Source organism: Ascaphus truei, chromosome 2 (genome assembly GCF_040206685.1).
Source record: "Ascaphus truei isolate aAscTru1 chromosome 2, aAscTru1.hap1, whole genome shotgun sequence".
Taxonomy (NCBI): Eukaryota; Metazoa; Chordata; class Amphibia; order Anura; family Ascaphidae; genus Ascaphus; species Ascaphus truei.
In genome coordinates, this window is record NC_134484.1 from 99,049,782 (window position 1) to 99,117,281 (window position 67,500).

At 42.3% G+C, this 67,500-nt stretch overlaps 1 protein-coding gene across 1 annotated transcript; it reads left to right on the forward strand.

The window, feature by feature from the left end:
• The first annotated feature begins 24,815 nt into the window (after window positions 1–24,815).
• LOC142488117 (uncharacterized) lies at window positions 24,816–48,986 on the forward strand. Its single transcript, XM_075588490.1, has 5 exons — window positions 24,816–25,018; window positions 25,613–25,775; window positions 42,892–43,210; window positions 47,425–47,502; window positions 47,866–48,986. The coding sequence occupies exons 1-5, from the start codon at window positions 24,816–24,818 to the stop codon at window positions 48,984–48,986; spliced, it is 1,884 nt and encodes a 627-aa protein (XP_075444605.1).
• The last annotated feature ends 18,514 nt before the right edge of the window (window positions 48,987–67,500 follow it).

Genomic DNA, 67,500 nt, shown 5'->3' on the forward strand with positions numbered 1-67,500 from the left:
CCCTTAGTAGGGGGAAGGGTATTACAATAATAACTACAGTTACCTTCTCTATTTATTGCAATTGACCTCTGTTGGAAGCTACAGTATAGTAGAAGAAGCTTTGAGGTCCTTTCTTATCTATTATACCCATATTTACTAATGTTGTATTGGTGTGTTTTATTGCTGTTATCTTACACACCAACTGTGCTGCACCATGGAATGAACTGGTGCTTTATACATTTGTGACCATAACAATAATTAAATTTCTGAATGCGTTCAAATGTTTGTAGCCAGGTCCTCTCTGGGTCCCCATTGGTCCCCGCTTATCTCCGATGTAGCTGCAGCTAGTCGGGGAGGCTGCAGAGAGGAGTGCGGGAAGTACAGGGAGCGCTCCGGAGGCTTCGAGGCGCACCCAGCTAGTGGGGGCCACCATCTTTGAAGTTGTGCATGTGCGCTGGAAATACAGTAACGACGGCCATTACATGGTTAGCTCCGCAGGGGAACTAAAAGTCCCAGCATCCCCAGGGGCTGAGAGCCACAGGGACAAAAGTAGCCAATGCATGGCCGGATCCCCTGCACACAGACAATGATACACTCGGCGCTCTGTGAGTCACGTCAGTCGAAAGGAAGGGGATCAGAGTAGGTAGTGTCCAGAGAGCTGTGCTTCCCTGGACTAGGCCTAGGTTGCCCCCCCCCCCCCATCCCTAGGCACCAGATAGGCCTGAGTCCCTACCAGCTTGTTGGTGCTGCAGGGAAAGACCCCTTAGATAGGGACATTTCCCATTTTGCTTATAGTGTCAGGGACACAGCAGGGACGCTGCATTGAGACTTGTGGTCTGGGACCAGACAACCATCGCAAGGTAGAGACTCACTTTATGTGGGACACTCCAGCGGGAGTCCACCCCACACAGAATCGGATGCCGACGACAACATGGGACCAGACTGATCCTATCATCTGCCGGCGGTACCCGGGGCCTTGAGCGCCCAGCAGGTATCACGCCCTAGAAGTGCACCAACGTTCACACACATTCTGTGGGTAGCACTACCGCACACATTGGGGTGGGTTTGGCTCCTGTGGACACCGGGGGTTAGGTGCCCAGGGAACCTCAGTACTTTGGGGGAACCGTGTATAAGGTGGTGGTTGGACAGTGGGGCACTGTGTTGCCATGGCCATGTGATGCCTGTATATATATGTTATTAGTTGTGTACCAGTAAAGATAATCTTTTACAACACTGTGTGTATATCATTTCTCTACTGTGTTCCTGGGCATGGGTTATTCAATTGTTCTTGGATCCCACCCAGGTGGAGGCACTGTCATCACACATAGGTATACCCCAGGCTCTATGCATCAGAGGATCAGGCCTCCTGTGAGCCCAACAGGTAACGCACCACACAGAGTCACCTTAGACACGGGCAAACGGGGGCTACATGTTCTTGATTTATAGCTGGACACCAAAAACAGTAAAAAGTGTCTAACCAATGTGTACAGTTCTTACTATGCACAGTCATGCACACCCTGCTATGTGCTGTCACCACTTGTGCCTTCATGATCGTTGTTGTGAATGTTCAACTTAATGTGCTTGTTAAATAAGTGCATTTTAAGAGCTTCCGTAATTTTAAACACATTTACAGTATATACCCATTATCCAATTAGAACAGTACAAAGTCTCTAAGGAAAGTGAAAGTCAACCTGTCAAAAACAGAAACTGTAGCAGTAAATAAATAAATGAGATTAGTGAAACAAAAATTAGGCAAATTAATCAAACAAATTGCAGCATGGCTGAAGCCACAACAATACATACATTGGAAAGTTTCAAACAGGAAACATGTTCCTTTCCTGACAAGGTTTTTCTTTTCAAATGCAGGTGAAATGTCTCAATCAGAACTAGCCAAGTTTAACTAGTCGACATGTGTTTCTTGTTTTTCCTTTAGACACAATCTGCCAAGAAAGTAGTTGTCTTGCCAATCTTTCTTATGCACTTTACTTTGAACTAGTTTCATATTTGTCACATAAAAAGTGCTGCCAATAGTAACTCCATTACATAAATTAAACTTAATTTATTTATTTTATACCTTCTATGTTTTGTTTGGTTTCCTTTTTATCCGCTATTTCTTCTTCTCTTGCGAGCCAATTGGTCACCAAATAACTTTCAGTAACAAAACCGCCTCTAACATTATATGACAATTTGAAGACAGCTCAATGTATTAATGTATCAGTGATTTAAACCCCCATTTTAACTCACAAGGCCACAGCTGACCTCCCTCTGGTGACTTCCAGCTATGGGTTTTGTGGAACTGTTTGCTCTCTAGCTCAGTCACATCCTGCTGGATCCAGATGTATCAGAATGTTGTCATCCCAGAAGCTAAGCCAGAAATTCTTCTAACAAAAACCTCAACTTGTTAAGGTTACTTGCCTTTTCCTTTCTTAACCGCTTTATCAATATGCTAATAATGGCTGGTTCTTCAATGTAATGAGCAGGCTAGAGTTACCTATGTGGCCTTATGTTTATTTCCACATACCGTATTATATAAATACACCGTGTAGGAGGGTTATTTGCTACAACTTACCTGTTGAAAATGGGGCTAAACTTTTGCATAAAAGGAACCAGGTGGATCAAATTAAGAAATCCAATTACTTTCAGATGGATTTTAAATAATGATAGCACTCTTTTACCTTTCTATTTTCCCTTTTCAACTAGAAGATTATAATAATATCCTACAAGACTGCACCACACTCTTAAGAAACACACCAATTCTCTCTCTCACACGGACAGATATCTAATGCACTTTACTATTGATCCTACTTACTATGTACATTTTTCACATACCATAACAATATTTTGGTATCCTTATTCCTTCTATTTCTGGTGCTTCTATAGTTAAAATAATCCTTATAATTTTCGCTCTTGCAAGCAGGGCCCTCATTACCTTCTGTATTGGTTTGTGCTTGTTTGTCCTTATTTGGTATGTTCTTCTGTTTGTGTAATATACATAGCTCTGTACACCCCATTGTACCGCACTGTGGAATATGTTGGCGCATCACAAATAAACAATAATAATAATTTCCTTTTATATTTCAATTATTTTTATTGAACAGGGATAAAGATTGTGCAGCATAATAAATACCGCATAGTGAATGATATAGATTCATAGTAGATGAGGTTGAAAAAAGACGCGCGTCCATCAAGTTCAACCTACAGTATGCTAAATTTAGACGACAGATACTTTATCCTATATTTGTATTTACAGTATATTGATCCAGAGGAAAGCGAAGAAAAAACCCCAGTGTCATATCATCTAATGGTATCTCATAAGGGGCAAAAAAAATTCCTTCCTGACTCCAAAATTACTCCCTGGATCAACATCCTTCCTATCTTTACTTATTTGGTATATCCATGTATACCTTTCCTTTCTAAAAAGATGTCTAACCTTTTTTAGAAGATATCTATTGTATCTGCCATCACAGTCTCCATGGGTAATGAATTCCACATTTTAACTATTACCAAACATTAGAAAGAGGGATGTGTTACCAGCCCCCTCCATAGCTGGAAACTCACAGATAGATGCACTCCAAGGGCTATTAAAGCATAACATTTATTATAACAATTAAAAAGAACTACACATATATAATGATCATGAATCGTGAAAAAATAATTGTTATTATTATTTTTTCACGATTCATGATCATTATATATGTGTAGTTCTTTTTAATTGTTATAATAAATGTTATGCTTTAATAGCCCCTGGAGTGCATCTATCTGTGGGTTTCTAGCTAGGGAGGGGGCTGGTAACACATCCCGCTTTCTAATTTTGTTAATATAGTTACAGTCAGCCCATCTGATGCACCCAATGCCAATCTAGGCATTTTTAGGGCGAAAATCATATTCTCAATTATATTATCTTCACTTTGTGAGCAGTATATACCTTGTGTGTTTTCCCACATTTTAACTGCCCTTACTGTAAAGAACCCTTTCCTTTGTTGCTGACGAAATCTCCTGTCCTCCAACCTTGAGGGATGACGCAATGTCGTCCTTGGGATCAATAGTACTTTGAAAGCTCCTTGTAATGTTATTGGCCCCAAATATATTTGTATATAGTTATCATATCTCCTCTTAGATGCCTCTTTCTAATGTAAACAAATCTAATTTAGCTAGTCTTTCCTCATAAATCAGATTATCCATCCCCTTTATTAATTTGGTGGCTCTTCTCTGCACTCTCTCTAGTTCCATAATGCCTTTTCTATGGAGTGGTGCCCAAAATTGTACTCCATATTCAAGGTGTGGTCTTACTAATACTTTATAAAGGGGCATAATTATGTTTACTTACCTTCCATCCATTACCCGTATAATGCGAGATAAGATCTTGTTTACCTTTGCAGCTACTACTGTACATGACTTGGGCACAATTGTTAAGCTTTCCGTCTACAAGCACTCCTAAATTCTTGTCCATCAAGGATTGTCCTAATGTATCCACACTTAATTGTAAGTTGTGACATGTTTGTGTTCTCTCCCTGTGACCCACAGGAGGTATAAAGAATGTTACAGTTTTCTTTGAGGCTGACAGCCCAGGATCTGTCTATTGTCCCTAGCCTAAACTACACATATTTCACTTTTAGTGGACCGTCAGTGATAGCCCCTTCCCCAATTAAGCCCTCTTTGTAGATCAGCATAGACACAGGAAGGGTCTTGACCTGTCATAAACACAATATCTTGTATTTTTAAGACAGACTGTAACAACATAAACCCCTGAAGCACCATATTGATTAATGTCATGTAACGGTACTGAGCAGACACCGCAAGTTCATTGGATCGCCAACCCAAGACACAGAGTTCAAGAAAATATGGGGGTCATGCAATAAGCGGCGGAAAATTGCATTCGCCAGGGGTTTGAATTCGCCATGTTTTTGCGTGTTGCCCTCGCTGTATGCAGGAAGGGCCAAATCCCTGGCGAATCACAGCGAGAGAGCAACATTACCAAATATGGCGAGTAGCCAGAGGCGAGACAGTCTGCCTGGCGAGAAGCTGCCGGGAAGCTGTCCCCGCCGAGATGTGTCTGCAGCAGGGAGAGATTCGCCGCTCTCTCGGCGCAAACATCGGCAGCATTAAAAAATCTTTTTCCAAGATACCATTTGTATAACTCTTTTTTAAGTATTCATTCCCCAGCATATAGAAATAATGCTCTTTTATTTAATAATTTGACATTTGGGAATGACATTCCTCCATATTGTTTAGGTAGGGACAACTTGTCCAAGTAAATCTTATGTTTTCTGTCATTCCATATCAATTTTGTGAACAGGCTATATGTTTACTGGATATCATTAAGGGGAGCATTTGAATAGCATATATTAACTTTGGGAATATGATCGATTTTATGATCACTCAATGTCCCACAAAATCAATGCTTAGGTCTCTCCATGATTCCATGAGTTTCTTTATTTTTGCTATGACCGGGGGGTAGTTAAGTCTATAGATTTCCTCTGGATTAGTTGAGAAGTGCAACCCTAAATATGTTATACTTTTCATTGCCAACTTAAAGGCAAGAGTTGGTATATCTTGTGTCACTTGTCTGTTGTGATCATTTAGTTGTAATATTTTGGATTTATCAAAATGTATTTTATATACAATACACTGATCCCTGACGAAGCCTTTTGGTGAAACGCGTAGGAGGAGGAGCAAATAGAGTGTTTGCTGGCTTAACAGTGCGTTTGAAGGAAGCGGTCAATACCACTTGCTGCGCTGTCTGTGTGGTCACTGTACCATCAGGAGGTGGAGCGCTGAAGAACGGAGCCCAGAGACTACCGGGAAGGGTCTGTGCGTCACAGCCGGAAGTGACATCAGACCCGGACACCCGGAGGGCTGCGTGGTATCGCGAGTTACAGCACATCCATGCTGTGTGTACCGGAGCGGTTTCCGTGAATAGAGGGACAGCAGGACCGCCAAGGATCTGCAGTATTTAAAGGGTGAGCTATTCCAACACTGTCTCAACCCTGGGGTACCCCTCTTCACCATTACCTGCCCGGGCAGTGCACTATCCTAAGGACCAAGACTGTCTATCGGGTAATTCCCGTTTTCAATCCCCTGGAGACTGACAAACTGGTACCGCTTATCCATTCCATCAGCACTACTTTTAAATCACTATTTATGTATTGATTTCACATTGTTGTCCTAGAGGGGTTTTCCTAGGACTAGTTTATTTAATAAAGAATTCTAGTTTAATCACAACCCCCACTGTCTGCGCTTCTCACTTTTTTCTTTCTTGTTGTTACGCCCATACTAGGGACTGGGGGTTCCCTATTATCAGAAGCTGCACTCACCATCGGGTTGTGATTACTTCAATTTTAAATTTTAATATAACATCAGCAAACACTCATTTGCACCGGACTGGTTCATGTCACATGCCTTTTTTGGTTTTGTTTTTGTTTTTGTGATATTTTTCTTTTTTCTTTTGCTCCAGTGCCCATATTCAAATACCAACCCATTCGGCGCTTTTATACTTTTTTTGTTTTTTTCTTGTTACACTGAAACCCTGAACTGACTCTAGCATTGCAATACAGCTAAACATTTGACAAGGAACAGACACACACCTGCTGTTAGTCTGCTCACACTCACTCTGCTCACAACAGCTCCTTGCAGCACTGCCTACCTCTGGCATCATGAACCTGCTATGTATTTCAACTGTTTTCTTTCTCCTGGCCTCATGGAGATGTTACTCCCTCTATCCACTACAAACTCCTCCATCCTGGCCCACACCCAACATCACCATACACCCTGGACTAAATAAAATGTTGTCCATTTTGGCTTCTTTTACTCTATGAAATGCTGTAGTATTGATTAGTAAATAATCAATCCTTTAAAAGGTCTGATCTGCTCTGGACATACACGTATAATCTGTATCATCAGGGTGCAGTGTTCTCCATGCATCTACTAAGTCAAAGTGCTTTTTTAAGACATGCTATTCCTACTTGGTATTTTTATTCTTTTGTTTTTGATTAATCTAAATTTAAGATGTTGTTGTCTGTTAAATTAAAATCTCCACCCAATACCAATGAACGAGTATTTGCTCAGTTTCTGTATCAGATTCAATATGCCACTTGGTCCTCCAATGTAATTACAACACACATCACTGTGAAATGCTCAAAGAACTAGATTGGTCATCACTTGAGTCTTGGCGCAAAGTTCATCTTTCCTGTCTTACCTTCAAATACTTTCTGGGCAAGCTACCCACCTATCTGAACAAGCTCCTCACCCCTACCACATGCAGCACTTATCTGAGATCAGACTCCAAAAGACTGTTAATGGTCCCAAGGCTCAACAAAATATCCAGCCGCTCCTCCTTCTCTTACCGTACACCCCACAACTGGATCAGTCTACCAGAGATTCTCACTGCCACCACAGCCACAGTCTAAGTTCTTTCAAAACTAAAGCTGTCTCACATTTTAATCTGGTTTGTAACTGTTACATAGACCAAAAATATATATTATCTCTTACTGTGCATGCAATGTCTTGTATATAATGTATACCCTGTTCACTTATGTAACTATTTATTGCAACATGTATTATTTGTGATCTTAACTCTATGTCCAGGACATACTTGAAAATGAGAGGTAACTCTCAATGTATTACGTCCTGGTAAAACATTTTATAAATAAATAAATAAACATCTTACTCCCTTTGATTTGTGCCAAAGTGGCCGTGGCTACGACTGGTGTTATTTTTAAGACAGTCTGAGGTTAGATTAATCAGACACATACAGCATAGGAATGTGGAGTGTTCAGTCAGCACGAGCAAGTATCCGCTGCCCAGGCTGTGTACTCCGACGCTGCTCAGAGATCTACCTTGAGCACACAGATCTCTGTCAGCAAACAGAAACCAGCTGCTGAAGACCTTGGATTTCCCTTCACTGAGAACAGGAAGCTGTCACGGCTGGATCAGCATCCCCTGACGTCACTTACAGGAGCGCACGACGCAGAGGGACACACCAGCCACCGCCAGCCCTACCAGGAGAAGGAACCCCCTGAGGCTACCACCCAGAGGGCCAGCACTCCGACGCGGGGCTCAACACAGTGGCAACATCGGCTCTCCCTCCCACAGCGGTCTCAGACGACATCAAGGACGGTCAGAACACAGTGAAGAGGCTCCTCACATGGTACCTGCAGCAGATATCTCAGCTATCACAGGCAATTATCCTGTTTCATTATTCTTTTACTGCCACACTGATTTTATACATTTGTGTATCTCAGTGCATGTTACTACTGTTGCTTTTATATATTTTTTACTATAAAGGTTGTGTTCTCTTACTTTTTGCACCCTCATTTCTTTTTCTTTTACATTTGAGGTTCTCTGCAGAGGACTGGTTATCCTACACAGGGGCAGCAATTTACAACCTTGACACCCATCTACAGTATGGACTTTGTATGGACTTTTTGGTTTTTGGCAATTGCCATAACTTCATATTGACTCAGTCTTTTGGCAAGGTGCTACTTAATTCACTTGTTGAATTTATGCAGTCAATCGTTGCCTTTTGACTACATCTATCTAACAGTTTTTATTATTAATTATCTGTGCAACATATTGTTTAGCTAGCATTTACTGCTACGAGGGATATACCGCATGCACCTGTGGTATATTCACTGCTTCTAGCAGCTTAGGGTTAATCGCTCTACTGATCGCATCATTTACCCTCCACCTCATTTGTAGAGGCTTCAGGCATATACTATACACGGCTTTGCAACTTAGCACACTTTTGTCTTTTTGCTGTTTTTACCTACAGCACTGTGGTGCACGGGAGAGGATATGACAACCGTCAAGTCATTCAATCTGGGTTTGTCTTATTTTACCGATGTTAACCCTTTCCACGCTGGCTTAGTGGACAGGAGCAGTGAAGATGTAGCACATTGGGGAGATTGTCTTAGGGGCGGATATCGTGTTGTTTCTAGGACAGTCTTAAGTGAAGCATATGGAGCCAATCCTAACCTTTGCTGTATTCGACTGTATTAATGTTCAACTACACACAAGACACATGGCCCTACACAGTCAATCACAATGTACCAATTCCCCAGAAAAGAGTACTAAACTAAAATTTTGATAACTATTGTGCCGAGAATTAGATTTGCCTGCCAACCTGTCTGTGCATGATCCCAGGCTTGATGACAGTACTGCACCATTATGATTTGTAACATAGTTAAGGGGATAGCCCAGAAATGATACATTTTTAAGCCAGAACACGTACTGTAACTCAAATTTGAGTGAGAGCCAAGCATTTAAAAATTGCATCGTCTGCTATGGAAACAAAAAGATTGCATTCTTGAAATTAAAACAAAATAAATGATCAACAGCTGCCTTTGAAAGTTAAACAAATAAAGAAATATGCGATTGTTATTTTCTTGTCAATGGATAGCCAAGTTATTCGCGAAATAAACAAAATGATGGAATTAGAATGTTAATTAAAATAATACTGACCTATTCTTTTGAAGGGGAAATTCAGTTAAAAAATATAAATAAAAATAACCACAGCTTGCCAAAACTCCCAAAACTCCAAAAGCAGCATTATTTATGGTACCACTTGAGTTTGGTAGATAATACAAATGCTTGTAACATTAAAGCTACTAAAACTATCATTGATATCAATCTGAAAAAATGATTGATTTTTGCCTGCTTTTTAGACCTTTACTTTACATTAGCGTTATAAGTAGGGATAAAAACTGAAGCCCCATCAGAAGTTGAAATGTTTCTGAAAGCAAGGGAGCTGTAATATCCATGAAATCTGAGCAAGATGAAAAGTGACGGAAATACGTAGAAATCTAGGCTGATGTCTTAAAACAGAGTTTTTCAGGGAGATTAACAAAGTCACTTATCTCAAGCATTCTAGACTAGGCCATGACTTACTATAATCACACATTTTCCAGGTGTTTTAGACTTCTTAACTTTTCTGGAAAATAATAATATTATATAATATGGGGATGGGGGGGGAGGAGGAAAATGTCCCAATTGCATGCATACTTGACCTTTAGTAATCAACAGTGTACAGTAGCAAGACAAAATACAGACCCCCCCCCCCCCTGGAGAATCAAACACGTTAGAGTTCTTCCCTAAGTTATCAGTCATGTGAGATTGATTAAAATATGTACCTTATTAGGGTGAATCCAGCCGTGCGGAGGCGCGCTGAGGCTGAGGGAAAGCGGGTGCTTTCCCTGGCCTTAGTTCGCGCGCTGTCCGCGGGCGTGTCGGGGGGTGGTCCAGTGACGTCACGGAGCTGGTTCGCCCTCATACTCCCACTAATTCTCAATGGTGAACAGCAGGGCATTATGGTGTCCTATAATGGAATGTTAGTTATGGAGTTTTAATTGGCCCACTGAGCAGGTACAGCTGGTGTACCATTCTATGTATACATTGTCCTGCCAAGGTAATACATTTATGTGTAAGAATGTGAATAAAATGCTGTGGCTATTTTCACCCACAACACTGTTTTGGTATTTTTTGTGTAGGATTGAAACGTAGCCAGGTATGTGGGGTAGTATGGCTACAAGGCAAGAGGCAATGGAGGATTCCATCACTAAAGCATGAAAGGGGTCACCTACAGTAATACAAATAAGGATCAGTAATCTACTTACAGGTGTATAAGGGACATACAGTAGATGGTGGAATAAAATATAATGATGGTATTGTCTGTTGGAACAAAGTGACATCTCTTTATCATATAGGCATAATTTTATGCTGGTTAGCATTTTTACTGGCTTATCTGTTATTATTACCCACATATGGATGATTATTCATTTTGTAGACTTAAATATGATGTTATAACCTGGGACACATCTGTCCATTTCCTTCCTGACGTTTTCAACATTATACAAAAGATAATAACTTTGCAATGGTGAAGAATATGTTTTTTAAATGTGCTTAGATTTTCAGCCAAGTTTTCAATGTATCTCACATGTTCAAAAACCTGGCAATTTTACCATATCAGTTTTTCACATAGAATATTATATTTTTAAATAAATATTTGCACTGCCTTGGGTCCAATATTAAACCAACTAGATTTGACACATTATTCATTTTTAAATCATAAAATAAATTACCTGTTTTTTCTCTTTCATTCTAATACTTTAGTTCCACAGGGAGCTACCATGTTTGAACACCTGAGAATTAATTATGTGATTAGTCCCACATGTGTAAGTATATGACGGCACTCTGCGGGTTTATTGGCATTAACCAGCGAACATAAAAGGTTCATTTTATTAGTCTGAGTGTGGTAACGTTATAACATCACTTACTGGAGAAAGTGGCATCAAATTTCAGTCTGGAATATACTGTAAGAAAAGTCCCATGATGCAAAGTGTCTTCAGGGAATAGCACGCACAAATATTCCAACTCTTTTTTTTTGTAATATAAAGAAGACTTTCATGGAATAAAGTGAGATCAGACTAAAGGCAAAATTAGTCTAAACAATGCTTGAAATTTTATTTTAAAATCTGACTGTTGATATAAATGACACTTGTTTAAATTTGTTGATGTTTTTTTCTGCCATCTATTCCTGTAGATAGTGGAGGATGTGAAACAATTGATTCCAAAGACTTTAAACAACACAGCACATGTATTTTTTTGAATGCACAGAGCTAAGCTGTTTTTACTTTGCATTCCACTGTAAAACAAAAACTGTAACTGTAGTTTCCCCAGCAGGATCAGTTTATCCAATGGGCAAAAGGGGCAGTTTCTCAGGGCCCATCGCCATCCGGGGCATAAAGCACATGCAAGTTGAGGAGAGGGGTTGAGTAGAGAGGAGTAGAGAGATTCGGAGTAGAGGGGTGAGGAGAAGATGAATGAGGAGTTAAGGAGAGAGGATTGGAGTGGTGAGGAGTGGAGGAGAGAAGAGTGGAGTGGTAGAGAGCAGGTGGACTGTGGTAGAGTTAGTAGTGGTGCTGAGAGGAGTGGAGGTTTGGGTGAGGTTAGCAGAGGAGGTGAAGAGCCCGAACAATAGGACAGAGGGAGAGCACAGCTCAGGAAGGAAAAAACGGGAAACCAGAATGAAATGCCAATAAAAGGCAGGTTTATTCTTCAAGGGGAATCATCCACAACATAAGAGTTGTACACGGAAAGTCCTCTTACGCGTTTCGACGTGAGAAGGTGGAGAGCGACTCAGACAAGGCCAGAGGCCAGAAGGGGCTCGGGTGAAGAGGATGAGACTGCAGAGAGACAGGAACAGTGCATTGCTCTGTTAAGGGGCTCAGAGCTTGAGTCTCTACCTGCTGTGTCACCTACTGTGCCACGTCGGCATCTATCAGGGGTGCGCAACATTTTTTTCACAGTGGAGGAGAATGAGGTACTCCTGGAGATTGTGGTCAATAATGTTGAGCGGCTGTTTAGGCTTCCTTCAGCAAGAACCAAATGTTTCACAGAAGACACGTATCTGGGGCCAAATATGTGACCATGTCTCTAGCCTGGGAGTGGGGTGAAGAAACACAGTGAAGCAATACATGATTCTCCAATATCAAGAGGAAGACGAAGATGTCTTAGGTACTTTCAATAACAAAATGATCAAATAATAACATATTTTAATTTTAGGCACAGACTACAGAGAAAACCCTCACTCCGCCTTATGTAATTGCATGTATCCAAGATAGACTTGTGCTCAACTAGACAGCAAAGCGTATTAACAACTAAACCAAAGAAGGGAAGAAAGTGCACTCACACTAGTGGCACTCAGTCCTAATATTGCAGAAACGAACAAAGAAATATAAAACTATGTACACTGTACACTGAAAACATAACCTTTAATAGTGAATAATGAGACAAATCCTTTAACTTAATACTAAATAACACAGTGATGACAAGAGAAAAAATAATAATCCAGAGTCAGAGGTAGTTTAAGTGCGGGGTATTAATAAAGAAGGCTTAAGATATACTGTATACTGATATAACACTAATAAAAGCGATTGCTTCAGAATACTTTCTTACTTTTACATTAACAGTTAATTGATACAGCCATTTACTCATTGTTGAACAATAAATTTAATCACTAACTTGAATGTGATCAGAAAAAAAAGTAATTCATATACAAAATACGGTGCTTTTATAGTCTTTGTGAATGTAGTAATATGCAGTGATTATCTGCACCTCAGTAAAGTAGTAATGGTTAACAATATTACGGCCAGCCAAAAGTAGAACAATGATGGCTACTACATTATGTTCTGATATACCAGAATAACCCTTTACACTAATGTAGCCATCCTAATTGTATCTGCAGTAGTTGCCAGATTCCAATAGAAAACAGCCTGATCTCCTAGTTATCAATGTTATAGCTAGGCAGTAGCAGAGCGTTTTCAGACACATTTTGCAACAATAGGTTTTGTGTGTTGATTACATATTTTTCATAGTAAACAGGTACCAACAATTTGGGGATTTAAACACACCCATAAAACAAAGAAAAGTGGCACATAAAGCGTTCTGTAAAAAAGATGCACTAGTGCTAATTACAAATATATACATTTATTGTGAAATACAAAAATAAGATATAATTAATGGTTGAAAATATCCAGAATATACAAAAATATACTCAATGGTAATAAATAGAAAAAACATCATAATAATGGAAATCATACAGTACATGTGACAGACACAGAAAATAGATTTAATATGATATGAATGCAGTAGCAGCATACAGTGGCGGCCGCCTTCAGCCTCGTGCGGCCATTTCTACGCGATTTTTAAAACCGCGGGGCAGATGCGGCATGTTCCGGCCATTTTAGGCACCATGGGCGGTTTCATTGTTTAGTGCTATTAGCGCTGTCTAGCCATGAATGCGGCTGAACGCGGCAAAGTGCGGGGCATACGGAAAACATCCCCGAAAAAGTTCGGGGATGTAGGAGGATAAAAGGGGCCGCAACAGTATATAGACTAGACCCTGATTAATGTCTGAATATCAATAACGGGTACCACGGAGAAGGATAATACATAGAGCCTTCAAAGAAAGCCACCCACATATAAATTCAAATCCATGGTATAAAGTGCGTCCACTCTCATCCGTTGAAATCAATGAGCCATGGCCCAAAGAATAAAACCTAGCCTAACCCAGTGTGTATACACGGTTCAACCACGGGCATTAAGACATGAAGGAAAACAAAAATGAGCGATTTCAAATAAAAATAAAACAGTCGGATATAGTAAATCTTCACATCCCGATTGAAAACAGAGGTTCAGGAAGGTAAGTCTCAATGCAGTGACCCTCAAAAGGTTCAAGTATTTTTCAATATAAAGAATATTGGAAGATCTCCTGTAAGGGCTTTCAAGGTAAATATCTCTCAGGGAAAACAGGCATTCTTCACCCATGAGAAGCAACCAAGTTCTGTCCAAGACGTTTCGAATTCATGTAAAATCTCACAGGTTTGCAGTTCGTGATGTGGAAAGAGTCTTCGTCTTCTATATAAAACGGATGGGTCTGTGCTGACAAGCGCTGCTAAATTCTTTCACGGTCACATGAGCAGGGTGCGTTTTTCCTGCTTGTGTGGCCGTGTGACCTTGAGACTTATTGCCATCTTGAAAGCCTTGTGTTAAAGACTAATGTCTACTGTATCTGAACATATTTCAAATATATTTAAAGAGGTTAAAAACTATGACTAAATGGGGAACAAATGAGAAAAAATATAAAAATTGTGAAAAATCTGTGAAAACAGGGTACAAAAAAACCCCACAATAAAAGGTTAAAGTAGCATACTGTATATCTAAGGAAAAATAGGATACAAATTAACACAAGATATAACACTATAAATCTATTAATCAGAAAACCTGCCCTCATGAACCTTATTCTGGCTGTAGTGCTGCAATTGTCCACCGGGCGTAAATCCAAAAAGACTACAACTCCAAAAGACATGACATCCCAGCACTCTCACACACAAAATAATCCTATGCAGTGAACAAATTGAATGAAGTGATAAAATTTAATATATCTGTGCAAGTGCAAGTGCAAAAGTTACCAATTGAGGTAAATGTGAAAATTATTTAGTGAAAAAAATAAAAATAAAATGATATACATATATCTCAAAAATGAATAGACAATACCGTTCTGTAGCTAACGAAATGCTTTTATTCTTGCGAGCTTTCGAGATACACTGATCTCTTCTTCCGGCGATGTAACAATGCATGAAGCTAAAAAGGGTTTTAAACTTAAAAACAGTGCATATGTGATCTGTGATGGAAGACAATCCCTCCCCTGTGCAGTTTTATGGCTAGAGGTGATAATGTCAGTGGTGTAAGAGCATGTGTGTGTGTATGTGAATATAAATAGGTAAAGAGTCCGCAGTGAACACAGCGCTTTACAAAATGTGTCAGTGGAGTGGGGGTGTATATCAATGTTGTGGGTAGGTATGGAAGTGTAAGAGGCTGTGGCATAACTACAATAGTGTGTGGAAACTACGTGGTCCCTAATGGTATATAGATATGGAATTACATAGAGTGTATGTGTAAGAGACAGCTGTGTGTGCATATATATATATTGCGCAGTATGTATGACATGGCCTTAGCACCCATGGGCAGAGAGTTCTCTCATGTCAGTAAGGACTCATAAAATTTCGGTCTCGATTTAGGCCATCGCTAAGTGTCCCAAATAGTTGCATACATTTGTATTCATGCAGCCATCTCTCTTTCGGGGTTCTGAGATTACCTTTGAGTATGGCCACCTTCAGATCGTTCATCTTGTGGCCAGAGTCAAAGAAATGTTCACCGACAGGACTATCTCTGGTTCCGCTTGTGATGCTGTGGCGATGCAGACTCAGTCTTTTGTTTAGCCCCTGTCCCATCTCACCTACTTAGTAGCAGCCCCCTGGACATTTTATGCACATGATGAGGTACACGATGTAGAGGGAGAGGGGGGTTGGCCCGGTATTAAAGGGGTTGCACCCCATATGGCCACCCCCTGACCTCACAAGGGAGGCAAGGGGGTAACTGGACTGCGGTCCAGGAATGTGGCTTACCCCTTGTCATGTCAGGAAAATGTATGTTCCCCATTTCCCATGTTTCATTATAATGTCAGTGTCGGCACCACACACACACACACAGGGATCCATCCGGGAGGGCAAGGGTTAATAGTTGTATAGTGACTATAGCCCTTTGTTTAATTGTCCCGCCTTTTCAGGCACCATTTTGCAGGGTCCCATAGGCCGCCATGGGAGCTCCATTCGTTTCAATGGCGGATCTAGCTGTTTTGGACCTGTTTTCCTCGAAGACCAGCAGATGGCGTCCGAGAGGAGGAGCGGCGGTTTCCCATTGTAAGTCAATGGGCTCATTGACTTCAATGGAGATTCCTGGACGGCGCTTTCCAGGAATGAGTTGGCAGCCGTCCAAACCGCGAAACCGCAAAGCGGATACATTGTCTTAAAGAGAGCTGTCATCACTGATTAGTCAAGGTCAACGTCAAGTGGCGTGGGAATCTTAGGTTCTAGGGCACCCAGAAATAAAATTCTTGTTGCCCCTAGTTCCTAGGCCTCCCCTCACTCGACCACCATCGGGTCCCAGAATTCAGGACCCCCGGAAAGGGTCGTGCTGGCACAGCGGGTCGCGCCATAGGTTCCAATGGCGGTGGCAGAAGCAGCATGAGAAAACGGCTAAGTCCGAAACCCTACACATCATATCCCATATCTCCGGTTCTGTAGGGTCCAGAGGGCCAGGGTTTGGGGTGCCTGTAGTCACTGCTCCGGCATGGCTGCAGAACCATCATTGACCCTCTCTGACCAACCCGACGGAGTATGGTTATATAGCACGCACAAATATTCCAACTCTTTTTTTTTGTAATATAAAGAAGACTTTCATGGAATAAAGTGAGATCAGACTAAAGGCAAAATTAGTCTAAACAATGCTTGAAATTTTATTTTAAAATCTGACTGTTGATATAAATGACACTTGTTTAAATTTGTTGATGTTTTTTTCTGCCATCTATTCCTGTAGATAGTGGAGGATGTGAAACAATTGATTCCAAAGACTTTAAACAACACAGCACATGTATTTTTTTGAATGCACAGAGCTAAGCTGTTTTTACTTTGCATTCCACTGTAAAACAAAAACTGTAACTGTAGTTTCCCCAGCAGGATCAGTTTATCCAATGGGCAAAAGGGGCAGTTTCTCAGGGCCCATCGCCATCCGGGGCATAAAGCACATGCAAGTTGAGGAGAGGGGTTGAGTAGAGAGGAGTAGAGAGATTCGGAGTAGAGGGGTGAGGAGAAGATGAATGAGGAGTTAAGGAGAGAGGATTGGAGTGGTGAGGAGTGGAGGAGAGAAGAGTGGAGTGGTAGAGAGCAGGTGGACTGTGGTAGAGTTAGTAGTGGTGCTGAGAGGAGTGGAGGTTTGGGTGAGGTTAGCAGAGGAGGTGAAGAGCCCGAACAATAGGACAGAGGGAGAGCACAGCTCAGGAAGGAAAAAACGGGAAACCAGAATGAAATGCCAATAAAAGGCAGGTTTATTCTTCAAGGGGAATCATCCACAACATAAGAGTTGTACACGGAAAGTCCTCTTACGCGTTTCGACGTGAGAAGGTGGAGAGCGACTCAGACAAGGCCAGAGGCCAGAAGGGGCTCGGGTGAAGAGGATGAGACTGCAGAGAGACAGGAACAGTGCATTGCTCTGTTAAGGGGCTCAGAGCTTGAGTCTCTACCTGCTGTGTCACCTACTGTGCCACGTCGGCATCTATCAGGGGTGCGCAACATTTTTTTCACAGTGGAGGAGAATGAGGTACTCCTGGAGATTGTGGTCAATAATGTTGAGCGGCTGTTTAGGCTTCCTTCAGCAAGAACCAAATGTTTCACAGAAGACACGTATCTGGGGCCAAATATGTGACCATGTCTCTAGCCTGGGAGTGGGGTGAAGAAACACAGTGAAGCAATACATGATTCTCCAATATCAAGAGGAAGACGAAGATGTCTTAGGTACTTTCAATAACAAAATGATCAAATAATAACATATTTTAATTTTAGGCACAGACTACAGAGAAAACCCTCACTCCGCCTTATGTAATTGCATGTATCCAAGATAGACTTGTGCTCAACTAGACAGCAAAGCGTATAAACAACTAAACCAAAGAAGGAAAGAAAGTGCACTCACACTAGTGGCACTCAGTCCTAATATTGCAGAAAGGAACAAAGAAATATAAAACTATGTACACTGTACACTGAAAACATAACCTTTAATAGTTAATATTAAAATCCCACTAAATAATGAGACAAAACCTTTAACTTAATACTAAATAACACAGTGATGACAAGAGAAAAAATAATAATCCAGAGTCAGAGGTAGTTTAAGTGCGGGGTATTAATAAAGAAGGCTTAAGATATACTGTATAGTGATATAACACTAATAAAAGCGATTGCTTCAGAATACTTTCTTACTTTTACATTAACAGTTAATTGATACAGCCATTTACTCATTGTTGAACAATAAATTTAATCACTAACTTGAATGTGATCAGAAAAAAAAGTAATTCATATACAAAATACGGTGCTTTTATAGTCTTTGTGAATGTAGTAATATGCAGTGATTATCTGCACCTCAGTAAAGTAGTAATGGTTAACAATATTACGGCCAGCCAAAAGTAGAACAATGATGGCTACTACATTATGTTCTGATATACCAGAATAACCCTTTACACTAATGTAGCCATCCTAATTGTATCTGCAGTAGTTGCCAGATTCCAATAGAAAACAGCCTGATCTCCTAGTTATCAATGTTATAGCTAGGCAGTAGCAGAGCGTTTTCAGACACATTTTGCAACAATAGGTTTTGTGTGTTGATTACATATTTTTCATAGTAAACAGGTACCAACAATTTGGGGATTTAAACACACCCATAAAACAAAGAAAAGTGGCACATAAAGCGTTCTGTAAAAAAGATGCACTAGTGCTAATTACAAATATATACATTTATTGTGAAATACAAAAATAAGAGATAATTAATGGTTGAAAATATCCAGAATATACAAAAATATACTCAATGGTAATAAATAGAAAAAACATCATAATAATGGAAATCATACAGTACATGTGACAGACACAGAAAATAGATTTAATATGATATGAATGCGGCTGAACGCGGCAAAGTGCGGGGCATACGGAAAACATCCCCGAAAAAATGTGGGGATGTAGGAGGATAAAAGGGGCTGCAACAGTATATAGACTAGACCCTGATTAATATCTGTATATATCAATAACGGGTACCACGGAGAAGGATAATACATAGAGCCTTCAAAGAAAGCCACCCACATATAAATTCAAATCCATGGTAAAAAGTGCGTCCACTCTCATCCGTTGAAATCAATGAGCCATGGCCCAAAGAATTAAACCTAGCCTAACCCAGTGTGTATACACGGTTCAACCACGGGCATTAAGACATGAAGGAAAACAAAAATGAGCGATTTCAAATAAATAAAAACAGTCGGATATAGTACATCTTCACATCCCGATTGAAAACAGAGGTTCAGGAAGGTAAGTCTCAATGCAGTGACCCTCAAAAGGTTCAAATATTTTTCAATATAAAGAATATTGGAAGATCTCCTGTAAGGGCTTTCAAGGTAAATATCTCTCAGGGAAAACAGGCATTCTTCACCCATGAGTAGCAACCAAGTTCTATCCAAGACGTCTCGAATCCATGTAAAATCTCACAGGTTTGCAGTTCGTGATGTGGATAGAGTCTTCGTCTTCTCTATAAAGCGGATGGAATGAAAAAAACATTGTATGGTGCTCAGAGAAATACAGCAAATACTACAAAAATATATAAATCGTTGTGGAATGGAATTACCCCAATAATAAATGTACAAGAAGAATGTCCAAAAGATGCATACTGGCACTAAATCCCACAAAGCACGGTAGTAAGTACCTGCCGGTGACCAGTGTAATGAGCATCTATAACAATGGAACAGTATTAGTAAACACAGTCCAGAACTGTTGTAGTAAACCTGAAAAGACTCACATGGGAATAGGTGTCCACGATAAGCAGCAATTCCTCAGGTATCCAGGATTCCAAGGGTTAACTGTGCCTCCGCCTGTAGAAGGACAAGTATAGCAAAGGAGGAAAAAACGGAGCACTAGGTCCAAACTGGCATTGCCAGAAAAAGTGCAAGGATGCGTTCCCAAAATAAAAAGCTTGTTTAATGGATCAAGAACAACAGACACACACCAACGCGTTTTGGACTATTACTAGTCCTTTATCAGGGTGAATAAAATACTTACCCCCTTGGAGTGTTATTTATGTGAATTAAGAACTCATCCACACCAATCGCCGACACTTCCGCATGTGTCACGTAATCGGGACGTCAAGCGTCATCGCGTACTGACGCGTCACATCACGTGTGCGGGACCGGCTCGGAAATACAAGGGAAGCAGTGAGGAGACAAATGGAACATAAACCATGACCACGAGTACCAACAGCTGCCTCCTATGCACTATCCAAGTGGGAAACCACAACACGTCCATACCTGTGACGTCATCACGTCACGCCACGTGGTTATGACTGAGATACGTCATAAATTGTAATTAAAAAAACTTTATTAAACTTCCACACTCCAAGGGGGCAATACCAAGGCAAAGAAAAACATTTAAAAGTTAAAAACAACATACAAAATCATGAAGAAACATAGTAAAAAACAATTAATGTGTTGAAAAAAAATATATATAATAGACAACCTTTGATATTGAGCATTAATATCATGGAAACGAAGGTTATGCATGGGATATTGTAATCTTATTTCAGATAAATTTTCAAATATTAAATAACCAATAAATATACAATATTGCACATTTAAATTCAATTAACAAAACTCAAATGCACCTAAAGAAAGTGACATGAGACTGAAAGAGAGCGATTTCATACTTGATACTATTAATAAAATTTGTGCAATCTCAAACATGTCTAATAGTGATTAGATTTGAAAATATATATATAAATTATATCCAATAAATCACATAATGTGTAATGCATTAAATAAATAGTATAATATGACATGAGAGAAAGTGCACATTTTTATCCTACGCTCTACAACCGGACAATCTGTAATATGCTATTCAGAATTGCTATCGAGATTGTGCAATATCACTCATGTCAAAATAATTAATAATATGACCTAGGTGAAAGTACACACTTATTGCACAACCTATGATAAGACAATCTGTAATATTTACCAACAATTTCAGACAAGTATACATAAGTAACAACACTTGAAAAAGCATATACAATGGGTATCAGAAAAGATTTTATGTATCAAACAAAAGGGGTCCTATGTCCCAATCAGAATTTAAACCGTATGGGATACGTGTCTGCAACGTAAAAATCCAGTATAGTTCTCTTTTGTTTAAAATATTCAATCTATTTCCCCCTCTGATGGGGTTTGGTATATGTTCTATACCATGGCAAGATAAGTTGTTAACATTGCTCAAACTACACTGTGTAAAGTGATTGGACACTGGATGACTGATATCCTTTATAGCAATGAGGCGCAGGTGTTCAAGTATCCGAACTTTTAAACATCTTATTGTGCGTCCTATATATTGCTTCCCGCAACCACATTTGAGCAAATACACCACGTAAGTGGTGTCACAGTTGATAAAGGACTTTATCCGAAAAGTGTTTTTTGTTTTAAATGAGCTAAATTCAGAAGTTTGTTTCATAAATTTACATATTTTACATTTTGAACAACTGTAACTACCTACAGGTAGATTCTTAACAGGTAAATTATCTGTCGTAAACATGCTTGCGGAGACATGGTTAGCAATGGTTTTTGCCCTCCTAAACACGAATCTAGGACCCTCCTCATAAATTGAGTGCAATACTGGGTCTGCTGCTAGCACTGCCCAATGTTTCTTAACTATGTTTTTAATAGTCATTGCTTGATTATTGTGTTGAACAATAAAATATGGTGATTGAAAATGTCTATCTTTTCCCTTTTTATTCCTATCCAAAAGATCCGCTCTATCCATCAATTGTACATCATCAAATGCTTTATTAAGATCTTTCTTTGAATATCCCCTAGCTTCAAACCGCCTCATCAGATCAAGGGACTGAATAAGAAAATCATCATTATTTGTACAAATTCTTTTTAACCGTATTAGCTGACCTTTGGGAATGCCCCTGATAAGTGATTTGGGATGGCAGCTGTCAGCACGTAAAAGTGTGTTGCGTGAATTAGCTTTACGATAAACCGTAGTGGTGATATTTTTGTGCATATCAATGAATAATAATAAATCTAAAAAGTGAATATGGTGAGAATCATAATTAACGGTGAATTTTAAATTTAAATCACTATTATTAAGGTGCACAGTGAATAATAAAAGTGAGTGCTCATCCCCATTCCAAATAAAAATAAGATCGTCAATATAACGTTTATAAAAAGTGATAAGGTGTCTAAAAGTATTTCTATCTCCAAACACGTGGACCGACTCCCACCAACCGAAAAAAAAGGTTTGCATAGGAGGGGGCAAAACTTGTGCCCATAGCGGTACCACGCGTTTGGAGATAAAAATCCCCATCAAACATAAAATAATTGTGAGTTAACAAAAATTGTATTGCATTCAAAATAAAAGTGCTTTGTGCCAGTGGTAAATCAGAATGTTGTAAATAAAATCTGACAGCTGCCAACCCATGTTTGTGCAATATGACTGTATACAATGATGTTATATCAAGGGTAAGCCAAATGTAATTGCTTTCCCATCTGATGAAGCTGAGTTGATTCTGAAGATCTCCACTATCTTTTATATGTGAAGGTAATGTTTGTACCATGTTTTGTAAAAAATGATCAACATATCTTGAAACACCATCTCCCAAAGATCCAATACTAGAGACAATTGGCCTCCCTGGAGGGGAGACCAATGTCTTGTGGATATTTGGGAGATGGTGAAAGATAGGTATGATGAGATAAGGACGGAACAAAAATTCGAATTCACTGGATTCAAGGGCGCCCAACATAGAGCCATAATCCAAAAGGGATCTTAGCGCTTAATGAATATGGCAGTGGGGTCTCCTCTCAACAAGGCATAAGATGTTTTGTCATTTAATTGTCGAAGAGCCTCCAGTTTGCAGTCTTTTTTGTTGAGGACAACAATGCCCCCCCCCCTTGTCAGCCCCCTTTATAACCAGTGAATTGTTAGCTTTTAATGTTTTCAGTGCCGTCCTCTCAAGCAATGTAAGATTGTCAATTCTATGCTGCAATGATGATACAGAAAACGATTAACCTCTGGACAGAAGGGACAAATCACGTTCTATAAGTTGCTCAAAAGTAGCCAGACAATTGCCTTTCATATGTGCTGGATAGAAAATAGATTTTTTTCTAAACCCAGACGACGTCAACCTAAAAAAGAGGAGGGAACATCTGCATCATCAATATTATCAATCATTAAATCAATCAAATCTTGTGCACAACAGTGTTCTTTAAAGCTAAATTGTTTGACATTTGGAGCATAATCAGAAACATTGGAAACATTGGAAAGAGATTCAGTGTCAATATCAGCAGATACTGTTTGATTGATATTATCATGGTTATAAAACCTTTTCAAAGTCAGTTTACGTATATATTTGTGGAGGTCAATTATAATTTCAACTAGTTTAAAGTCACTACAAGGGGCAAATTTTAAGCCTTTATCAAGGACTGATAATTCAGCCTGACTAAGGACAACATCAGAAAGATTGATAACCCCAGTTTGATCAATTAAAAGTTCTTCTTTCTTTTCTGGGGATTTTTTATGTTTCCTTTTTTGGCTCCTCCTTGTGCATCTGTATTGACCCTGTTTTTTGACCCGAAGAAGGTTCTAGATTTATACTCAGGCTCCCCGTAGAGATTTTGGTTAGAAGATGCACCTCCTTGATATCCACTTTGCCTCTCTGTAGGGTGATCAAAACTAGAGTTCTCTCTGTCATAAGCCGACATTCGTCTAGGGAAATACTCAGCATCAGAACCCTCGGATTCTGCACTGGCGGAATGTAAAAAAGATATAGACTTTTGCTGTTGTTGTCCCCTGGCTTTATTGGATTTAAAATTCTTAGGGCGGGGAGATCTTTGCCAGACATAGACCTGGTTGCGGATGTAGTCTTGCTTGTCCCTTTCAAATTTCATTTGTTTTTTGGACATGATCTCTTTTTCCATACTTTTTATGTTATTGGATAAAATAAGATCAAGATCATCATTTCAAGATACCATTTCTTTGTATTGACAGAGATTTTTTTGAAGGGATGTAATTTCCTCATCTAATGAAGTTTTTTCTTTGGTTTTGGCTTTGATAATAAGATCAATGAGAGTAAAAGAGCATATATTAAGTGCTGCCTTCCATTTGGCCTCAAACTCCTGGTTAATAAAACCAAATGCAGGAGATTTTTTTACACGCAAGCCCCTTGGTATTTATGTGTTGTTACATAGTTTTGTAGCGAAATAATATCCCACCATAGTCGTATTTTGGTGGATAAATTTTTTTCCAATTTAGAAAAATGAATTTTCAAGTCAGACACATCATCGCAATCTAGCTCTAGAGTGTTGTCAAACACCTGTTGAGCTTTCTTGACTCGCTGAGAGTTGTCTGAACAGTTAAAGGCAAATTGAACAGGAATGTCCGTATCAGTCTCAAAGTCAGTTTCTGTGGAGTTCTGATCCATTATGTAGTTTCTAATAAAAGTTGTTTGTACAACACAAAACTACAAAAAAAGCAAGAGGGATAAACGCACCTTGCTTAATTGTAAATGATGTAATGCTGATTCGAGCTACCCCACAACACAGATACAATGAAAAAAACGTTGTATGGTGCTCAGAGAAATACAGCAAATACTACAAAAATATATAAATCGTTGTGGAATGGAATTAACCCAATAATAAATGTACAAGAAGAATGTCCAAAAGATGCATACTGGCACTAAATCCCACAAAGCACAGTAGTAAGGATGTATGGATAGTGAAGCACCTGCCGGTGACCAGTGTAATGAGCATTTATAACAATGGAACAGTCTTAGTAAACACAGTCCAGAACTGTTGTGGTAAACCTGGAAAGACTCACATGGGAATAGGTGTACACGATGAGCAGGAAGTCCTCAGGTATCCAGGATTCCACGGGTTAACTGTGCCTCCGCCTGTAGAAGGACCAGTATAGCAAAGGAGGAAAAAACGGAGCACTAGGTCCAAACTGGCATTGCCAGAAAAAGTGCAAGGATTTTATTTACAACATTCTGATTTACCACCGGCACAAAGCACTTTTATTTTGAATGCAATACAATTTTTTGTTTTTGTTAACTCACAATTATTTTATGTTTGATGGGGATTTTTATCTCCAAAAGCGTGGTACCGCTATGGGCACAAGTTTTGCCCCCTCCTATGCAAACCTTTTTTTAGGTTGGTGGTAGTCGGTCCACGTGTTTGGAGATAAAAATCCTTTTAGACACCTTATCACTTTTTATAAATGTTATATTGACGATCTTATTTTTATTTGGAATGGGGATGAGCACTCACTTTTATTATTCACTGAGCACCTTAATAATAATGATTTAAATTTAAAATTCACCGTTAATTATGATTCTCACCATACTGTATTCACTTTTTAGATTTATTATTATTCATTGATATGCACAAAAATATCACCACTACGGTTTATCGTAAAGCTAATTCACGCAACACACTTTTACGTGTTGACAGCTGCCATCCTAAATCACTTACCAGGGGCATTCCCAAAGGTCAGCTAATACGGTTAAAAAGAATTTGTACAAATGATGATTTTCTTATTCAGTCCCTTGATCTGATGAGGCGGTTTGAAGCTAGGGGATATTCAAAGAAAGATCTTAATAAAGCATTTGATGATGTACAATTGATGGATAGAGCGCATCTTTTGGATAGGAATAAAAAGGGAAAAGATAGACATTTTCAATCACCATATTTTATTGTTCAACACGATAATCAAGCAATGACTATTAAAAACATAGTTAAGAAACATTGGGCAGTGCTAGCAGCAGACCCAGTATTGCATTCAATTTATGAGGAGGGTCCTAGATTCGTGTTTAGGAGGGCAAAAACCATTGCTAACCATGTCTCCGCAAGCATGTTTACCACAGATAAATTACCTGTTAAGAATCTACCTGTAGGTAGTTACAGTTGTTCAAAATGTAAAATATGTAAATTTATGAAACAAACTTCTGAATTTAGCTCATTTAAAACAAAAAACACTTTTCGGATAAAGTCCTTTATCAACTGTGACACCACTTACGTGGTGTATTTGCTCAAATGTGGTTGCGGGAAGCAATATATAGGATGCACAATAAGATGTTTAAAAGTTCGGATACTTGAACACCTGCGCCTCATTGCTATAAAGGATATCAGTCATCCAGTGTCCAATCACTTTACACATTGTTATTTGGGCAATGTTAACAACTTATCTTGCCATGGTATAGAACATATACCAAAACCCATCAGAGGGGGAAATAGATTGAATATTTTAAACAAAAGAGAACTATACTGGATTTTTACATTGCAGACACGTATCCCATACGGTTTAAATTCTGATTGGGACATAGGACCCCTTTTGTTTGATACATAAAATCTTTTCCGATACCCATTGTATATGCTTTTTCAAGTGTTGTTACTTATGTATACTTGTCTAAAATTGTTGGTAAATATTACAGATTGTCTTATCATAGGTTGTGCAATAAGTGTGTACTTTCACCTAATTATTAATTATTTTGACATGAGTGATATTGCACAATCTCGAAAGCAATTCTGAATAGCATATTACAGATTGTCCGGTTGTAGAGCGTAGAATAAAAATGTGCACTTTCTCTCATGTCATATTATACTATTTATTTAATGCATTACACATTATGTGATTTATTGGATATAATTTATATATATTTTCAAATCTAATCACTATTAGACATGTTTGAGATTGCACAAATTTTATTAATAGTATCAAGTATGAAATCGCTCTCTTTCAGTCTCATGTCACTTTCTTTAGGTGCATTTGAGTTTTGTTAATTTAATTTAAATGTTCAATATTGTATATTTATTGGTTATTTAATATTTGAAAATTTATCTGAAATAAGATTACAATACCCCATGCATAACCTTCGTTACCATGATATTAATGCTCAATATCAAAGGTTGTCTATTATATATTTTTTTTTTCAACACATTAATTGTTTTTTACTATGTTTCTTCATGATTTTGTATGTTGTTTTTAACTTTTAAATGTTTTTCTTTGCCTTGGTATTGCCCCCTTGGAGTGTGGAAGTTTAATAAAGTTTTTTTAATTACAATTTATGACGTATCTCAGTCATAACCACGTGGCGTGACGTGATGACGTCACAGGTATGGACGTGTTGTGGTTTCCCACTTGGATAGTGCATAGGAGGCAGCTGTTGGTACTCGTGGTCATGGTTTATGTTCCATTTGTCTCCTCACTGCTTCCCTTGTATTTCCGAGCCGGTCCCGCACACGTGATGTGACGCGTCAGTACGCGATGACGCTTGACGTCCCGATTACGTGACACATGCGGAAGTGTCGGCGATTGGTGTGGATGAGTTCTTAATTCACATAAATAACACTCCAGGGGGTAAGTATTTTATTCACCCTGATAAAGGACTAGTAATAGTCCAAAACGCGTTGGTGTGTGTCTGTTGTTCTTGATCCATTAAACAAGCTTTTTATTTTGGGAACGCATCCTTGCACTTTTTCTGGCAATGCCAGTTTGGACCTAGTGCTCCGTGTTTTCCTCCTTTGCTATACTATAAAGCGGATGGGTCTGTGCTGACAAGCGCTGCTAAATTCTTTCACGGTCACACGAGCAGGGTGCGTTTTTCCTGCTTGTGTGGCCGTGTGACCTTGAGACTTATTGTCATCTTGTAAGCCTTGTGTTAAAGACTAATGTCTACTGTATCTGAATATATTTCAAATATATTTAAAGATCTTAAAAACTATGACTAAATGGGGAACAAATGAGAAAAAATATAAAAATTGTGAAAAATCTGTGAAAACCAGGGTACAAAAAAAACACAATAAAAGGTTAAAGTAGCATACTGTATAGCTAAGGAAAAATAGGATACAAATTAACACAAGATATAACACTATAAATCTATTAATCAGAAAACCTGCCCTCATGAACCTTATTCTGGCTGTAGTGCTGCAATTGTCCACCGGGCGTAAATCCAAAAAGACTACAACTCCAAAAGACATGGCAGCCCAGCACTCTCACACACAAAATAATCCTATGCAGTGAACAAATTGAATGAAGTGATAAAATGTAATATATCTGTGCAAGTGCAAGCGCAAAAGTTACCAATTGAGGTAAATGTGAAAATTATTTGGTGAAAAAAATAAAAATATAATGATATATATATATCTCAAAAATGAATAGACAATACCGTTATGTGGCTAACGAAATGCTTTTATTCTTGCAAGCTTTCGATCTCTTCTTCTGGCGATGTAACAATGCATGAAGCTAAAAAGGGTTTTAAACTTAAAAACGTGCATACTGGAATATGATCTGTGATGGAAGACAATCCCTCCCCTGTGCAGTTTTATGGCTAGAGGTGATAATGTCAGTGGTGTAAGAGCATGTGTGTGTGTATGTGAATATAAATAGGTAAAGAGCCCGCAGTGTACACAGCGCTTTACAAAATGTGTGTGTGTGTGGAGTGGGGGTGTATATCAATGTTGTGGGTAGGTATGGAAGTGTAAGAGGCTGTGGCATAACTACAATAGTGTGTGGAAACTACGTGGTCCCTATTGGTATATAGATATGGAATTACATATAGTGTATGTGTAAGAGACAGCATATATATATGTTGTGCAGTATGTATGGACATGGCCTTAGCACTCATGGGCAGAGAGTTCTCTCATGTCAGTAATCACTCATAACATTTCAGTCTCGATTTAGGCCATCGCTAAGTGTCCCAAATAGTTGCATAAATTTGTATTCATGCAGCCATCTCTACTTCGGGGTTCTGAGATTACCTTTGAGTATGGCCACCTTCAGATCGTTCATCTTGTGGCCAGAGTCAAAGAAATGTTCGCCGACAGGACTATCTCTGGTTCCGCTTGTGATGCTGTGGCGATGCAGACTCATTCTTTTGTTTAGCCCCTGTCCCATCTCACCTACATAGTAGCAGCCCCCTGGACATTTTATGCACATGATGAGGTACACGATGTAGAGGGAGAGGGAGGTTGGCCCGGTATTAAAGGGGTTGCATCCCATATGGCCACCCCCTGACCTCACCAGGGAGGCAAGGGGTTAACTGGACTGCGATCCAGGAATGTGGCTTACCCCTTGTCATGTCAGGAAAATGTATGTTCCCCGGTACCCATGTTACATTATAATGTCAGTGTCGGCATCACACACACACACACACACACACACACACACACACACACACACACACACACACACACACACACACACACACACACACACACACACACACACACACACACACACACACACACACACGGATCCATCCGGGAGGGCAAGGTTAATAGTTGTATAGTGACTATAGCCCTTTGTTTAATTGTCCCGCCTTTTCAGGCACCATTTTGCAGGGTCCCATAGGCCGCCATTGGAGCTCCATTCGTTTCAATGGCGGATCTAGCTGTTTTGGATCTGTTTCCCTCGAAGACCAGCAGATGGCGTCCGAGAGGAGGACTGGCGGTTTCCCATTGTAAGTCAATGGGCTCATTGACTTCAATGGAGATTCCTCGACGGCGCTTTCCAGGAACGAGTTGGCAGCCGTCCAAACCGCGAAACCGCAAAGTGGATACATTGTCTGAAAGAGAGCTGTCATCTCTGATTTGTCATGGTCAACGTCAAGTGGCGTGGGAATCTTAGGTTCTAGGGCACCCAGAAATAAAATTATTTTTGCCCCTAGTTCCAAGGCCTCCCCTCACTCGACCACCATCGGGTCCCAGAATTCAGGACCCCCAGATAGGGTCATGCTGGCAGAGCGGGTTGCGCCATAGGTTCCAATGGCAGTGGCAGAAGCAGCATGAGAAAACTGCTAAGTCCGAAACCCTACACATCATATCCCATATCTCCGGTTCTGGAGGGTCCAGAGGGCCAGGGTTTGGGGTGCCTGTAGTTACTGCTCCGGCATGGCTGCAGAATCATCCTTGACCCTCTCTGACCAACCCGACGGAGTATGGACCACCTTAAAGGTTCGTGAGTTTTTCCCATAGACTTCGATGGCGGCCGGTCCCCATTGACCGGCTATGGCGGAGAAACCCCATAGGCTTCAACGGCAGCGATGCCCCGTTGAAAGTCTATGGCGGTGGATTCCCATAGCCACCAATGGCGGCGGATTACCGTTGAAAGTCTATGGCGGCGGAGCCCGTTGTTTTCAATGGGGATTTAGTGAAAAACTGTGATTTAATTTACAGCGGAGAATTTTGTATTAAAATATGAATTTTTAATTTTGTATTAAAATATGAAACAGTTTAAGTAGTATTTGTGTATCCCCGGTTCTGAAGGTCGCAGCGGGCTGAAACGTGGATCATATGATGTCCCAGTTCCGGCATTAAGATCTGGAAAGTTTGGACCTGCTGGACCTAACGGAACCGGATATTTTAATATGTCTGTGTTGTAACTTTAATATTGTATTTCCAGGCGGGGATAAAAATCCGCACAGTCTCCTTCACACAAAGGAATGCAAATGGTCAGGGGGGGGGCGACCCAAAGTCTAGGAACCAAGTACTGATCAAAAGACTCTGTCACTCTAATTGTTTACCTGAGGGCGGAGTGGCATCAAACTGGAGTGGTTTGTAAGTGTTATATCTACACCTACAAACAATGAAGTTCCTGCCAGATACTTCATCTGGTAGACTGGTCGTCGCCCCTGAGTTAATTATGGGGCTACAGAAATAAGACCCTCAGAGTCCCAGTACGCATGGGCTAACTAGCTGGGGGGCATGGGTTAAACTGTGTTCCCACGGTAGGGATTGGATACAGATAATTGTTCCCCAATAGTCTGTGTTCAATGTTAAGGATAGGGTTACAAAGGTATATAACCTGTGTCAACACTACAGTTCTTGTTCTTCTGATTTCACCTTGAATGTCACCGGATTGCTGGAGAATTGCTAGCTGATACTTCTCCATTCCCCAACCCTAAGTAAGTGTTACCTTCTTGCCTGTTAATTGTACTATATTGCTGTGTTCACCTTTTTAAGGAATAAATATATTATATTATATCTAAGTCTCGTTCAGTTCAATACAGATATTTGGTGTTTGTTATATCTTGTCATAAGTTACCGTGACAAGCAATATAACTAACTGGTGGCAGCGGCTGGATTGAACTGAACCTGTATTACAGTGTACTGCGGGACCCTGTAATATAGTGGGAACTCGAAGGGAATTGCGAGTTCCTGGGACTAAAGATATTGAACACACAGTAGTGCAACTGTTAACACAAGTTGTAACACCACCTCACTGCTGCGACCGTGAACCATGAGCGTGGCTGAAGGCTCATCCAACCTGAGGACCCGAACCCAGCTGAAGGACAAGTGCCGTGAATATGGACTGCCCTATGAGAACCAGGAGGTCGCAAACATGGTTGACGCAATCGGTGACTATGAAGCCCGGCTTGCAGAGTCTCAGGATATGGCTCAGCTTGCCCTTATACAGCCACCCGGAGGTCAGGGAAGGAACCCAGTGCCGGGGCGGCAGAATCCCGGGGAGGGAATGAGTGCACCTCCTGGGAACAATGCAACAGTAGGGGTACTGGTTGCTGCGGCTACCAGTCCGTTCACCCCTGAAATGTTGGCACTGATTACTGCATGGGGAGACAGAGGGACACCGGAGGAACGGCTGCAGTTTATCACTATGGCAGTGAACAGACCCGCTTATTGCTCCCCTGTCCAACCCAACAAAGATGAACTCAAACTGGATCAGCACAATCTCACCAAGTTCGTGGAAGGTACTGATCAGATCGACAGCTTTCTAAAGAACTTTGCATCGGATTGCACGTTTGGACCCCTTACTGTCCCTTACTGTCCGGTTTGGCTAAGCAAACGATGATGGCGCTTCCAGATGAGTATGCTGATGACTATGACCACCTGAAAGAACTGTTATTGTTTAAGTACGGTTTTACCCCTGAAGCCTACCGGGGTAAATTCTGGCAGGAAGAGAGGCAGCCCCAGGAGTCCTATGTTACCTACGTGACCTGCATGGCTTTGTACGGGATACGCTGGGTGGAGGGCTATGAGGTATGGACTTACCACCACCTGCTGGACCTCATCTTTCAGGAGCAGCTCATGCAGCAGTGCCCGCCAGCGGTGAGGGCTTGGGTGTACGACAAGAAGCCCAAAACTTACCAGGAGGCGGCGAGGCTTGCAGACGACTATGTGGCTAGCCGAGCCCTGATGCCCGCCAAAGCAGTAGCCAAGGCGGATGTGGCGGCGGCACCGGCCAAAAAGTCTGCCAATACCCCCCAATGGACTCAGAGGCCGCATGCGGGCAGCAGTCCACCGAAGGCGGGGGAGCTCCGGCACGAGCGCCGGTGCTACAACTGCAACCGCCCTGGTCACATCAGACCAGGTTCCGGCGGACCCCATCAGGGGCAACGCACCCCAGCTGCGAAGCCGGCAGCCCGCATGCGGGTGGCTTCCACCACAGACTCCGGACCGGTCATGGAACCAACTCCCAGCGAGACGTCCCATGCCACACCTGTCCCGGTTTCATCGGTACCTAAAGCCAGGAGCGGAGGACATCTCAGCTCGGACCTGCAGCAGATGGATGGCCGGAGCAGACATCTCACCCCGGTCACAGTCGGTGACCGGCAAGCAGTCAGCTTGATGGATTCAGGAGCTGCAGTGACCCTGGTCCGACCTGATATGGTCCGGCCAGAGGAATTACTCCCAGGCCCTGGGATACAGATCACTGTGGCCGACAGAGAGCCACGTTTCCTGCAAGTGGCCAGAATCTTTTTGGATTGGGGGAGGGCCAGAGTGTGCGGGAGGTGGGGGTTTTACCCGGTTTGGATGCTGAAGTTCTTCTTGGCAACGATCTGGGTCCGATGACCTGCACCTATGACCAAGTGCCTAAACCCGCTGCAGTGGCGGCGGTTACCCAGAGCCAGGCGGCGGCAATGGCGGCGGCGCCAGTCCCCCAGCCTTTGGGACCAACGTTAGCGGAGGGTGCAGAGGAGCCTGGGGAGGTAAGCCAGGATCAGTTGCAACCACAGATTGACTTACTGTTTCCCCTCACCCATCCCCATTCTCCGGACAATGACATGACTGGGGGGTGGCCAGAATTAGGAGTCCAGTTTAGGGAGGCAGTGAAGACAGACCCTACTTTGGCCGGCATGAGACTTCAGGCATTCGAATCTCAGGCAGGGGAAGGCACTGAGCACTGCCTATGGTATAAGGGACTCCTGTATAGAGAAGAAGGGAACCCAGGATAGAGGAGGGATTGACCGGTAATGACAGCTAGTAGTGCCCCAGGGGTACAGACAGCAACTGTTACGGTTAGCTCACTCTATTCCATTAGCGGGACATCAGGGGGTCAACAGAACGTGAGCCCAGTTATTACAGCGTTACTACTGGCCGGGGAAATCTAGAGATGTGGTCAATTTCTGCCGCTCTTGTGATGCCTGCCAGCGAGTGGGTAAGGCGGGCGACCATGTGAAGGCACCCCTGAAACCCCTACCGATAATAGGGGAACCCTTCCAGAAAGTAGCGATGGATCTTGTAGGACCCCTTATGATTCCTAGCAGGTCAGGGAAGCGCTACATCCTCACGGTGGTGGATTTTGCCACCCGGTACCCTGAGGCGGTAGCGCTTGGCACCAGAGATGCCAAGACAGTAGCAGCAGCTTTGCTGAACATTTTTTCTAGGGTAGGTTTCCCTAGTGAGATCCTAACCGATCAGGGGTCGCAGTTCATGAGTGAACTGTTACATCGTCTCTGGGATGCATGCGGTGTACAGCACCAGCGCACTACCCCTTACCATCCCCAGACAAACGGATTATGTGAGAGGTTTAACGGTACCCTGAAGCAGATGCTTCGGACCTTTATAGAGGCGGAGGGGAAAGACTGGGAGATTCATTAACAGCACTTGCTGTTTGCCTACCGAGAGGTACCGCAGGAATCTAAAGGCTTCTCCCCCTTCGAGCTACTATATGGCCGCAGGGTACGTGGACCTCTGGACCTATTCCGTGAGGGATGGGAAAGGGAGGCTACTGCTACTGATGCTTCAGTGATCCAGTATGTAGTAGATCTCCGAGACCGGTTAGAGATGCTCATGGGGGTGGCCCAGGACCACCACAGGGCCGCTCAGACCAAGCAAAAGCAATGGTATGACCGGAATGCCCGTAGCAGCGAATTCATCCCAGGTCAGCAGGTGCTTGTTCTCAAACCCACTCGGGAGAACAAGTTGATGGCTGCCTGGTAGGGACCGTACCCGGTTATCCGAAAGGTGAATGAGTACAACTACGTTGTACAGGTAGAGCCTGAGAGGCATAAGACATATCACATCAATATGCTGAAAGAATACAGAGCACCGAGTATGGGAGCAGTAATGGCCATTTGTAGCCCAATGCTGGAGGATCCAGCGAGCAATGCTCTGCCTGATCTCCTAGGGGAGGCTAGGCAGGGAAACACTGTGGAGCAGGTAGAGATAGGAGCACAGTTGAGTGCTAGGCAGCGGGTAGAAGCCAGGGACATGCTAGCTAAGTTTAGGGCCCTCTTCACTGACATGCCAGGGACCACACATCTCACAAAACACCCAGTGCACACAGGGATCTGCAGCCACTGCATAAGCACGCTTATAGAGTGTCAGCAGAGGTCAAGACCACCCGGTTTTGTGTGGACTACCGCTTGCTCAACGCTGGGATGGTGTCAGATGCCTACCCCATGCCCCGCATGGATGAGTTACTGGATGAACTCGCGGGGGCAAAGTATCTGACCACTATGGATTTGAGCAAAGGCTATTGGCAAATCCCACTGACCCTGGAGGCTAGGGAGAAGTCAGCATTCATCATTCCAAGTGGCCTCTATGAGTTTTTGGTGATGCCATTTGGGATGAAGAATACCCCGGCTACCTTCCAACACCTGGTCAATAGGTTACTGGAAGGGATTCAGAGCTATGCCAGGGCTTACTTAGATGACATCGCTATCTTCAGTAATTCCTGGTACTCCCACTTAGGACATGTAGCTGCGGTGCTGGATAGGATCAGGGAGGCTGGGCTTACCTTGAAACCCACTAAGTGCATGGTAGGGATGGCAGAGGGTGTACTTAGGGCACAGGGTGGGCGGAAGGCACCTCAAACCAGAGCCAGCCAAGGTAGAAGCCATAGTTCAGTGGCCTGTTCCAAAAACCAAGAAACAGGTCATGGCATTTATGGGCACCGCAGGGTACTATAGGAAGTTTGTCCCACAGTACAGCGCCGTGGCTAAACTGCTTACTGATTTGACTAAGAAGCAACTGCCTGTGCTTATCACCTGGACTCCTGCCTGTAAAACTGCTTTCCAGGCCCTGAAAACTGCGCTTGCTGGGGCCCCCATACTGGCTGCCCCGGACTATACCAAACATTTCCTTATACAGACTGATGCCTCGGACTATGGCATTGGGGCTGTGTTGAGCCAGGTGGGGGACGATGGCAGAGAGCACCCTGTGGTGTACCTAAGCCGAAAACTACTCCCCAGAGAGGTGGCCTATGCCACCATTGAGAAAGAGTGCGTGGCCACTCAAGAAACTCCAGCCCTATGTGTTTGGAAGGGCTTTCATGGTCCTCACAGACCACAACCCCCTGAGTTGGCTGCAGAGGGCATCAGGGGAGAATGCCAAGTTGCTAAGGTGGAGCTTGGCCTTGCAAGAGTTTGAGATTACTATTTAGCACAAAAAGGGTAGTGAAAACAGCAATGCTGATGGACTTTCACGTCAGGACTATCCCTCTGAGACTGACTTCGTTAAGAATGCCAGCAGTGCCCATCTCCCCATTAGGGAGGGCAAGGTTAATAGTTGTATAGTGACTATAGCCCTTTGTTTAATTGTCCCGCCTTTTCAGGCACCATTTTGCAGGGACCCATAGGCCGCCATTGGAGCTCCATTCGTTTCAATGGCGGATCTAGCTATTTTGGACCTGTTTCCCTCGAAGACCAGCAGATGGCGTCCAAGAGGAGGAGCGGCGGTTTCCCATTGTAAATCAATGAGCTCATTGACTTCAATGGAGATTCCTCGACGGCGCTTTCCAGGAACGAGTTGGCAGCCGTCCAAACCGCGAAACCGCAAAGCGGATACATTGTCTGAAAGAGAGCTGTCATCACTGATTAGTCAAGGTCAACGTCAAGTGGCGTGGGAATCTTAGGTTCTAGGGCACCCAGAAATAAAATTATTTTTGCCCCTTGTTCCTAGGCCTCCCCTCAATCGACCACCATCGGGTCCCAGAATTCAGGACCCCCGGAAAGGGTCGTGCTGGCAGAGCGGGTCGCGCCATAGGTTCCAATGGCGGTGGCAGAAGCAGCATGAGAAAATGGCTAAGTCCGAAACCCTACACATCATATCCCATATCTCCGGTTCTGGAGGGTCCAGAGTTCCAGGGTTTCGGGTGCCTGTAGTCACTGCTCCGGCATGGCTGCAGAACCATCCTTGACCCTCTCTGACCAACCCGACGGATTACCGTTGAAAGTCTATGGCGGCGGAGCCCGTTGTTTTTCAATGGGGATTTAGTGAAAAACTGTGATTTCATTTACAGCTGAGAATTTTGAATTAAAATATGAAACAGTTTAAGTTGTATTTGTGTATCTCCTGTTCTGAAGGTCGCAGTGGGCTGAAACTTGGATCATATTATGTCTCAGTTCCGGCATTAAGATCTGGAAAGTTTGGACCCGCTGGACCAAACGGAACCGGATATTTTAATATGGCTGTGTTGTAACTTTAATATTGTATTTCCAGGCGGGGATAAAAACCCGCACAGTCTCCTTCACACAAAGGAATGCAAATGGTCAGGGGGGGCGACCCAAAGTCTAGGAACAAGTACTGATCAAAAAACTCTGCCACTCTAATTGTTTACCTGAGGGCGGAGACGCATCAAACTGGAGTGGTTTGTAAGTGTTATATCTACACCTACAAACAATGAAGATCCTGCCAGATACTTCATCTGGTAGACTGGTCGTCGCCCCTGAGTTAATTATGGGGCTACAGAAATAAGACCCTCAGAGTCCCAGTACGCATGGGCTAACTAGCTGGGGGGCATGGGTTAAACTGTGTTCCCACGGTAGGGATTGGGTACAGATAAGTGTTCCCCAATAGTCTGTGTTCAATGTTAAGGATAGGGTTACAAAGGTATATAACCTGTGTCAACCCTACAGTTCTTGTACTTCTGATTTCACCTTGAATGTCACCGGATTGCTGGAGAAATGCTAGCTGATACTTCTCCATTCCCCAACCCTAAGTAAGTGTTACCTTCTTGCATGTTAATTGTACTATATTGCTGTGTTCACCTTTTTAAGGAATAAATATATTTTATTAAATCTAAGCCTCGTTCAGTTCAACCCAGATATTTGGTGTTTGTTATATCTTGTCATAAGTTACCGTGACACACGACATTGCTGTTTGAACAGGTGAACCCTCCTCTGATTTTGTACTCCAAATTCCTTTGGGTATTGGTTTTGTGCCTGCTGTGTGGAGTATTGCACAGGTTTTGCATCTTGCATCCTGGCATGGTCTTGTCACGCATTCAGTTGAACTGTTGAATACTTTACTCCTCACCATAATTTTCTTGAGATTAGGGGGTTCTCTGTATGATAATAAGGGAGTTTCAGGGAAGACCTGTTGCAGTCTTGTATCTTCCTGGAGAATGGGTTGTAGTTCCCTCGCGATCTTGCGTAGGGCTTCTAGGTGTGGGTTATTTGTGACCACCAAAGGTACCTTGTCGCTTGTCTCTTTCTGTCTGTATTCAAGGAGATCACTTCTTGGTATTCTGGTGGCTTTTTGGATTTGGTGGTCTACAATTCTGTGGTTATAGCCGCGGTTTATGAAATCAGATCTCAGGGTTGTAATCCGCTGGCCTCTGTCTGCTGTGTCGGAGCATATCCGGTTGTATCGTATGGCTTGACTCTAGATTGTTGCATGCTTAGTGTGTGTCGGGTGGAAGCTATTGTCCCTCAAATAGGTGGAAGAAAAAAAGGGGTGATGTAGAATAGCGCTAATGAGGTATTGATGATAATTAAACTCTAATTAAGAGCAACCCCTATGGGGTCTGAGGCAGCCTGGTGGAACACTGATAGTACAATCAGAGATAACAGAGACAAAAAAGAAAGCGATACTGGCGCCTAATGTGTCCAATTAGGTATTAGTCCTGGATATCCAGATGAAAAAGTTCAAGTCCCAATGATGCAATCTTGTAATCAAGGGATGACCAGATGTGATATCCTCCGTTTGGTATGGAACATGGAATGAAAAAAACAGAATTTAGTGCAACACAGCTAACAAAAAATCACAGACATAGACTCACAAACCTGCACAGACAAGACTCACAAACGCAAAGCTGAAAATAAAAATTGTTTAATACAACTATAAAATAATAAAATGTGGGACGATGCAACACTAATCGAGCCAATCCGGTAGAGTAAAACTGGAAAGCTACTCACAAGACGGCTCTAGAACACAGGCAATGAGCGCCGAATAGGCGAATGTAATCTGTCCTTCCTGGGCTGAGAAGTTGAATTAACCGCAACGTTCCTCCAAACGCCGTGCTCCTCGAAACCGGAAGTGACGTCACCGGAGGCCAAATACCGGATACTCTGTCACAGGTCGGCGGGATTTTCGAGCGGAGGTTCTTCTTAATTCTGCTCCAGGGAATCAGCACTCAGCTCTCTCTGCTCTCTTCACGTACAAACGTCCAACAGTAATGAAAAAACCCTACGCGTTTCGTGCGCTTGCGCACACTTCCTCAGGGGATATGAGTCATGTCAGTGGTGCCCTAGTATATATCCATATAAGACTGTTCTGATTGGCCAATCAATTAAGACATTCCTTAAAGTGATACCTACTTGACACACGGTATACAAAACAATGACATTTAAACAGCTTTGGATGAAACAGAAAACACAATTAGCAATATACAACAATCATCTACACATGACAACATAAAACAACCATATAACTAAAAACAAATGTTTGCATGTACTTTAACCTAATGATATCATATTATTATTAAAAAGCTCCTAACTCAAAATCAATATTAAGACCTCTTGGAGAGAGAGTCTGTAATTCATAGATCCAGTATGCCTCACGCACACTGCATCTCTGCAATATATTCCCCCCTCTTGAACTGGCTTGAATGGTCTCAATGGCCTGACACATTAGCCCCTTAGGATTTTGATTATGGTGTGTGAGAAAGTGGTGGGACACACTAGGGGTTGCTAACCCCTTTTTTATATTGTATATGTGCTCATATACTCTCCGTTGGAACGTTCTACTTGTTCGCCCAACATATTGTAAGCCACAAGGGTATTGGAGTAAATATATCATATAAGTTGTGTGGCAGTTAATAAAGGACCTGATAGGATAAATATTGTGCTAACAGTGGAGCCAGGTTTCCCCAGCACGTCCGCACCCCCCTCACCTGACTGCCGATCGCGGGGGCCGCCGCGTCCAATGGCGGCTCCGTTCGGCGATGGCAGGGGAGAGGGCGGTCAGGTCCCGGCTCGGGGGTTGCCGGGGACGCGTGCGGCCGGTTGCCAAGGCCGCACGTGCGTTACAGGGCTCCCGGCGCTCTCGGAGCCGGGCGGATAGGGCGCCGCCATTGCGCATTAGCTTGCGCATGCGCAGGGATGGCCCAGCATCAGGAGAGCCCCAGATAGGTCGCGCATGCGCAGATAGGGGTAGGGAGCTAAGGCAGCTCTTAGGAGGTCGTGCGAGAGTAGGGAAGCATAGGGAGAGCTTGAGGCGGCCATTAGGCATTCGCGCATGCGCGGGAGAAGCGCGCATGCGGCCCCAATGGTATAGCAGCCTCCTGGGAACTATAACTCCCAGGAGGCATAGGGAGACAGGCACCAGGTGCCTCATAGCGGCCAATAGGGCTGGAGGATTCTCAGCCCGGGAGAATAGATACATTTCCCGGGCTTTGGTCACGTCAGTTGGAGCAGCGGAGCTGAAGGGGAAGGAAGGATGCAGGGAGTAAGTGCAGCTCCTGCATCCAGATAGGTACCCACACCCTCCCGGTAGGCCCCAACTCCCCACCAGGTTAGTGGGTAACTGAAAAGGGACGGCCCTAGATAGGGAGGTCACCCTTAGTGTGTGTAAGGTGCAGGTTTGGCAGTGCCACAGCGGGTAGTGCTGTGCGCACTGACAACTAGGCATAGAGTGCGTGCAGTGGGTTATTGCTGCGGGTTCCAGGTTGCTGTGTTGAGTGTTGCATGTGACGCTGCATGTAATGAGTGCAGTGTGTGTGCAGCGTGTGTTACTGTCTGCAGGCTGATTGTGAGAGCTGTGTGTCGGCTGCAGGCGTGTTAGTGTTAGGAGTTAGGAGTAGTTAGTGAGTTACAGATAGGACTTGGGTAGCTAGGGGAGAGGGGCAGGTTATTACTCCACAGGCCCTAGGAGTTTTCCCCAAGTCACCTCAGGTTGCGGTATATCAGGGACAAGCCCTAGGTTAGGGTTCCTGTCACGCTACTGCCCGTTAGATAGATAGGGAAAGAGCGGCGGTTGCTGTTCCCGGAAAGCGGTTGGACCCACGTTGGGGTCCACAGAGACTGGGTTCCCGAGGGGACCGCCCTAGCGGTCCACAAGTGCAGGAGTTCGGTTGGAGGAGTCCTCGCCGATTGACCCTTTGAGAAGAGTGTTGCAGGCCCGAGCATCGGAGTGCTCTGAAGGTATCAATATATAAGTGCACCACCGGGCCCTTAGCTAACTGTGACTGCGCAGTCACCCATTGCCTCTCTGGGGGAGTGTGGAACATTGGGTGGGGTTTTGGACAATGGGTGGGTTCACTGATATTTGGGAAGCGTCCTGCGCGACGCAATAGGTGTTTCCTCTAGAGAGGGACACAGGTTACTAATGTAGTATACACGTATGTTCTATGTTCATAAGTAAAGTCCTTAGTTATTATATAATCACTGTGTGTGTGGTTTCTGATTGGGTTCCTATGTAGGGTCATTCTACACTTCCCTAGAATCCTACATAGGTGGAGGCGCTGAAAGAAGATCCGTTCCAGAGGATTCACCCCAGGCTCTCATTAGCGGAGGCTCAGACCTCCTGTGAGCCTGCAGGTATATGCACCACACCGGTAACACTACATGTTCTACTCACCCACAATATATATGCGATTGGGTGGGGTGGAATACCCGTTACAGTTACATTAGATGTAAAAGTCTTGGTGGTACAGCTATGCGAACATGCCAAACATTTTGTACATTTAAAAAAACCTTTTTCCAACTTAGCAGCTTGTTTGGAATAGTTTAGTGGGCAACTTGGAGCCAATTTGGATTTTAAATTTGTGGCTTTTGTAAAGATGATAGTAGGTTTTGGTGGGAGAATTTCGGCTAGGGTATTATCCCTTAGGAGAATTGGCCAATACTTCTTAATGATCTGTTTAATCTTAGGTGCCATCTCATTATATTGCGTAATGAATGGTACCATCTGATGAAACTTATTTTGTTTATCTTTTTTCTTTCTTTCTTTATATTTAAGCAGATCATCCCTTTCCAGTTTGGTTACCTTTTCTATTGCTTCATTCAAGAGACTCTCTGGATAATTTCTTTCAACGAATTTCTGCTTAAGTTCCTCAGCCTGAGACGCGAAAGCCTCAATACCTGAGCAATTGCGTCTCAGGCGGAGGAACTGCCCCGCTGGAATATTTCTGATCCAAGATGGATCATTTGAGCTGTCAGCCCTTAAATAGGTGTTGGTCTGCACCGGCTTGAAAAATGTCTTGGTGTGTAGGGTATTATTAGTGCTATAAATATTTAAATCTAAAAAATCAATGTGATCAGTGCTAGATTTGAAAGTAAACTTAAGGTTTCTATCATTGTGATTAAGATAAGTGAAAAAAGTCTCTAATTGTGTTTCACCGCCAGACCAGATGAAAATTACATAATCTATATAAAGTTTCCAGAGCACCAGGCTTACCTCAAAAGGACAGTTGTTCCAAAAAAAATCTTTTTCGCAACTATCCATAAATATGTTGGCATAACTTGGGGCAAACCTGGTGCCCATGGCGGTTCCGCACACCTGGTTATAAAATTGAGAATTAAACGTAAAATAATTATGAGTTAAAATGTAATATATACTCCCACCAGAAACTGTTTTTTAACTGGTGTCAGTTGAGTGGCCAAGTCTAATTTTCGGGACACTGCCCTGCAGCCCAACTCATGGTCAATGACCGTATATAAAGATGTCACATCCGCTGTTACAAGTATATAGTTGGGCTGCCACTCCAGTTCCCGCAGAACTTGAAGGATATGGGTCGTGTCCCTTAAATAACACCTGCCACTTGCTACAATTGGCTGTAAATGATAATCAATAAAATGTGATAAATTTGAGGAAAAAGATGAAATACCAGAAATAATAGGTCTACCCGGTGGTGCAGTGATATTTTTATGAACTTTGGGTATAAAATAAAATAAAGGGGTGCGTGGAAACTGAATAAATAAATACTCAGCTTCTTCTGTAGTGATTGCCTTATTTTCCATGCCGGTGTTGAGCAAGACCTCTAGATCAGCTTTATATAAGTCCAAGGGGTCTTTGAGAAGGGGGAGGTATGTGGCCATGTCTCAGTTGGAGAGAACCATCACCATAGAAAGTAGACAATGGTGGGAGGTTACTACATTGAGCAAATATTTGGAAATTCATCGCATCCCTAGAGGTTTTAGAGTTTCTAAATCACCTACATCTGATACACACAATGTTGTTTTCATGAAGGAGTGGAACAAACTTTAGATTTATGTTCTTTCTCCCTAATGAAACTATTAATCTATCATCGCAAAAAATCTTTAATTCAGCTAGATGAGCAAATTTCAGATTTACAAGGCCAATTGGAGCCTTTTAAAGATAGCAATGAATTGCTTTTACTGGAGCCTACCATAATTAAAAAAAGGCTAGACCAGATGGAACTGGAAATAGTCCAAAATAAGCAAAGGAAATTTTTCAGGGATAAAAATGACTATGATACGGGAATTGAGCGCACCTGGAATAAAAAATCAAAAGAGAACAAAACTAAAAAATTAGAAAATAACAAAACAGTTGCCAAGCAAGATAATATTAACAATTGGGTGAAGATTGTGACGCATCACAAGATCACTCACAGAGTGTACATTTATGGTGCATACCACACTAAATATTTTATTATTTGTGAATATAGTCACATGTGTTATTTTGTTTCACTTTATGTATCATCCATCTAGATGCTGGGGGATAGATATATGAGCTTGACTGCCAGATTTCAGAGTTATTAACTGTGTGCAATACTCTTGATTTATCAACTTGAGCAGGAGGATAGGTTAACACCATATATTATATAGTATTGTGTAATCACATAATCATTACCTACATACAATTGAGCAGGAATCAGCTACATTAATACCATGTGTCAGTTTTAATTATTTTTTATTTTTCACTTTATCACTTTTGTGTTTCACTTTATATATTCACAAATAATAAAATATTTAGTGTGGTGTGCACCATAAATGTACACTCTGTGAGTGATCTTGTGATGCGTCACAATCTTCACCCAATTGTTAATACTATTAACTATTGTACATAGGTTGCACCCATTTATGATATAAATAGATTTAAGCAAAACATTTAAACTAAAATTAGTGAGCGGTGTGATATGTCTTCTGTGTGTCAAGCAAGATAACCCACACACAGGTGAAAAAACTGGAAGAGCCCATAGGGGTAAAACAGCTCAGAATGGGTCTAATTATGAGTCTAAAAGACCAAGTAATAGCATTTTAATTCCAACACCAATTATGGAGGTTAAATTACCTACACATGATAAAAATCTTTATCTCCAACAAAAAAAAGCAAAAGAACGATATGACGCATTGATTAAATCACAACAAGCGAGTATTGTTACAAATAATAAATACACTGTGCTCACCGATATTGAATCAGAAAGTGAGGCAGAAAGTGTTTCATACACACCCTTACCCACACCTGCAAATAAAACACAATGCTGTTTTTTAGAATGGAGGAAGGAAAGGAACCATATCTTCCCAGAAGTGGAAATAAAAAAATCCTATGTGGACCCTATACCGCCTCTAAACTACAAAAAGAGAAAAACAGGACTAGAGGAAGAAGAGGAGGTACTAGTAGACATAGGGCCTCATGCAGTAAGCGACGATTATGTGAAATCGGCAAGCTTATCGATTAGTCATGTTATTGGCGTTTTTCCCTCTCCGTATGCAGTAAGTGCCGAATACATTCAAAATCAACCCGAAAACAAATCCGCCCACTCTCACGATGATGAGCCGATCACACACAGGTGTATCGGCGTGCGTGGCGGGGTGCTGTTAGGTTGCACAATCACAAATCTTGCTGAATCAGGCGAAACAAGCATGTTTTTGATTGCGCGCCATATTTAAAGGCAACGTGTACTGCTAATCATTCTCTGTGTTGTTGGGAGTGAGAGAGAGAGAGACGCACAGAGCTGGACGATTGAACATTTGCATATTGACTGAGAGACTTGTTGTGTATTGGGTGAGCTTTGTCCTTTGTTGTTTTGTTTACATCTTTGTCTTGTTTTATATGTGGAAGTGGGTCGTGTGATTGCCTGTACATTTCTTGTCTGTTTTTTGTGAGTGCTGGAAGTATGCCCGCAAAGCGTGGGAAGAGTGATGCTGGTGGGAGTGGGAGTGCTACTCGTGCGAGTACGCGTCGGAGTGAACGTTCTGTTCAGGGGAGTGATGTTGCTGGTGCACCGAGTGGTGTTGCTGGGAGTGGGAGTGCTGTTGTTGGGAGTGGGAGTGCTGGTGCTGCGAGTGGTGTTGCTGGGAGTGGGAGTGCTGTTGTTGGGAGTGGGAGTGCTGTTGTTGGGAGTGGGAGTGCTGTTGCTGTGAGTGGGAGTGCTGGTGCTGGGAGTGGGAGTGCTGTTGCTGTGAGTGGGAGTGCTGGTGCTGGGAGTGCTGGTGCTAGGAGTGTGAGTGCTGGTGCTAGGAGTGTGAGTGCTGGTGCTAGGAGTGTGAGTGCTGGTGCTAGGAGTGGGAGTGCTGGTGCTAGGAGTGGGAGTGCTGGTGCTGGGAGTGCTGCTGGTGGCGCAGTTGCTGATGGGGTGGATGGTGGTGGCGTGCTTGCTGGTGGCCAGCTTTTGGAGGCTCTTCCATTGGAAGAAGGAGAGTCCAGTCAGCACCAGCCAAGCTCTGACCCTAAACCTGCTCGGAAAAAACGTGTGGAGAAGCCACGTAATCCTCGCTTCAATGACCAGGAAAATAGGGCTCTTGTCACTGGCATTCTGGAGCACTATGACAGTATATATGGACATTTAGTAGGTAAGTGTAACTTTACATTTATTATTCAAATACATGTGATCCTAGGTCATCTGAGTTTTGTTCATATGCAAATATGGGTACACAATATCTTTCTATGTTCATTAGTGTGGAAACACAGCTTTTTATCATGCCTTACAAGGACAAATAAACACAGGCGGTCAATTTGCCAGAACTGCATACAATATGAATGCAACCTTGCTTACATGTATAGGTTTAGTAGTGAATGCTCATGTGCTGCACATATTACACATAAAACAGCATGTTTGCTATCACTTGGAACAGCTAGCAGTGTAGGAAACTGGTGCTTATATTATTATTCATTTACCTCATATCTTTTATATGTTTTTCAAGGGCGGACAAGTGCAGCAAGCAAAAAAGAAATGTGGGACACAATAGTCATTGGTGTCAATGCCTGTGGGAATAGTGTCAGGGACAAGTATCATTGTCGGAAAAGATTTGATGATATTAGGTCCAAATTGAAAAAGAAAATACAAGACCAACGCGTGCATGCTACTGGCACTGGAGGTGGGCCCACACCACAACGTCTCATATTGACTCCATTGGAGGAGCTGCTTCGGCCAAAATTACTTACCGTCGTCGTGGAAGGCTTGGCTGGTGACCGTGACATTGGAATTTATCCGTCACAATTTCCAGCAGGTGATAAATATTACTGTACTAGGCGTGTCGTTGCTTACAGTTATTTTGCATAGTTACACTGCTTTTTATACTGTCTTCACAATATAAGCATACCTGCATCTATATATGTATATGTCTGATTCTGTATATATATATCTCAAAATAGACATATATGTAGTAGTCCTACTAAAAGCAGTAACTAATATAGCACGTGCCATTGCGTGCTCATTTACATGTGAATTCCCAAAATGCATAGCTGCAGTGGAAGCAATTGATGGTGGGCGAAGATGGGGAACAACAGGGTAGTACACGTGTAACACATGTTCATGAGAAATTATTAGTAGCTACAGGTACAGAACAGAAATATGTATCATATTATTGTGTATTTTATTGATTTTACTCCGACAAACATGACATTACTGCCTATTTTAAGCATGCATCAAAGAAATTGCATGTAACGGCCTACAAACATCACTGGCACTAACACATCTATAGTTGCTTATGAAAAGGTCCATTTTTGCTTTATGTCATATACAGACAGCATAATGAGGCACACGTATCATATGTTATGTCATTGTTTTCATAACTTAAACACTGCAGATGACTACTTAGCTCATCTACCATTGTGTTAAAGCAGCTGCAATTAATATCTCATCACAGCATACACTTCAACAGAGGGGGTGGGGTTCAGCACACACACTAATTACAGCCTCATTTCACGGTCAACTTAGTTCACACCATTTGCACCTGTTTCAAGTCATTGAAAGGTGTGGCTGATTAGGCTTTTTGGGGAAGGGAATACCTTTCTTACAACCTGAATAGCACAACTGAAGTTAATCACACTCATTTGAAAGCTTAACTCTAGCTACTAAATGCCCCAACAACTCATTACTTATCAAAGCGTACGTCACACATTAGTTCACTCATATCTATAGTTGAACTACTATGAAAGACACATTATCACACACTGCATGTGTTGTCTTGTTGAGTCACAGCCACATTCAGGTGTGCCACATCTTCGATTAATGTACCACACATATCCTCTACCAAAAACAACACTTTTTGCAATATGACCACCTTCATGATAACCATTGTGAATGGTCATCTCATGATAGTTATGTACATTATGATACTGATATCACTACACAACATATGATTTTTATGTACTCATTTAATCTATTTATCCTCACGCATTACTGCAGAAACATAGTATGTTGTATGTTAGGGAACTCAAAAATTCTAAGTACACAGGCATGTACAGTGTTATTACAACTATTTATGTTCACTTTCACACACATTTTCGGTTAAGGAACTGATGTTGTTAGTTAATCATAAATACAGAACATACAATAAGTGTTTGTTCAATATTTACACATGTAAATGTAAAACTTATGTTATTGTTATATATAGTTGCCCCTGGAGGACATGTGTCACCTGAGATGGAACAAGTGTCTTCACCTGGGTCAGCCAGCTCAACACTACTAGAAGGTGAGTGTATCATTTGCTGGCCATATAATATGTGCTCTTCTATATGTTATGTTGTCATGTGCAGTATTTGTTTTGCACATCTTCTTTAAATAGGATTACTTAGTGTCAGTGAAAATTAAGTGTAAGGCAACATGTATTGTGTTAGTGATGTTAATTATCATGTAGGACTTCTGAGTTTAGAGCAACTTTTCATTCATTCATATTTCATACTGAGTCCAAACATTATTCGTAAGTCAAGGTAGTTTTTAATGAGGTTATAAAACGTATGCTAACATGTTAGGTGTTACTTAGGACATAGTACAATTACATAGTAACACAGCATACATTAACATGCCATTTAATAATGTGTACATTTCTTTTTAGAACATCATGGTGATGAGGATGATGAGTATGATGAGGATGACGCCACAGAAGAGACTGAAATACAATCATGTGACCATGAAGAGGTGCCAATAGAAACTGTTGTACCGCCAAATCGTCCATCAACTTCCACATACGATGCAATTGTAGCTTCAGAGGGAAAAATAGTGGACGCAGAAAATCGTCGCCATTCAGACATGATGACAGTGCTGGAAAGGATGATTGGACTGCAGGAAGAAACAGTATCACAATTGGCACATCTCCACAGAGTCTTCATTGAAGTGCCTAAACAGTTGCAAAAAATCAACACCTCATTCGAAGCATTAGTTGTTCAGCAAACACAAGCTAATTACTGGAGAATGACTAATGTACCACAATTCAACACCTCCCAGCCAGGATCTGTTCATGCAGGTCAGTTTTCACCACATTCATCTGATATTCATTCACCAGGCCCAAATGTTACCGGTCAAGTAGCAGAGATTGCTGTGCAGGTTCCTGACGACATACTACCACTGCCATCTGTACAAAATCAGCAGCTGACACCTACAAAGGAGCCCACAAAAACAAAATACAAGCAGTTACTACTGACCAGTTTTTGGTCAAAAACAACAAAAGACACACATGAAACAGACCAACCATCACTTGTGCAGTGTCTACCAACTTGCTCACATGTGTCACTGGGCACAAGCCCTGTCCGTGAACAGTCACTACCCAAAAGCCCTGTAGGTGAATCGCTGCCCAAAAGCCCTGTAGGTGAGTCGCTGCCCAAAAGCCCTGTAGGTGAGTCGCTGCCCAAAAGCCCTGTAGGTGAATCGCTGCCCAAAAGCCCTGTAGGTGAATCACTGCCCAAAAGCCCTGTAGGTGAATCACTGCCCACAAGCCCTGTAGGTGAGTCACTGGCCACAAGCCCTGTAGGTGAGTCACTGGCCACAAGCCCTGTAGGTGAGTCACTGGCCACAAGCCCCGTAGGTGAACAGTCACTGGCCACAAGCCCTGCCCGTGAAGTGCCAGAGGCCACTCAAAGTGGCTCTGTTGTGCCTAAAGTTGGTGGCAAAAGAAAAAGGAAAATTCAAGAGACAACAAGCAGGCCTGTTACTCGCTCGCAAAAGGAACAAAAAAAATAAATGTTATAATTCAGAAAATATGTCTTTGGCCTTGTTTTGTTGACTTCAGATTATCTAATTACTATTGTATGTATGCTGAAGACTGTGTTGTTTCCAAACTTTCAACTATGTTCTTGTACACGTGAAGTTTTGGAAATGTTAACACTCATAATTAATTGTGTTATAAATATTTATGTTGTAATCGTCTGTTCAGTAATGGTCCACCAGGAGCCAGTTGCTAAGTTTAGAGAAGCTGCCATTGACTTTGCAGCAAAACATTGCATTTGGGTGTGTTAATTGATGTAAGAATTGCATATGCATATTAGTCACATGCAATTATTAAAACACCTAAGTAAGTGCAAACATCTTTCTTGTACGTGTACAGCAGGATTATGTGTAAATTATTACTTACCTTTGCCTTGCTTGGCCATTGTAATTTTGTCCTTTAATCAGTTGTGTGTTCGTTTCTATAACATCTCAGAATGTATAATAATATATATACACACACACACACACACACACTGAGTGAGTGTGAGTGTGAGTGTGTGTATATATATATATATATGTATATATGTGTATATATATATGTATATATGTGTATATATATATATGTATATATGTGTATATATATATGTATATATGTGTATATATATATGTATATATGTGTGTATATATATATATATATATATATATATATATATATATATATATATAGTACTATATAAACTGGTATACACAAAGTAATACACTTCATGGTTCCTTGTGAAAGCACACTATTTTAATAATACAGGCCTAATGTTTGAGAAATATCCTAAGTATGAGACTCTAACAGTATTGTGCTTAAACAAATGTTTATTACTTAATTCAATCATGTTTCTCACCATTTAAATAGGTTTCATACAAGGTATACTTAATGCCATCAATGTTGTGTGTACTCCTGCAATATAAAAAAAAAAAAAATATTATATATAAATATATATATATTTTTATAAGAGATATATTTATATATATATATATATATATATATATATATATATATATATATATATATATATATATATATATACACACGTATTTAAACTCATGCAGACAGGGAGTTAACCAGACTTTCACATACACACAGAAATGTAAGCGGGGAAAAAACATTTCTTTTTGCAGGTGTGTTTTTACTGATATGCCTGGCTAAGAAATATTTTCACACACTGTTCTTTGTTAGTTTTCAAAAAAACACTATGTGAACGCATTCACAGTCTAGGGATGTTTTTCACAAACGAGATAAAAGAAGGAGAAATGTTTCTCCCACAGTCCCATATCACGAACCACAACTGTTAACCCAATTAGACAAACAAATCCAATTGGCGTTTGAAATAAGGAGTCAAAGTAGTTACTTTTGTTGACCTTGACAAGGAAAAACAGGAGTTTGTTAGCCATTCAGCACATTCATTTTGATGAGCAAATAACACAGACCTGCACACAGCTTTTGTGCTACTCAGACATGGCTGATGAATTCGTTAACAATATTAATCCCCTTTTAGGGTATAAGTACATGATCTGTGAAGCCATCTTGAACAGTCGCGGACAGAAAGCAAGCACACGCCAAATCGATGATTTCATTCGAGCAAAATATCCTTATTACCAAGACCGTAAGCATGCACGGAATTTTAATTCCTCAATAAGATTCACTTTATCAAGTAATGACTTTTTTGAACGTGACCAGGATAAGCTACAACACACCTATGGTTTCTGGAAGATTGCCCCGGAAAAACAATTTATCCTGAAAGACGGCACTTATATTGTCGTGAAAGGCATATTTATTCCTAATGGCAATAGCAATGTATCCGCTACTACTGATCCGTTTGAATCGATACGTGCTGCAATATCTGCAGCCTCCATTCCTGAAACCCACATTGTACAAGAACAAAAGTACTATGATTATGTACCAAGCCTTTCAGCTGAAATTGCATTGGAATGGGAACCGGAAGAAATGAACCTACCTCCCGACCAATTATTTGAAGAAAGCAGTGGCGATTCCTATGAGCGCATCCTGGAGGAGATATGTGCCATACTGGATTCAGCGGTTGGGTTAAGCGTGGATGAAAATGGCTTGCATTTCTGGAGCGACCAGTTGCAGCCAGGCGAAGAGTTAATTCTAGAAGAATGGTAAATATAACAATCGTTATGCGTTGACTCTGCGTTTAAATTTTTTTTTTTTTTGTAACCACCATTTTCACTTTCAATGCGTGGATACAGCGTAACATTGCAGACTGCATAACATGTAGCGATCACAAACAAATTGTTTCCTAATACAATATAGTAGGACCTGAAAGAGTAGTACACATTGCTGACGGAATAAATATACGTACTTTCCTATCCCTTTAAACATATTAGCAACATTTTACCATTACTCTAACACATACCTGTTTTGTTATCATGCAACATCTACAACATTGAAAACCGGGTCCACCACGTATGACGTGGGACCCTTGTCATGGGCCAAGGCGTCCTTAAAAAGGATTAGTGATGTAAGTCCCGCCCCCAAGCGACGTGCGCGCCTCAAAGCCTATTGGCTGTCATGTTTTGTTATAGTAACGGTAACTGCAGTGTGTGATGCGTGCGGCTCAGTGTTTGTAGGCGTACCCTGGGCGTTAGCCGAATGTTAATTGAGTGGGAGGAGTGTTAGCGTGCGTTTCACGCTGGCTTAACATGACGTCACACGTATTGCATTTGCGCATTGTGTTATCGGCCGTGCTTTCTGTTCAAACACGTCTGTTTAAAAAGAATACAGATGTACTCGTTTAGAACGAATGTAGTTTCGTCTTCATTGTATTTGAAATAAAGATGTTATGTTTACTGGTATTTTCAACATGTATTGAACGCACAACGTACGCTTTGTTTTGCGCATGCGCTAACAGTTAGTGGAGCCAAGCGTGAAGTGCGTGCGCACACAAAGATGTGCGCGCACATCTTTCAGTATACAGGCAACGTTCACTTCTTATACATAGTTATGCCTGCTACAAATTTAAAGAAACATTACATACTGATGAACAGTTTTACTTCTAACATATAAGTGAGTGACGTGTGTATCTACACAATCATATAGAGCTGCGTAACGCGTTGTCACGGATGCATATCTAGTAAGGTGCCATCTTTGACCATCATGTGTTTGCTGTATTTCAGAGATGTCGGGGAAGATACAATCGGATCAATGTATGATTTCAGAAGAGTCTACCTTTATATGAGATGATTGTGAGGAGGAGCCACCGACTACTATACTACATATGGAACTAATTTTATATTGCTTGCAGCGCTTATTAACAAACAATTAAAAATGTGATACCCTTATGCCTATATTGCATAAGCACTTAATTAACATAATGATGTTGCAAAAGAGTGCCTCATGAATTTTTATTGAGTGTTCTTTAATGACTACTAACATTTTATGACATGGTGTGTTTTATATATAACAACCATTCCCACTCTGCTAACACATTTGTGTATTCTAATATGTAATGGAACGTATGACTGTCGAAACTATGTAACAATAATAATAATAATATGAGCATGTTCATGTATAGGGCTGCTAGTTGTACGCAGCGATTTACAGACACATGTTTCAGCCTGAGGTCCCTGGCCCGTGGAACGTACAAATGTTTTTTTTCCGCATGAGGCACAGGGAGATAAAGTGACTTGGCCAAGGTCACAAGGAGCCCACACCGGGAATTGAACCAGACTCCCCTGCTTCAAACTATCAGTGCCAGTGTGTGTCTTTACTCAGTGAGCCACTCCTTCTCCCAATGTAAAGGACACTTACAACCAAGTAGCCATTTATTTTTAAAATCTCTTGTTACATGGGTATGTAGATAAAATGGTTTGGGACTGTAGCAAATAATGTTAGTGGCCAGATGTTATGGTCCCCTCCAATGCATGATGTTCTGAATATGACATCACCATCATGTTATGAAGTACGTTTCTGTGTATATTTCATTAACCTAACTAACTATAGTTTACTGTGTTTATTAATCGTTTAGAAATACATAGTATAGTCAATATGATGATATAAGCTACCATAATAAAGCTGGTGTTATCATTTGTCGGTGTTATACATGGATCCTACACCAATTGATAGAGACACAAACAGTTGTCTTAAAAAGTGTGTCTATGCTAGTGATGAATGTGCTCCCGTAAGTAAACAAATAAGTACAGTTATCCCCTTTTCTCCAACCACCTCTATATTACATTAATGGAAATTATAAGGAAACATACATAAAATGTGATGAAATGTGAGTAATCATTTTGTAATACAATGCACATGAAAGCTCAAGAGTAGCTAAATGCATATACATGATACAGAAAGTACATATATGTAACATTTGTGTTTAAACCAATATGTTGGGTTTTTAGTTCCAATAATTATAGGAAGATTGAGGTAGCCACATCTTATGAGAGATGTCAGCAAATATACATACCATGATCAGTCATACTGGAGATATACCTATAATGCAAAGGAACAATATATAAATTGCAAACATTGACATGCCATCTTCAGTACCGTAAACAACACAGCAAAGTGTGTATTTGGTGTTAAATGTACAACACCATGTATATTTCATGACATTCAAAATGTAAATCAGCCTGGTGTACACATCATATGGATGTACATGTTACACTGCACCAATAACATTGTATGTAAGCATACTAGAAGCATGAATGATTATGGGCATAATATGTGTTTTGTCTTAGCATAAGGAATAACACAATGCTAAAATATTATTGCTTTGTTACCCAAGTTGTATTCACATACACACAACTAAAGTACAATTGAAGAGGGATTATATAACCTGTGCAACAATAACATACCGGTGCCACATCCCTTTGTGCACACAGCAGAGAAAAGAAAGGTGTGCAACCCATATTCATCTGTGTCCTAACAGAAGGTTATATAAAGAAACATTATTGTTAATATAACATAATTAAACTATAAAAGTAGTACTAGGAACATATGAGTTTGTACTTACAAGAAAAAAATGAATTGATGAGATTCTGTCGTGTCTGGCCACCACTGGCTGTTTGTTCATTTTCAGCAGCTACATGGGTGGGATGCTCGTCTACCAAAGCCTCAGCTAGGTCTGACTGTACATTGTGCCTGAGTGCAACATTGTGCAAAATGCAACAGGCAAGGATAATATCAGACACTTTTTGAGGCTTGTATAGAAGAGCCCCACCAGTTCTGTCCAGACACCTAAACCTGGTCTTGAGTAGGCCAAATGTCCTCTCTATAACAGATCTTGTAGATATATGGGCTGCATTGTACCTGTCCTCTGCTTCAGTTTGAGGGTTTAGCACCGGAGTCAAGAGCCACGGCCTAATTCCGTATCCTGAGTCACCTATAATGAATGGAGCACACATAAGCTGACATTAGTGATCAAATTGTACAATGCCAACATTCCTAAATCAACATGTGTTTTGTGTTAGAACATGTAAATATGTACTCACCCAGCAGCCAACCAGGTTCAAAATGTCCCTCTTCGAACGCATGGAAGACTGAAGAGTTCCTCAGGATAGAGGAATCGTGACTGGAACCAGGGAACTTGGGTACCACATGCATTATCCTCATCGTGGCATCACATACCACCTGTACATTGAGTGAATGGTAGTGCTTCCGATTGCGGTACACATGCTCACTCTGACTAGGTGCAATCAAAGCAACATGTGTGCAATCGATTGCACCCAGCACACATGGTATCCCTGCTATATTATAAAAGCCAGTCCTGACTTCCAGCCACTCTGTCGCCTCTGTAGGAAAATGAATATAATTCCTAGCGCGTCTATTGAGTGCATAGAGAAACTGGGTCAAGGCCCGCGAGAATGTAGATTGCGAGACCCCGCCCACTATGCCCACAGTTGTCTGGTATGACGCGGAAGCAAGATAATGTAATGAGCACAGCATTTTAACAAGCCCAGGGACTGCACGACCTCTGGCTGTGAAAAAATCTAAATCCCCCCTTATCTCCTCATAAAGAGCTAAGATTGCTGCTGAACTCAAACGATAGCGACTTACAATCTCCTCCTCACTCATCCCATCTAACAGGGTTCTCTCCCTGTACAGACGCGGACGAGGCACAAGTTGTCTCCTCTGTCTTCTCCTCTGATCTCCTGTCCCTCTACCTGTCCCTCGGCCTGTCCCTCTCCCTGTCCCTGTCGTATCCGCGTCACTGTCACTGTCCCTCGGTGTGTCCCTCCCTTGCCCTATATGATTGTCTTCATCATCAAGCATGTCATAGAAAAGAATGTTCCTCCGTCTCCTAAACATTCGCAACATTTTGAAATGAGTAGCTGTGAATGAGCAGGTAATGTGCGTCCTTTAAATAGGTATGTGATGATGTCAGGTGACATAGTAAAATGCAAGGTGTTACATTAACATAATAAAGTACTTCTGTGGCAAGCTGTGTGCAGTTGTTGTGTGTATTCTGCAGGGAATGATGATATTTGCCAATGATGTGACGTGATGCTTTGTAGAAACATTGCTTGCAAATAAATAGTTGCATGTGCAATGCATGTAAAACTTGTGAACGCAAGAGTCAGTCATGTAATGAGACAAAAAGGCTGAGATTGATGTGGGAAAAGTTTTGTGTAACATGTGTAATTAGCCATGTTATTGTGACATGTTGCCAACAATGAATAGTCGTGTGCATATGCATGCATTTGTGTAATGAGGATAGTTGGTATAGAATGAGTTAACAAGGTGTCCCAATGCTGAATTACTGTACATGTGTGTATAAGTTAGGTTGAAGTGCTTGTAATGCTACGGTTACAATGTAAACATGCAATGTGATTGAGCGTCCAATAAGTGACGTCATGAAAATAGGGAGGACCCAAAAGTATATGTAAACATGAGAAGACAGATGTACATGAACGTTTAAAGATGCGTGTCACATTACAAGCATTGTGTAATGTAAAGGAAGATGAATATACTGTGTATGAGTGACATGTGTGACATGTGTGACATCATGTAAATAATTGTCGCTGAGTTGAGTAAAATGTGTGATATGATGTGAGGTTCTCCTTTAAGAGTGTAGTATAGTATTTTCCCTTGCCACATCATCACATGATGAGTAATGTGACCCGCAAATGCTGCAAACATGTAAAAGTCGAATGTTATGCAAATAAGACACATCAGCTGTGACACAATGCAGGGAATGCCCCCACACTGTAATGCAAATCCCCCTTGTATTGTGAGCAATGAAACGTAAACAGTACTATACTGTTATACGTCCCCGCTCCATTGACTCCATTGATGTACAGAAGATGTTTTTTTTCTAAGTGCCGTTCCGGCAGCCTTAGCGATCGTTCTCCCGTCCAAAATGCCAACTTTAGTTGGCGGGAGAAATCGGCCATAACATCTCAATTTCGTAGTGCCGATCAGCCCCGATAAGCTGTTTTTTTTTTGTTGAATCCAGCCGATTTAAAAAAGTGGCGATCAGTGTCGAAAACAGGCTTATCGGCAGGCGACTGGCCATAACCAAATAATCGGCTCCGAAACCTGGCGATATGAAGCACTTATCGGCGCTTACTGAATCTCAAACCCAATTTTGGCTATAACATGGCCATATTTCCCTTATCAACGCTTACTGCATGAGGCCCATAGAGTGAATAGAGAGATAAAACATTCCAATGTATTCAATCTAAGTCAGTATTCATTGTCTAATTTGGAAAAACTTGTACTGGGCAAGGGACTTACCTTTGCTCTAGTTTGCGGTCCAAATAGTTTTAATCTATACATTGATGTGCATAAATTTGTTAGGAAACTGGCCCTAAAGAAATACTTTATAAGGGATGCTATATCAAATCAAAATCCTAGTAGTAGCAAAGAGCTAAATATTGATCAGGTTTCAGGAAATTGTTTCATGAAAAAATCAACATTTTATCCAAGATTTGCTCAGGGTCATCTAGTTAGCTCTTTTGTCGAGATGGTCACTAAGGACTTGGAACATTCTAGTAGATCATATAAGATCAAAACTGACAATTTAAACATCAAAGAAAAAGAAGCTTTAGAAAAACTAGAAAAAAACGAACTGATTGTTATTAAATCTGCTGACAAGGGAGGAGGTATTGTGGTAATGGACACACATTACTACATAGAAGAGTCCAATAGGTTATTGGGTGACATGGCCACATACCTCCCCCTTCTCAAAGACATCTTGGACTTATATAAAGCTGAACTAGAGGTCTTGCTCAGCACCGGCTTGGAAAATAAGGCAATCACTACAGAAGAAGCTGAGTATTTATTTATTCAGTTTCCACGCACCCCTTTATTTTATTTTATACCCAAAATTAAAAAAATATCACTGCACCACCAGGTAGACCTATTATTTCTGGTATTTCATCTTTATCCTCAAATTTATCACATTTTATTGATTATCATATACAGCCAATTGTAGCAAGTGGCAGGTCTTATTTAAGGGACACGACCCATATCCTTCAAGTTCTGCGGGAACTGCAGTGTCCCGAAAATTAGACTTGGCCACTCAACTGACACCAGTTAAAAAAACAGTTTCTGGTGGACAGTATACATTACATTTTAACTCATAATTATTTTACGTTTAATTCTCAATTTTATAACCAGGTGTGCGGAACCGCCATGGGCACCAGGTTTGCCCCAAGTTATGCCAACATATTTATGGATAGTTGGGAAGAAGATTTTATTTGGAACAACTGTCCTTTTGAGGCAAGCCTGGTGCTCTGGAAACGTTATATAGATGACGTCATTTTTATCTGGTCTGGCGGTGAAACACAATTAGAGACTTTTTTCACTTACCTTAATCACAATGATAGAAACCTTAAGTTTACTTTCAAATCTAGCACTGATCACATTGATTTTTTAGATTTAAATATTTATATCACTAATAATACCCTACACACCAAGACATTTTTCAAGCCGGTGCAGACCAACACCTATTTAAGGGCTGACAGCTCAAATGATCCATCTTGGATCAGAAATATTCCAGCGGGGCAGTTCCTCCGCCTGAGACGCAATTGCTCAGGTATTGAGGCTTTCGCGTCTCAGGCTGAGGAACTTAAGCAGAAATTCGTTGAAAGAAATTATCCAGAGAGTCTCTTGAATGAAGCAATAGAAAAGGTAACCAAACTGGAAAGGGATGATCTGCTTAAATATAAAGAAAGAAAGAAAAAAGATAAACAAAATAAGTTTCATCAGATGGTACCATTCATTACGCAATATAATGAGATGGCACCTAAGATTAAACAGATCATTAAGAAGTATTGGCCAATTCTCCTAAGGGATAATACCCTAGCCAAAATTCTCCCACCAAAACCTACTATCATCTTTACAAAAGCCACAAATTTAAAATCCAAATTGGCTCCAAGTTGCCCACTAAACTATTCCAAACAAGCTGCTAAGTTGGAAAAAGGTTTTTTAAATGTACAAAATGTTTGGCATGTTCGCATAGCTGTACCACCAAGACTTTTACATCTAATGTAACTCACAATATTTATCCTATCAGGTCCTTTATTAACTGCCACACAACTTATGTGATATATTTACTCCAATGCCCTTGTGGCTTACAATATGTTGGGCGAACAAGTAGAATGTTCCAACGGAGAGTATATGAGCACATATACAATATAAAAAAGGGGTTAGCAACCCCTAGTGTGTCCCACCACTTTTTCACACACCATAATCAAAATCCTAAGGAGCTAATGTGTCAGGCCATTGAGACCATTCAAGCCAGTTCAAGAGGGGGGAATAGATTGCAGAGATGCAGTGTGCATGAGGCATACTGGATCTATGAATTACAGAGTCTCTCTCCAAGAGGTCTTAATATTGATTTTGAGTTAGGAGCATTTTATAATAATATGATATCATTAGGTTAAAGTACATGCAAACATTTGTTTTTAGTTGTATGTTTTTTTTATGTTGTCATGTGTAGATGATTGTTGTATATTGCTAATTGTGTTTTCTGTTTCATGCAAAGCTGTTTAAATGTCATTGTTTTGTATATCGTGTGTCAAGTAGGTATCACTTTAAGGAATGTCTTAATTGATAGGCCAATCAGAACAGTCTTATATGGATATATACTAGGGCACCACTGACATGACTCATATCCCCTGAGGAAGTGTGCGCAAGCGCACGAAACGCGTAGGGTTTTTTCATTACTGTTGGACGTTTGTACGTGAAGAGAGTAGAGAGCTGAGTGCTGATTCCCTGGAGCAGAATTAAGAAGAACCTCCACTCGAAAATCCCGCCGAGAGTCCCGCCTACCTGTGACGGAGTATCCGGTATTTGGCCTCCGGTGACGTCACTTCCGGTTTCGAGGAGCACGGCGTTTGGAGGAACGTTGCGGTTAATTCAACTTCTCAGCCCAGGAAGGACAGATTACATTCGCCTATTCAGCGCTCATTGCCTGTGTTCTAGAGCCGTCTTGTGAGTAGCTTTCCAGTTTTACTCTACCGGATTGGCTCGATTAGTGTTGCATCGTCCCACATTTTATTATTTTATAGTTGTATTAAACAATTTTTATTTTCAGCTTTGCGTTTGTGAGTCTTGTCTGTGCAGGTTTGTGAGTCTATGTCTGTGATTTTTTGTTAGCTGTGTTGCACTAAATTCTGTTTTTTTCATTCCATGTTCCATACCAAACGGAGGATATCACATCTGGTCATCCCTTGATTATAAGATTGTATCATTGGGACTTGAACTTTTTCATCTGGATATCCAGGACTAATACCTAATTGGACACATTAGGCGCTGGTATCGCTTTCTTTTTTGCCTCAAATAGGTGGCTCTGTCTGTAGGTTTGCGGTATACAGAAGTCTGTAGTTGGTTGTTCTTTATAGTAATGGTGGTGTCTAGGAAGTAAACTTCGTTTGGGAAATGGGTGAGTTTGAGGTTTATGGTCGGGTGGAACATATTGAAGTTCTCATGAAAGGGAAGGGGTTAAACTGATTTGCTATGCATTACTGTGTTTGCCCTATCCCAGACGTTTTGTCCCCCATTTGCAAGCTATTCCCTGCTTGCTATGTTAAAAGTCAATATGCATTGCTTGCCATACCCTCTAACCGACACATGATGGTGTAGGAGAGCCCAACACTAGCCCTGATTGGAAAAGTGTGGCAAAAGCTTAAAGAGCTGTATATGAGATAGCTCTCAATTACTTGTGATCTAGAAGCCGGCATTTCAATTAGAAATTCTAACTCTAGAATGAAAGCACCCAGAAACCTGATTTTTTTTAGGTGCAAGTACAGTGAAATACCACATGCACATACATATAAAAATTACAGTTATAACACAAACAGAACATGATGTTTTAATAAAGTGTGTAGAAGCTGCAGATTTTAAATGTAAGGCAAGATGTATTTTGTGAGCCCGGGAAGGAATTCCACGGGCATACAGATTTGATATGGGTGAATGAGCTGGGGGTATTTTCATGGCTGAGCTTCAAAAGGGTCTCGCTGATTTAGCACCCCTCAGCATAAAGGAGTGTCAGGGATGAAAAGAACTAGAGATCCATAATATATACACGGCCAGCATTCTGAGGTACAAAAGATGCCAGGCTATTGACACCTCTGGGTCAAAAATCAGACTGAGCGGTGCCAAGGTATGGGTGTATCCCTGGTATGCTAAGTGGCATGGGTGTCAAATTGACCTATGCGCTTTGCCCACCGGACAGCCTTTTAGGGCCGGTCTTATGAACTGTGGGCAACCTGGCTATTGGTGGGTTAAATTGTTCCCACAAGGAGATTGTATCCACATGTTAAAGATAGCTTTGGCCAGTCTATAACCGTGGCTCCTGAGGTATCCCCAGTGTGATTCCTGAATTTTGTTCCATGATGTAAAGACACAAGTCTTTGTTCCAGCACAGCGGCAACCGTTCCCGGAGAGAAGAGGTTAATAACAACGCAACCAAGGATTTACCCCAAACTTCGGAATTTGTTAGCCATGGTATCTCTGGAACGAATTCTAACAAATTTTAATGAAATTCCTTGATGTAGCTGAGATATTAGATCGGCAACTTGCGATCTGGCCACGGGACCTTTAAACAAGACTACATTTCTTGCACTTGTAAGCAAAGGACAATTTATTTTGTTCCCTTATCTAGTAAGTATTGTTTTAAGTGTATTCTGCAGATGTCGTGTGTTTGTCTATCAAGGAAATAAATCACAATTTTTTTGCAACTTGTTCTGTTCAATCGAGTACCCAGTAATATAAATGTGTTGGTAAAAGTTGGTGTCCATCGTGACAGGCTTTATATATAGTGATAAATACAATGAATATACTATTCCTCAGTAAGATATAAAAAGGACAAAATGATTCGTTTCATTGGAACGTTTGAAAGGAATTGGTCAAAATACAGAAAAGCCATACAAAAATACTGGCATATACTAACTACAGATCAAGACCTAAAGAAGGTTCTAGGTGACTCAGTTAATATGGTGAATCGGAGAGCACCCAATTTGGCAGACAAGCTAGTGAACAGTAATTATAACATCAGAAGAGCCTCTAACTTTCTGTCTAGAGAATCCAGAAAAGGCTTCTCCTTATATCGATCATGTTCGGCTTGCCAGAACATGAAACCTAGCACAGAGGTTTTTGATTCTAAAGGTGAGACTAGGTATGAGATTAGGACTACACTCAACTGTAAGTTGAAGGCAGTAGTTTATTATCTTACCTGTCCATGTTCTATGATTTATAATGGAATGATGACCCAGGCGTTACGTTTCCGTGTCTTAGAACATGTGAGAATCATTAAAAACACTGAACGAGACCTACAGGTAGGACGTAAACTCACCACAGTTGCAAGACATTTTAAGTTGAGACACAATTCGGACTCAAGTCTCCTTATAGCTTTTGCTATTGACCATGACCCTTTAGGCATCTGTGGTGGAGACCTGGAGAGGGCTCTATTACAACGATAATGCCATTGGATTATTAAATTAGGAATATTATTGCTAGAGGGGACGAATGAATACATGGGCTATGCCATGTTTTTAGGATTTCAACCCTTTTGATACTTAGAGCAGTATATTGTTGTAATGTGCCTTCAATAATTCTAGTGCTGTTTTGGGTTAAATGTTAGGTATAGAGATCATACTACTTATTTATTTCTAAAATGTTTTACCAGAAAGTAATACGTTGAGAGTTACTGTGACGATGGGGAGGATTTGGCCCGGGATTAAAGGGATTACACCGCAATTGGCCACCCCCTGACCTCACCAGGAAGACAAGGGGTTAACTGGGCTGAGGTCCAGAAATGTGATTAAACCCTTGTTATAACCTGAAAATATGTATTCCCCTGTTCCCATGTTTTATTGTTATATCAGTGTCTACATCACACACACACTAGGATTCATCCGGGAGTACAAGGGTTAATAGTTCTTTAATGATTATAGCCCTTTGTGCAATTTTCCCCCCTTTTCAGGCACCATTTTGCAGGGTCCCATAGGCCGCCATTAGGGCTCAATGCATTCTAATGGTGAATCTTGCTGTTTTGGTCCTGTTTTCTGTGAAAACCAGCAGGTGGCGTCCAAGAGGAGGAGCGGCGGTTTCCCATTGTAAGTCAATGGGCCCATTGACTTCAATGGAGATTCTTCGAAGGAGCTTTCCAGGAACGAGTTGGCTGCCGTCCAAACCGCAAAACCACAAAGCGGATACAATTTCTAAAAGAGAGCTTTGATCACTTATTAGCCAAGTTCAACGACAAGTGGCGTGGGAATAAACAGTTCTAGAGCACCTAGAAATAAAATTCTTTTTACCCCTACTTCCCAGGCCTCCCCCCACTCGACCACCACCGGGTCCCCGAATCCTGGACCCCCGATAAGGGTCCAACCGAGAAGAGCGGGTCGCGCCATAGGTTCCAATGGCGGCGGCAGAAACAGCTCAAGAAAACGGCTAAGTGGGAAAAGCTGAAATCTAGGAATCCATAGCTCCGGTTCCGGAGGGTCCAGAGGGTCAGGGTTTGGGGTACCTGTAGCCACTGCTCCGGCAGCGCTGCAGAACAATCCTTGACCTTCTTGGACCAACCCGACGGAGTATGGACCCCCTTAAAAGTTCGGGACTTTTCCCATAGACTTCAATGGCGGCCAATTTCCATTGACCGGCTATGGCGGAAAACCCCCATTGACTTCAACGGCGGCATGGCCCCGTTGAAAGTCTATGGCGGCGGATTCCCATAGCCACCAACGGCGGCGGTTTGCCATTGAAAGTCTATGGCGGCGAAGCCCGTTGTTTTCAATGGGGATTTAGTGAAAAAACGTGATTTAATTTACAGCGGAGATTTTTGTATTAAAATGAGAAACGGTTTAAAGTGTATTTGTGTAACTACGGTTCCGAGGGTCGTAGCAAGTCTCAAATTGGACCCTAGGGTGTCCCAGTTCCGGCATTGAGAACTGGGAAGCTTGGACCTACTGGACCCAACGGAACCCATTAACACCTCACAACAAAGGGTTTCCTGCCAGATATTCCGTTTAGTAGACTGGTTGGCATTCCTGATGCAAATGTGGGGCTGCAGAAATGAGACCCCAGAGTCCAACTGAGCATGTGCCAACTAGCTGGGGGGCAGGTATCAAAATGTGTTCCCATGCTAGTGAGTGGCTACAGGTAATTGAAGACCAATCAACTGAACTTAATGTTAAGGATAGGGTTACAAAAGGTATATAATCTGTGGTCACCCCTTTATCCTTTGTTAGTTGTTCGTTCTTCTATACCATCTTGATTGCTGAGAGAAATGCTATGCAATGTCTTGGGATGATGAAGATTTCTGTATAAACTGCCAGTCCAGCTGTGACTGTTTCATCATTTCCATCTTTAAGTAAGTGTCCATATTTTGCCTGTTATTTGTATAATCTGTTGTGTTACCTTTATCAAGGAATAAATTATATTTTATCATATCTAAGTCTCGTCCCAGTTCAACCCAGTTATATATATATATATTATATTATTATATATATTTGATGTAAATTGCAGCCTGTAATAAGCTATCGTCATAGGCTTGTAATTAACTGGTAGCAGCGGCGGGATTGTACCTGGACCTGTATTACTAGTGTTCTGTGGGATACTGTAATATAGTGGGAACTCAATGGTAATTGCGAGTTCCTGGGACTAAAGATATTGAACACACAGTGTACAACATATAACACAAGATATGGCACCTCCTCACTGTTCCCCTACTTGTGAGAAGCATTGCCTCCAGAACCAAAGTGCCGGCCATCCGTCTGACTGGAGCCGGGCACCGAGACCGGAGGAGTGCATCAAGTCGGCGCGAGGACCAGCAGCCAGCAAGGCTGAGAGAGACAGCAATCGGTGAGCATGAAACCCGGCAGGCTGAGCAAAGATCCACTGCTGCAGCAACTGTAACCATCAAACCGCCCGGAGAACAGGGAATGGACCCAGCTCCGGGACGGCAGAGACTTGTGGAGGGAGCAAATGGTCTCGGAGACCACAGAAGTCTTGCACCAGGAGAGGTAATGGCCGTTGCGGCGGCCCGTCCATTTTCCCTGAAAGAACTAGCACTGGTGTGTGCGTTGGGCAAGACGTGGTTCCCGACAAAGTGGACCCAGTTCCTGGCGTTGGTACCACACCAACCCGCTTATCCCCTCCCAGAGCCCAGCGCTCAAGCAACTCCGCTCTGGACTCCGTTGCCCCTTGCTGGGGTTAGTCCACCGGTGGCGGAGAAGCTCTGGAATGAGCCCGCGCTCCAGCAACTCCGCTCTGGACTCCGTTGCCCCTTGCTGAGCTTAGTCCACGGTGGCGGAGAAGCACCGGCAGCCGCTGCGGCACTGCCAACAAACGGGCCACAATAATGCCCGGTGCCCTGACCGTGCGCAGTCGGGCGAAGAAGCCCCTCAGGGCCAGCGCTCACGAGCTGCGGAAAAGATGACCAAGTTAGAGGCATCCTCTGATGGCTTCCGCCCAGCCGGGGCGACAACCCTCCTCAGGACGTCTCCTGGAGAACCTGGACGGGCTGCATCAGCAACAGCGGCGGAGAGCGGCAGCCATCCACCTGATCCCGGCGGAGAACCGGCGGCGGCGGCAGAGAAGAAGCCGCCACTCCGGCATCCTGCCGGCGGCAATTTTATTTGGGGGAGGGTTGGGGTGTGCGGGAGGTGGGTGTTTCACATTGTTTGGCGGAGTCGGCGATTCCCAGCGATGACCAGAACCCCACAATTCATGCCGGCGACCCTGCATCAAAGCAGGGTACTGCTGCGGCAGCTACCCGGGGCTCGCTCATGGCGGCGGCGGCAGAAGAGCCGCGATTCCGGCAAAGTGCCGGAGCCCTTTCTGAGTGGGGGGAGGGACAGGGATTGCGGGAGGGGGTTATGTTACCAAGTTTGCATGGAGCTGTGTTTCTCCAAAAAAACCTGGGACCCCGGTCCTGCATCGTTTCCCCTGTGCCAACCCCGGGTGCTGCTGCGGTGGCGACCCGTTGCTTCCCGGCCCAGATGATGCCGGTGGCGGCCACTCCAGTCCCCCTGCAATTGGGACCAACAAAGGTGGCGGTCTCTGCGGGGACCAGCGAGGTAAGCCAGACCAAGTCGCAGACTGGCCCTGACTTATTTGTTCCTATGACTGTACCATGTTGTTTCACTTTAGGGGTGACTGGGGGGTGGCAGGAGATAGGGGCACCAGGGGAGGGGAAGGAAGGGCAGCTTGTAGGGCAGCTACACTTCCCCATTACCCTGGCGGAGCAGCAAGGGGACTCTCGGTTAAGAGCCCCACTGTTGCAGCCTTGCTATGGGCTGGAGGTATCAGGGGTTGTGGCAAAGTTAGACCACCCCCAGATTTCAGGGGTTGTGGCAAAGTTAGACCACCCCCAGATTACCTGCCAGCCAGGAGCTAAGGTGGGTGCATCTGCACCAGCAACCCTGAGCTCATCCCCGGTAATGGAGAGACAGTGTCAGGGAGATGGCCTCACTCAGGTGTCCCTAGGATCCAGGCTAGGATTAGCTAGGGAGAAGCGGAGTGAGGGGGGGCTGCAGGTAGGTAGCCAGCATCAGTTCTCAGTGGGAGAAAAATGGCTAGTGGTAGCCGGGAGGGAAAGCAGCAGGTATGGCAGCTAGAGTTCCCCATTACCCTGGCAGAGCCTCAGGGGGTGTCTCAGATCAGCAACCCCCTGTTGCAGCCTAGCTATGGGCTGGGGGTATCCTGGGCAGTGGCAAGCTTGTGCCACCCTAGCGATACCTGCCAGCCAAGAGCTAAGGCGGTTGCATCTGGAGAGATGCCCCTGAGCTCATCCCTGGTATAGGGGAGACAAGGTCAGGGAGGTAGGTGCACTCAGGTAGTTCCAGGGTCTGGGTTAGGATTGCCCAGGGGGAGAGGAGTGCAGGTGGGCTGCAGGGAGGTAAGCAGCAGGAGTCATCAGCAGGGGCTGAGGTGCTGGGCCTAGGGGAGGCTAAGCAGGGAGACACCATGGAGCATGGGGAGATAGGAGGTCAGTGGGGTGTTAGGCAGCTGGCAGAAGCTAGGGATGGGCTAGGAAGGCAGAAGGTCCCTTGTTCTGACGGGCCAGGAGTGACCCCCCTGACAGATTCCCCAGGGTTCCCAAAGGAGGGGCTGTGGGTAGATAGGCAGCCAGGGAGGAGAGTCAGGAGTATAGCAGAGCAGCTACAGGTGAGCACAGAGCCAGGGCAGGTAGGGTCCCTACAGGATAGTGACATAGCTCTTTCCCAGACTTGGTTGACAGGAAAGCAACGGTCTGTGCTGGATAGCTGGTCTCCTGCAGGTGCTGAAACATGCCAGTCTCTGGGCAGTGTGCAGCCTGGTCTGCAAAGGGGCCCCTTCACCATGGACTTGGTTCACCAGGCACTGGGTGGGGGGCAGAAGGAGGCAAAGGAGAATGCCCGGCGGCCACGGTGGAGCCCTGCTCCGCAGGATCTGGACTTTACAATCCACTGTGGCCAGGACAATGTACTGGACAATGCAGGAGGACAATTTTGCCAGGCCAACCCCTCAGGACTTATGGAGTGCTTCAAGGGCGCCAGTGGTATCCCAGTGCCAGGGCGAGGCAGCTGGGGCACCAGGCACCCATTGAGCAGGGGAGGTGTGATGATGAGGAGGATTTGGCCCTGGATAAAATGGGTTACACCCCAATTGGCCACCCCCTGACCTCACCAGGAAAACAAGGGGTTAACTGGGCTGAGGTCCAGAAATGTGATTTAACCCTTGTTATAACCTGAAAATGTGTATTCCCCTGTTCCCATGTTTTATTGTTATATCAGTGTCTGCATCACACACACACTAGGATTCATCCGAGAGTACAAGGGTTAATAGTTCTTTAATGATTATAGCCCTTTGTGTAATTTTCCTGCCTTTTCAGGCACCATTTTGCAGGGTCCCATAGGCCACCATTAGGGCTCAATGCATTCTAATGGCGAATCTGGCTGTTCTGGTCCTGTTTCCTGTGAAGACCAGCAGATGGCGTCCGAGAGGAGGAGCGGCGGTTTCCCATTGTAAGTCAATGGGCCCATTGACTTCAATGGAGATTCTTCGAAGGAGCTTTCCAGGAACGAGTTGGCTGCCGTCCAA

What these genes read in the sequence shown, in the direction of transcription:
- LOC142488117 (XM_075588490.1), top strand. Translation starts at nt 24,816, where the DNA reads ATGTCCAAAAGATGCATACTGGCACTAAATCCCACAAAGCACAGTAGT. An exon ending in TCACAGAGTGTACATTTATG is followed by an intron (nt 43,211 to 47,424) that starts GTGCATACCACA and finishes TGTTATATATAG; the next exon opens with TTGCCCCTGGAGGACATGTG. An exon ending in CAGCTCAACACTACTAGAAG is followed by an intron (nt 47,503 to 47,865) that starts GTGAGTGTATCA and finishes ATTTCTTTTTAG; the next exon opens with AACATCATGGTGATGAGGAT.